Here is a 72,089-nt window from a genome sequence, read left to right on the forward strand (position 1 = left end):
CAGGGGATCCAGCCAGTCTCCCCGGTCATAGTCCAGGAGGTCTACGACTCTTGTGACCTCTGCCAGGACCAACCTCTGGCGCACCGAGCAGGACTCCGCCACCTGCACACGGAGCTGGGGGTTGTGTAGCAGGGGCTCGGCGAGGAGATCTGCCCCCTCGGTGGCCGCCACAGACCTGGTCGTTGCAAAGAGTTTCCAGGTCCGGAGGAAGTCAAAATGGGGAAGAGATGGCCAGCCCTCTGTAGAGATAGAGGTGGTTAGGGACTATTTAGAAAAGCTGGACGTGCACAAGTCCATGGGGCCGGACAAATTGCATCCGAGAGTGCTGAAGGAATTGGCGGCTGTGATTGCAGAGCCCTTGGCCATTATCTTTGAAAACTCGTGGCGAACGGGGGAAGTCCCGGATGACTGGAAAAAGGCTAATGTAGTGCCCATCTTTAAAAAAGGGAAGAAGGAGGATCCTGGGAACTACAGGCCGGTCAGCCTAACCTCAGTCCCTGGAAAAATCATGGAGCAGGTCCTCAAAGAATCAATCCTGAAGCACTTAGAGGAGAGGAAAGTGATCAGGAACAGTCAGCATGGATTCACCAAGGGAAGGTCATGCCTGACTAATCTAATCGCCTTTTATGATGAGATTACTGGTTCTGTGGATGAAGGGAAAGCAGTGGATGTATTGTTTCTTGACTTTAGCAAAGCTTTTGACACGGTCTCCCACAGCATTCTTGTCAGCAAGTTAAGGAAGTATGGGCTGGATGAATGCACTATAAGGTGGGTAGAAAGCTGGCTAGATTGTCGGGCTCAACGGGTAGTGATCAATGGCTCCATGTCTAGTTGGCAGCCGGTGTCAAGTGGAGTGCCCCAGGGGTCGGTCCTGGGGCCCGTTTTGTTCAATATCTTCATAAATGATCTGGAGGATGGTGTGGATTGCACTCTCAGCAAATTTGCGGATGATACCAAACTGGGAGGAGTGGTAGATACGCTGGAGGGGAGGGATAGGATACAGAAGGACCTAGACAAATTGGAGGATTGGGCCAAAAGAAATCTAATGAGGTTCAATAAGGATAAATGCAGGGTCCTGCACTTAGGATGGAAGAATCCAATGCACCGCTACAGACTAGGGACCGAATGGCTCGGCAGCAGTTCTGCGGAAAAGGACCTAGGGGTGACAGTGGACGAGAAGCTGGATATGAGTCAGCAGTGTGCCCTTGTTGCCAAGAAGGCCAATGGCATTTTGGGTTGTATAAGTAGGGGCATAGCGAGCAGATCGAGGGACGTGATCGTTCCCCTCTATTCGACACTGGTGAGGCCTCATCTGGAGTACTGTGTCCAGTTTTGGGCCCCACACTACAGGAAGGATGTGGATAAATTGGAAAGAGTACAACGAAGGGCAACGAAAATGATTAGGGGTCTAGAGCACATGACTTATGAGGAGAGGCTGAGGGAGCTGGGATTGTTTAGTCTGCAGAAGAGAAGAATGAGGGGGGATTTGATAGCTGCTTTCAACTACCTGAAAGGGGGTTTCAAAGAGGATGGCTCTAGACTGTTCTCAATGGTAGCAGATGACAGAACGAGGAGTAATGGTCTCAAGTTGCAATGGGGGAGGTTTAGATTGGATATTAGGAAAAACTTTTTCACTAAGAGGGTGGTGAAACACTGGAATGCGTTACCTAGGGAGGTGGTAGAATCTCCTTCCTTAGAGGTTTTTAAGGTCAGGCTTGACAAAGCCCTAGCTGGGATGATTTAACTGGGACTTGGTCCTGCTTTGAGCAGGGGGTTGGACTAGATGACCTTCTGGGGTCCCTTCCAACCCTGATATTCTATGATTCTAAGTCCTGGTAGAAGACCGGCAGCCCGGAGAGGTCTCGCAGAAGACCTCTCAGATGGAGATAAAGGAGCTGCCGGTTGTATCAGAGCCCTAGGAAGCGGCGCAGGAAGGCATGCGCCAGGATGCTCCATGCTGGACTACCTGCACCATAAAGGAGCCTCTGCAGGGTCTGGAGGCGGAAGACATGGACCTGAGTGAGCAGACATCTTAGGCCCTGCCCTCCCTCCTCCAGAGGTAGATGGAGAACCCCTGCAGGGACCCAGTCCTGACCAAAAGAACTCCAGAATCAATGACTGGAGGTTGGCCAGGAAACCCGGGGCCAGGACCAGGGTGTTGAGCTGGTACCAGAGCATGGACAGGACTAGTTGATTAAGCACCAGCGCTCTCCCTCAAAGGGAGAGGCACCGGAGTAGTCCTGTCCATTTCTGCAACCGCTCTATCACCCCGCCCTCTAAATTCTGCTAGTTCTCCGGTGGAGAGGGATGCATGGCAGAAAGGTAAACGCCCAGTAAGAGCAGTGGACCCGTGCTCCACCGGATGGCCTGAAGCGTGGGTGGGAGGGAGCTCGCCTGCCGCCAGTCCCCTACTACCAAGCCAGAGCTCTTGACCCAGTTGACCCGTGCAAAGGAGGCTGCCAAATAGATGGCCTGGCAAGCCTCCACCCACGCCAAGTCGCCCGGGTCCTAGACCACGAGGAGCACATCATCAGCGTACGCCGACAGGACCAGCCACAGCTCCGGCTCCCACAGCACCAACCCTGTAAACCTCCTTCGGAGGAGACAGAGGAAGGGCTCAATCGCCAGAGCATACAGCTGGCCCGAGAGGGGGCACCCCTGCCATACTCCTCGCCCGAAGGTGACCAGTTCGGTCAGGGTCCAGTTGAGCTTGACCAAACACTCTGCGGAGGCGTACAGCGCCCGGAGAAAACCCACAAACTTGGGTCCGAAGCCGAACGCTTGCAGAGTGGTCAGGAGATACCCGTGATCCACCCTGTCGAACTCCTTCTCCTGATCTAAGGACAGGAGGGCAAACAACAGACCATCCCTACACCCGAGTTCCAAAAGGTCCCGGACCAGATATAGATTGTCGAAGATGCTGCGGCCCGGGACGGTGTAGGTCTGGTCTGGGTGGATCACGTCCGCCAGCATGGACCCTAGCCTCAGCAAGATTGCTTTTGCCACGACTTTGTAGTCCATGCTGAGGAGCGAGACGGGACGCCAATTTCGTCAATAGCGGAGGTCCCCCTTCTTCAGCAATAAGGCCAGCATGGCTCGCCTGCACGAAAGAGGGAGGACCCCGCTCTGCAAAGACTCGGCCCAGACGGTGACTAGGTCTGAGCCTAGGATGTCCCAGAACACGCGGTAGAACTCCGTGGTCAGCCCGTCCATGCCCGGAGATTTATTGGTGGGCATGCGACGGAGGGCTTCCGAGAACTCGGCCAGAGTGAGAGGCAGCTCTAGCTGGTCTCGGTCGCCTGTGCTGACCGTCGGGAGCTCTTCCCAAAGCACTCTGCAAGCGTTAGGATCAGTTGAATCCGGGGAGAAAAGGCTTGCGTAGAAGGCCCTCACCCTCCCGCACATCTCCACCGGATCCGTGACGGGGGGTGCCATCTTCTGCCAGTAGGCAGGTGACATGTTTTTTAGCCCCCCTCTTTTTCTCCAGGGTGTAGAAGAAGCGGAAGCTGCGATCCATCTCCTGAAGGAGTCGGATGCGGGATCGAACAAAGGCACCCCGGGCCTGATGGTCCTCGAGGGTCCGGAGCTCCTCCCGCTTCTCCCGGCATGCTCCACAGAGGGGTGGATCCTCGGGGCTGGCGGCCAGACGCCTCTTCAGCTCTAAGACCTCCCGTTCCAACTCCACCACAGAGCTGGTGGAGGGAACAGCGGGGAGGGGCGCCTCAACCGGAGATGGGGCCGGGGCATTAGGGGCAGCCCCTGCCATGAAGGGCCTGGTCTTTTTAGCAGGGCTTTTCCCCTTCTTCTTCCCCTGGCCCTTCCCGCCGGCTGGGCGGACTCCCCCCGAATCTGAGGGGGTGAGAGACGTGGCAGCAGTGGAGGTCACCCCAGTGCTCGTTGCTGCTGGTGCCCCAGCGGGGACGGTGGCAGATGGTTCGGCGGTGGAGGTAGAGGCTTGGGTGGATGACAGAGGGGCAGGTGCGGGAGGGGTAGCTGGGGCTGCTGGAGGAGTCCCACCCATCTCATCCCCCTCCATCATGAGCAGGGAGGGAAGGAGAGACACCAGAAGGAGGAGGGGAAAGGGGAAGCAGGTCGACCACTCCTCCCCACTAGGCTGCAGGCAGGGGAGGAGGACGCCAAAAGGGTGGGTTGGATGGGGGACAATCAGGGGTTAGGGTTCAGTTGCCGACACAGGGTGGAATTCTGGCTCCTCTTGGTGCACTAGGGGAGGGGGGGATACAACAACATTGGGGGTGCAGTGAAGAGGGTTCAAACTAAAATGGGAAGTTGCACAAGCGCATGGGAGGGGACATGGGCACACGGAGCAAGGGGCTAAGCAGGCTGGAGGTAGGGCAGGGAAACCAAGGGGCTAACCTCAGAGGCTGGGGCAGGGCAAACAAACAAAGGCTGCAGGAGGAAATGGGCGGGGCAGGCAAACAAACTGAAGGTAGTAAGCAGGGGCTAGGGCAAAAGGGGGGGGGCAAAGCTGCAAGTAGCAAATGGGGCAGGTTGCAAGGGAAAAGCTGGGGGTGGGCAGTCCGGGGGGGGGCATGTGCTCTGACATGCGCTTGCACAATGTCTGTTTAGGCTGGCTGCTGCTTCTGGCCCAAAGGGTGAAAAGAGGGCATGGCAAGCCAAGCAAGCAGCTGAGTCCGGAGGCAGGAGCTGAGGCAGATGGTATACAGCCAGTGGGGGTGGTGGAGGGGGCAGCGGTGGTGGTAGTAGTGGTGGTGGTTGGGGGGGACACACAGATGGATTGGGGTACCAGGTTAAGTGAAATGGCAGCTGCTCCAGGTCAATTAAGACACCTGGGGCCAATTAAGAACTTTCCAGAGGGCAGGGAGAAGGCTAGGTTGATTGGGACACCTGAAGCCAATCAGGGGCTGGCTGAAATTAGTTAAAAGCCTCCCAGTCAGTCAGGTGGGTGTGCATGTCAGGAGCTGTGGGAAGAAGTTGTGCGGTTGGAGAGGCTGAGTAGTACACACCATATCAGGCACAAAGAAGGAGGCCCTGAGGTAAGGGTGAAGTGGAGCTTGAGGAAGTGAGGGCTGCTGTGGGGGAAGTAGCCCAGGGAATTGTACATGTCATGTTTCTAAAAGGTCAGCTACCATAGCTGATGCTATTAGGGTCCCTGGGCTGGAGTCTGGAGTAGAGGATGGGCCCGGGCTCCCCCCCCCCACCTTTGCCCCCTGTTTAATCACTGAGACTGGGAAACAACAGAGACTGTGCAAGGAAGGATACCTTCTCCTCACCTCCCTCGCTGGCTTATGATGAAAATGGCTCAGTAGACTGTGACCCTTGTCCCTAGAGAAAGAAGGGTTACGTGGAGGGTCACAGTGAGCCTCTGAGGCTAGCGAAATCTGCCAGGAAACATGGGACCCACGGAGGCAAGGATAGAGCTTTGTCACAATATGCATTAGTACATGATATATAACTTTGTACCCTAAGACCAAGTCAGAGGTTATAGGTCAACAGTGTCTTTCAAATTAGCCGCATTTAAAAAAAATGGAAAATTAAATAAAGGTGAAAAAATATAAGGAAAAGGGAAATTAGATTTCTCTTGTCAAGGAGTGAAGAGAGATACCATGGAGCCTATTCCTAAGTCATTGTCAAATTATGTCAAGGGATTTAGGAGTTTGGTACTAGAAGGGGGAAAAAAGAAAAAGAGAGAAACAAAGGACTAAATTTTGCTTTGTTACATTATCTGGAATAAACTCACTGATGTCAATATAGCTGTTCCATATTTATATCAATGTACTTAGGAGCAGAATTTGGCTCATTGTGTATTTTGGACTTATCCTGACCATAGGTTTAAATATGTAGAAACTTCATTTGTAAGCTAACAAAAATAAAATGTTGCTGTGGATCAAATTCATTAATTTGTATTTAGTTTCTAAAAACAGTGCGTATGAAAAATTAAACCACTAATTTCTGGGGAGATTTTTATTCAGGTAATTTATAAAGACAAATTGTTTTATAATGTGTAAAACAAAATAAATTACTCTAGGAGGATTAGTTTTCAAAAACCTTGCATGTCACATTTTTTTTTTAATATCTCTCCCTCTGAACTCTAATATATACTGGAAAATTTCCTTGACCAGATCAGGGAAAAATGGTCAAATAAGCATTTTTTCCATTAAAAATTCAAGGCCTTTTCTAGAGATAAGTATAATGCTCACAAACATCACCCTGCCTCACATCACAATAAATTGTTTCCGTCATAATTAAAGTATCCTAGCCATGAATTTTGTTCTATTTTGGGAGAATGTATTAGCCAATGGGGAACTAAGTACATTGCAATTAAATCTCCTTTTATAAAGGCATTTGGTGTAATTAGAACACTTCATTGATTGGGAATTACTTTACAGATCATAGGGTAGCTATGTTTAAAATTTTAATTAGGTAAATCTGCCCACAGCATGGCTCTTCCAGTTTAAACTTAGATTAGATTCTAGTGTTTGTTTATATGGGGGGGGGACAAAAGGGGGAAGGAGGAGGGAACAGTACAATGCTTTGAAGAGGGGTGGTAAGGAAAGACACACACACACACACTACTTGAACGAAGTAAATAGTGTTAAATTATTACTTTACTTGATGCTGTACTCCAAACACTTATTTTGCCAGAACTGACATCTTGTTTGCACTTCACTGAAACATTAAATATTCCCAGTGAGTGACAGGTGTTTTAAATTTAAACCACATGCTAATAAATTATACCTTAAAGACCAAATAATTCTTAGTGTTAGAAGCAGGTATTTTCCCCATGCAGATTATCCTCAAAACAAGACTCACCTACAGGGAAACAGCATAGAATCATAGAATATCAGGGTTGAAAGGGACTTCAGGAGGTCATCTAGTCCAACCCCCTGGTCAAAGCAGGACCAATCCCCAATTAAATCATCCCAGCCAGGGCTTTGTCAAGCCTGACCTTTAAAACATCTAAAGAAGGAGATTCCACCACCTCCCTAGGTAATGCATTCCAGTGCTTCACCACTCTCCTAGTGAAAAGGTTTTTCCTGATATCCAACCTAAACCTCCCCCACTGCAACTTGAGACCATTAATCCTTGTTCTGTCATCTGCTACCACTGAGAACAGTCTAGATCCATCCTCTTTGGAACCCCCTTTCAAGTAGTTGAAAGCAGCTATCAAATCCCCCCTCATTCTTCTCCTCCGCAGACTAAACTATCCCAGTTCCCTCAGCCTCTCTTCATAAGTCATGTGTTCCAGTCCCCTAATCATTTTTGTTGCCCTCTGCTGGGACTCTTTCCAATTTTTCCACATCCATCTTGTAGTGTGGGGCCCAAAACTGGACACAGTACTCCAGATGAGGCCTCACTGATGTCAAATAGAGGGGAACAATCACGTCCCTTGATCTGCTGGCAATTCCCCTACTTATACATTTCAAAATGCCACGGGCCTTCTTGACAACAAGGGAACACTGTTGACTCCTATCCAGCTTCTCGTCCACTGTAACCCCTAGATCCTTTTCTGCAGAACTGCTGCCTAGCTATTCAGTCCCTAGTCTGTAGCGGTGCATGGGATTCTTCCGTCCTAAGTGCAGGACTCTGCACTTGTCCTTCTTGAACCTCATCAGATTTCTTTTGGCCCAATCCTCTAATTTGTCTAGGTCCCTCTGTATCCTATCGCTACCCTCCAGCATATCTACCTTTCCTCCCAGTTTAGTGTCAACTGCAAACTTGCTAAGGGTGCAATCCACACCATCCTCCAGATCATTTATGAAGATATTGAACAAAACCGGCCCCAGGACCAACCCTTGGGGCACTCCACTTGATACCAGCTGCCAACTAGACATGGAGCCATTGATCACTACCCACTGAGCCCGACAATCTAGCCAGCTTTCTATCCACCTTATAGTCCATTCATCCAGCCCATATGTCTTTAACTTGCTGGCAAGAATACTGTGGGAGACAGTGTCAAAAGCTTTGCTAAAGTCAAGGAACAACACGTCCAGTGCTTTCCCCTTATCCACAGAGCCAGTTATCTCGTCATAGAAGGCAATTAGATTAGTCAGGCATGACTTGCCCTTGGTGAATCCATACTGACTGTTCCTGATCACTTTCCTCTCCTCTAAGTGCTTCAGAATTGATTCCTTGAGGATCTGCTGCATGATTTTTCCAGGGACTGAGGTGAGGCTCAATGGCCTGTAGTTCCCCGGATCATCCTCCTTCTCTTTTTTAAAGATGGACACTACATTAGCCTTTTTCCAGTCATCCAGGACTTCCCCCAATCACCATGAGTTTTCAAAGATAAACGCCAATGGCTCTGCAATCACAGATTGCAAATTTGCAAAGGAGAGAATAATGGATGTGAATGCAAAAGTGTGTGGATCGGTAAATGTTAGACACAAAGCTCATGTTTAGGCTTTTGCTGGTGTAAGGGTGAGTGACATCTCTACTGCTACGTACATACACTGCTATGGAAATACAAATCATATGCTTAGACTTAATGGGCCCATATCTACCCTCCAATGTGCATTTACAACTTCCATTGCTTTCATGGGAGATGGAGCAGAGGATTCACAAGTATAAACAGCAGGATTTGGTCCAATACAGAGATATAGTCCACCAAAATTAAAGACAGATGTCTAAATGTCTTCAAAAGCAAATGCTTTGGGAAAATGGCAGTTATTACACTGAATGAATTTATAACCAATACCAGGATTCATCAGACTCCTCTCCAGAAAAGAAAATTAAAAATCTGGTCCACATGTTCAAATGAAGCTAGAATGACTCCCCTGGCAGGGGAGCCATTGGGCAACTGAAGAAACATGCAAAGGGGACTGGCCGAAGGAATCCCTCCATCAGATAGCACTTAAAAAGGGAAAACTTATGGGTTTCAATAATACAGAGGACATACAAAGGGCAGCCCAGAATAGACAGGAATGGCAGAGCCTTATTCATCCCTTAAGTGACACCTGATGGCGGAGGAAGACATCAAATTTAGATAAAGACATATCCCTATAGTAAGTAATATGGCTGATTGGTTTGTGAACTCTCTTACAAAGTATGAGCAGTACTGATGAGCTAAATGATCCCTGAGGACAACAGGAACAATTTACAAAGTTAAGCACTGAAGGCATGAGCACTAATTATATTTTGTGAATAGGGCTTTGAAAAATGTTGTGTGTAATGACTGTCATAAGAACAATGTCATAGCAAACGGTCATAGCAAACATTAGGAAGACTGGAAAATGTAAAGGCTGAGAGAGCCTCATATGGTCCATTAAGATCTGTCCTTTGTAAGTCAATGATATACCAATTTATATATACATATTGGAAATGTAGCTGCTTGCTCACGCTTTGTTCACACTCTTCAAAAATATTGCCATAAATAATCCTGTAGAGATCTTCAGCTAAGACCTGGCATTCCAGTTGACCATGTTGGAAGCTTACTTTGCAATAAATTTCAACCCAAATCTATGCAGCTGTGATTATAGGCAGCAGTTTGTTAGATGTTGGTTTTATGTCCTTTCAGACATGTCCAGACAGTTTTACATCCATATAAAGCCTCTCAAACTCAACTGAAAAATTAGGTTTTTAACATTCTTAAGATTCTTAACTATATTGATATTATTATGGCTGTAAGCCATTGAATGGGTATCATATTTAGCAACAGTACTGAAAGGACCATTTGTTTTCTGCTATGTATATTGTGTGTATACTCTGGCTATTTACCCAGCACTGTAGCAATGTGTCATTGGAAAATTAAATGACAAATTTCTCTGTTTAGTACATAAGGATAATAATACTTTAAAGAGTTGCCATCTTTTTTTCCTGAAACTGTCTGGCACTTGTAGGCTTTAGATTTCTTGGGCTAGATTCATAAAGAAATTAGGTGTGTGACACTGAGCATGGCCATGCCTAATTTTTAGGTGCCTAGAAAATTACCAGGATTCAAAAGCCAGAGTTCTGTGCCTAGGCTCCCTATACAATGTATGGGCAGAGAGAGGTGCTTTAGAATGAGAGAACAAAAATAGCATACTAGTTGGCTCCTTGCCTAAAACAGACAATCGAGGAAAGAGGAGGTGGTGCTAATCCCTGGTCCTATCTTTTACATAGGCACCTAAATCTGGGCTGCAGCGAGGATAAATAAATTTAAAAAGCCATTAGATTCAGTGGGTCTGAATCTATCACTTCCCAGATTCATGTGCTAACCACCAAACTATAGATTCATTCCCACACTTGAGCTTTTTCTCTTCCTGGTTCAATGGCCCTTTAATTAGTCAATCCACATTGGAACAGCTTCAAGAGGCAAGACTGATGTTGCCCTATGTCAGAATATCCCATAGCTTCATTATTAGGGCACTCCTCTCAAAGGGGGCAGAGCCCTATTCAAATCCCTTCTCCCCTCCAGGAGTAGGGGGAACTTGAATTGAGAAACTCCAACTTCTGAGGTGACTACCCTTAAAAATTATGAGGGAGGTTCACCGCCTTCTCTTCTCCCCCAACCCCATCTGTTTTGTGTAAGCTTGGCTAGAGGGGCCCAATCTGATAGGCAAATTCTGGGCATGCTTACCAGATTGGGTCCCACAAGTAATTTAGGCAGAGGAACAACTATCTTCCCTTAGTTCATATACCTAGAGGGTTCGTCATAACTTGAGCAGGGTGGCTTTGTGGATCCCATTGGGGCCCGAGTCTGGGATTTTGGTGCCTAAAGGGGAAGGCCTCAAGTTCTTTTGTGAATCTAGCCCATCCTGTGTTTTCAGAGGAATCCAGTCACAGAGATAACCATATCAATGGGACATGAGTCCTTGGTTTTTGTCAGTCTTTGACTGAGAACCCACTTCTTGTTTACCATCTGTCAGAGTGAGCTGGCCCTTTTACAGAACTGGAAGTTCAGCTGCACCTGTGCCACACTTACCTTGCCTCTCCAGGTGAAGGGAATAAGTGAAGTCATGTAAATAAACTGGCCTGATAGAGGGAAAGGTGGATAGGAGGAGCCTGTAGAGAGTCAGAGCTAACTCCAGGGAGTAGGAGGTCTATGAGAGCAGAGGAAGACTTCAGGAAAGGGCGGTGAGACATGGGAGCAGAGTGTTTTTATAAAAGCTGGTGCACAGCCAGTAGGTCCAGGAGTATAGAAAGGAGTGTTGGGTAACAGCAGGCAGGTTGAGGCTATAGAGGCAAATGGCCTGGTTGTTTAGGGTTTTCAGGGCTGGAAATCCATATACAAATTGGATGGGGGTTCTTCCTATAGTGCTATGCTGTGTGAAGATGTACAGCTATACCTGTGACCAAGGGAACATGACAAAGAAATTGATTAGGACCCAGGAGGGTTAGAGCTGAGCCCAGAAGTGGATTGAGTGGAAGAAAATGGACCCTTGGAGAAAAAGAGTTGTGCCTGGCATGAGGCAGTTATTGTTTGTTTAGACTTCTTGTGACTTGTTTGGAGGGGTAAGTCATCTTGGATGCTGCTGATAGATTGGAAGAGGGGAAAATTCAGATGTGACAGAGGGAAACTAAGGCAGTGGATGGGTCTTAAATTTAACCATGTAGGTCCCTGTTACATCATCCATTGAGGGTCAAAAACTCACTGATGTATACTGAGGAGAGTCTTTAATGAAGTCTCCCAGAAACATGAAGATCCCAAAATCTTAATATTCTAGTTATCTTTTTTACTTTATTTGTTTTGCAGTATCTTATAAATACCCCCCCACCAAGATCACAGCCTCATAATTCTCAACGCTGTACATGAATATAATAGTTCCTGATCCAAAGTACTTACTATCAAAATGGCCAAAGGGCGGAGCAAATTATTATCTGTATTTTAAATATGGACTTAAGTGACCTGCCCAAAAGAAGTCTATGACAACACTGGAAATTGAACCCAGAACTCCTAAGTCCCAGTGCATATTGAGGCAATGTCCAAAAGCTGTAGTCAGGGTCCCAGTATGCTAAGCTTTATGTGAGTATGTAATTCCTGCCTCAAAGTTTATACCTTAGGTCAAACTAATTGAAAGAGGGGAAAATACAAAAAAATTACAAGTCTGATATTTCCACTGAACCCTAGGAATTACTGAAGAGATCAGAAAACATGGAGTTCATATTTTTAGGATTCTGCATCTTTCAATTTCTCCAGGCCTCTCCTTTTGACATATTGCATCCCAGGTTAACTCCTAGTGTCATACTTCTCTTACTCTGGCAGTTGTTCATACCCTCAGCTATTCCATGTTCAGATGTTAAGATGCTTATTGCCAGGTATGAAAGCATTTCTTACAGTGCTTATTGTACAGTCTCTCTTCCCTGTCCCTAAACCTATTGAATCTTCCAACTTTATTCAGCATTGCATGGACCTGTTCAAACTTAGGTGAGTGAAAACTTAAAAGTGAAAACTCAAAAAGTGCATATAAAATTGTGCCATCCCCACACCAGGCTCTCTTCTCTGAACTCTGTTAATGTGTAAATCTTCATTATCCCTATAATGGGACTTTTCCAAACCATGTTCATATTCCTTTTTCTCCACCACAGGATGACTCTGGCTTTTCTTGCTGAAGAACTATTCCTTGCTAGTTAAGGTTTCACTGTCATGGCTTAATGTTTTGATGCAATTATCTGTACTGATCTTAGTAGTACTTAAATTTGAATGATCAAGAAAGTAATCTGAATCAAATATGAGTTCTCAGCAGACATTATCCATCCTTCTCAACATCATTGTACATAAGAAGGATCTCTGAGATTTGGAAGTAGTATATATTGAAGAGGAATAAATGCCATCTTCTGACATCTCTGTGCTATATCCTTGAGTTGCAATCAATGGGAACTTAGTCAAATCTTTTAACCTTTCTGTGTCACAAGTTGCACATTTGCAAAAAGAAAATAATTCCTCCTCAAAGTTTAATTTGGTAGGCACTTTGAAAGTGAATGAAAAACACTATATTCATCGAAAATAGTGTTTTCAGGTGCACCTTATGTGCTAATAGTGTCATTCAGATTCTTACAATCCAGAATGGGGTGTGTATGAGTAGGTGGGTGTGATGCTGAAACTTTTGTTCCTTATTTACATGAATAACGTATCTACCAACACTTGGATATGTGCACAATTAACTCATTAAAATACAGACAAACCATTTAGGACCAACAATGTTCATGCAATAGACCATCCTAATACACCAAATCTAAACTTTTTATCCCCCTCTGAGTACATGCCCCCACACACATACTCCAGCATGCCCCCAAGAGAGATCCTGTGGAAACAGGTAAGATTTGAAAAATCCTCTGAAGGCCAAAAAATTCAGCCGTCACACTGAGACAGGAATTGGTTCCAAAGCCAATGATCCTGTTGGCTTGCCCATATTTAGATCTGGGAACAATTGGCTGACCTTACCAAAGCAATATTCCACAAGTAGAGAGGAGCTCTTGTAGGCCGAGCTAAGACCCTAACCAATTAGAACTTAAATTAACTCATACCTGGAATTGCATCCAGAAACTAATGAACTACAGTCTGCACCAGCTTCCAATTAAAGTTCTCCGTGCAGAAAAAATGCCACTAAAAGGAAAGGCTATTGGCTATACTAACAGTTACACCAGTATAACTCCCCATGTAGATGTGCTTATTCTGGTATAAGAGTGACTATTAGTTAGTGATATAAGGTAAATAACAGCAACAAAGCACTCATGTACAAGATTAAATTTCTATGTGGGAAGTTATATTGGTATAGCTATAATTTTTAACTTTCATAAGTTTTTTTTTTTTTTAAAGAAAGAATAAGAGATGGAAAAAGTCTTGTGTAGGAAAAGGGCACAATTTTTAGAAGTCCCATTTTCAAAATTTACTGGGGCACTTAGGAGTCTAATGTTTGGAAATGGGACAAAGGCAACTAAATCACGTCATTGCTCTTGAAAATTGTACTCATGGCCTAAGTGGGGTGCCACATTCTATGCTAGCTAGTTTCAAAGTATCTTTTTTGTATAGTCCTAAACAAAGACCACTGCAATAATTCAACCTGAATGTGACAAATGCATAGATAGAAATGGCAACAGTTGTCTAGCCGCGTGTAGATAGAATTGGCAGTGTGTTTTATTCTATCAGGATATGCAGAAGTAGTTGAATAAAGATCCAATAAGACCTCCAAATGAATACCCTGAATAACAAAAGACACAAAGGTACAAGCATTCAGGTGAGGAGGTTGATATATTACCTGTTTCCTCAATTTCCCCCCCCCCAACCCACCAACAGGTACACATGATGTCTGAGTTCAGCCTTCAGGAGCTCTTTCATCCAAAAACCACTCCTAGTCAATTACTAGGTAAATTGTGCAATTGATCAATCAATATACGGTGAAGCAGAGAAATATCACTGGGTGTCATTCACATACCCATACAGTCTCTTAATAGTCCCATATACATTTTCAGATGGAGTTGGTTGATAATCTCACCTTGGCACCCCACCTGAGACTTCTTGGGATGGAGGAGAAATATCCCAATAACACCATTTGAGTCTGATCCAAAACAAAATAATGCAGTCACTTAAGAACTTCCCCTACCACAATACACTGACAAATCCTCATGGTTGGTTGTTCCTCGAAAGATTTTCATCTAGTACCTGGAAGGATATTGCCAGTTAACAAGCACTCCTCTTTCAAAATAGAGCTGAGTGACTTTTCTAAAATGGTGCAATAATATAGGGGAGGAGGGTTAGAGCAAGGAGGGTAGTGAGTGGTCTTGGTGATGGTGGCAGCAGTTGTTGGTGAAGGCTGGCATCATTACTAGGGTATACTTATGGTTGTAGTTCGGTATTTGTAGTGGATGATGGTGGTTCTAGTGGTAATGTATGTCTGGATGAGTATGTACGGTCAGATACCTTCATTTTTAATATCACTGTTTTTATGGTTTTGTATTGGATAATCTTTGTGTGTATAGATCAGTCTTAAATGACTCACAGCATAGGGTTAGTGTATTAATATTGATGAAAATGGGATTTATTGTCCCATGAATGCTTCTGTTACTAGTAATGGAGTTAATCATGTGCTTCAGATGCCTCAAAGGAACCCCTGACTTCGGTAGCTATAAACAATGGGGTGGGTTAATGAGAAATTCTAAATATATCATTAATCATAACTTCATCTGGGACAGAAGTTGTTTTTTCTGAAAAATGTCATTTTATAGTTTAGTATGTCATCCTTGCTGATTTTTATTTTCATACACAATCTGTTCCTGTAATAAGGAGTTTGCCTGATTGTTTGTCAGCTATTTTTGTATGTGATTTATTTTTGAATTAGTTCTACCTCAAAACCCCCATGTTTACATCAATCACTTTGTTCCTGACTACTCTCAAGAACCTTCTAAACACATGGAGTTGCTTTTTCACAAGTAATAGACCAAGCTTGACTGACCTGTATGAGAAACTATAGTCATACGCCCTAAATATGAACTGCTATAGTCTGAGCAACCCGTTATCCCCATCTGTCCTTAACTATTTAATGGCAACCTCAGTTTCTCATTCTCACTTTAACACGCTGCATATGCTAAGTAACTTAGGACTCCAGTTCCATGGACAGTACTATAACTTTTTTCCTCAGATTCAATGTTTTTGTGCACTGACAACATTTTCATGGATATTTCATGGTTCTTCAAAATATGAAACTCTTATGAGTAACTGCTAACAGCATTTCCTTTATTTCCCCAGTGAAGTCAGCTTTAAAGATCTATAATAACTCTTCTCTTCTTGACCCTTCCTGAAATAGGCTTACCTGTCGAAGTTCTCTCCACTCTTCTGATACATCTCATATCATTAGTAGACCAGCAAAATCTCTTCCAAGAGCTTTTTCTTCTCCCCTTACTATTTTCTTTAGAATTTGTTGTAAGTTAACTGGTTCTTTGCCTCATCAGTTTCTATGATTACTAACTGACTGTTTACATTAGAATATCCAACAAGACTTTTCTGTTAAACCTCCTCCTGGGTGTGAAATCAGACTTCATTTGATAATAAAGTTCAGAATTTCTTTAAATCTCTGTGTTACAGTTAGTTGTCTTCCCACCCTCCCACTTGTTTTCCTCATTAGTAACCATTGACTCTTAGCTAGCTTTGAATTGTAACATACATAGACAGGGCAGGTATTTAAATTTAGAAAACACACTAATATGAACTCTGTACATGAAGGTAATTATTTGGATGGGGAAAATTTCATAGGCTGAAGCAGTGTTAATAAAGAACTCAAACACCTCCTCCCTTTTTAATAATTCTCAATTCCTTCCTGAATCCCCCGAGACAATCAATATGAAGAGATTAGCCCTGCAACATGTCTTGAGAGTCAACAAACTAGGGGTCTTTGGGATCAGTGTAGTGGAGCCAGGAATCAACCATCGTCTGATAAACTACTGAGTAGATCTTTAAAACTTCAGTTGTTTATATTGAGTAGGAAGCTTTCTCACATGGACAGCAGTATCTTATGCAGACTCTAAGCTTTAACTTTGCAACCATGAGAGCTAGAAACATTCACAAGTGAATCTTGGAAACTTGAGCTGATAGTAACTGAAGAAAAGCTGTTTTCCAATGTTTGCAACCCATGCTGGTACCTCTCTGCTGCTCAGAATATTGACAATATGTAGCACCATGAAAAATGATCTGATATTTCTAATTTTGCACTGCTGCTATTCAGAATGTTGTGGGCACTGTTAAACTGACTATCAGGTCAGTTTCTCTCCGAGAGTTTGTGGATGAATTTTTATATATAATATATTATACACTCCCCTCCCACACACACACAAATAGGATTCCAGGATTGTCATTCGGTATATCACTCTGAAGCCTAGAATGTCTGTAGAGTCAGCGTGAAGCAATGGAAATACCTATAAGTTTGGTTGAAACTCTGAACAGAAAAAGCTATCACCAGATTCAATCCTCACAGGGGTCTATGGTCTGTTACTGTCGAATTTCCAAGTCTTCAACCATTTTGACCTTACAGATTACAACCATGTGAAAGCAAGGCAGGTATCCATGCCATGCCAACAGTTCTAGACTATTGTGACATCAGAGGTAACTCAACTAATCCCTACCCTTACTCTATAGCTAATTTAAATACAACAATTTCACTAGTTGTATGAGAGACACTGCACCGATGGAGGATTACTTAGCTCAGCTGCCATATTTCTTCAAAACCACACACACAACCTAACCAGCATACATAAATGCAAACACATCCAGCCCCTCACTACATCACACATCTCATTTGCCACCTGCACAAATGAACACAAATCTCCCAGCACAGCACAAACGGCACACATAATAACCTAAAACATCACTTTGAAGTCTAGAATGTGTGTTGACTCAATGTGAAGCAATACAAACAGCTACAAGCATGGTTGAGAACTTTGTGTTGAGAGCTATTTGTAGCTTCCTTTATACACACATGGAAGTCTGTGCAGTTGCTTATATTGAGCAACAAGCGACCATTAGGGAGGAAATGGATCCAACACTGGACATCTCAGAAATAAGAATAGCAGACATGCCAAGTGATTCTGAAGAGGGAACAAAACAACATATTATTCACCAAATCTAAAAGTGGAAAGCAAACTGAGCACAAGGGGATGAAGGCCCTGCTTCACAAAGGGACATAAGCATTGTGACATTGAGCATTTCAATGCCTAACTTTTTTGGGCAAATCACGGGAGCAAAACTGAGATCCACAAAGTGTGGGTTAAGTGTGTAGGCTCCCCATACAATGCAATGGGGGAGAGAGGGACTTAAGAATGGGATCCACAAAAGCTGGCATGCTGTGTGAGGAGTTTCCTAAACTAGCCAATGGAAAATATTGATGAGAAGAGTGTCCTAAGCCCTGCCCCTATCATGGAGTTCAGTGCCTAAACCTGGTCTGTAAGGAAGTGTTTATCTCTCTAAGTGATCTACAAGTAGGAAACTGTCTCTTGAAGTCAGGTAGCTTAGGCACTTAAGTTTCTTAAGAACAAGTTAGGTGCCTGCCTAACTCCACATAAAATGACCAGAGGTGGTCAAGTACTTAGTCACTGACTCCATAGCCTGGTGGTCAAGGCATCTATGTGGAAGATGGGAAATCCAGGGGCCAGTCCCCTTGCTCCAATGACTCTTTCAGTATTTATTCACATACCCAGAGGCAGAAACTTGGGCACCTAGGGAACTTTTAGTGCAAAAACTTGGACGCTAAGTGAGTTTAGGCCCCAACTGGGTTAAGCAATAGCTGTACCAAGGTTTTGTGGATTGTAATAGAGCCTAAAACTGGGATTTAGGCACCTGTACCATTGGGAGTCTCAGGCAAAAGACGCTTTGAATGGGCTAGTAACAGAAATAATTTTCCATTGAATAGCTGACATTAAAAATTTGCTGAACCACGGAATATCGCTTTGTGATGAAGTGATTCAGGTCTGTAGGCAGCTGAGGCCAAGTATGAAGGCTAGAATAAACAGCTTTGCCTGTGGGAAGGGGCAACCAAAACCAAGGAACTGGTGTTTTTTTTTTCCTCTGTATGTGTTTACATAGAGGTGCAATTTCCAGTATTGTAAAAAATATAAGGACCATCTGAATACAACCGTAATGCACGTAAGTGGTTAGGGCACTCACCTGGAATATGATACTGAGGTTCAAGTCCTGGACGTGAATGTGGGTTTCCCACAATGGAGGTGAGCACACTAACTAACTACTGGACTTTTGGCTATTCTGGGTGGATTTTTCTCAGACCAGAATTTCCATCCTGGCCCTGACAAACCTTCCTTATTTTATTTTATTTTATTTTATTTTATTTTGGAGTTGTTTTTGGATGAATCAGCATTTTTAAAAAAAAGAAAATCAAACAGCCAGCTCTAATAAATAGTGTCGTTGTACTGAGTTTAGTGCTGTAGTCAGTCTGAATTTGCTTGCTCTACACTCATTTGGGGAAAACATGACTAATGCTTACATTTAGTAGCTGAGCTGTAGCTCATCCTTCACCTGTAATTGCCCCAGAACTTATCCTCAGCCACAATACTTTGACTAGGTTGAGCTCCTCCCGAAACCTGCTATTCCTGAAACCAGAATCATTCTCTTCCCTGCTACTATGGCTCTGCTGGCTCTCTAAACACAGATCTGGGCTCTGGGGAGAGGATTTTAGAATTCAACACTTTCCAGTGTAAGCAGCATACTACATTGATATCAGAGTATACAAACACACACGAGAAGTACAGACACCCAAATACTCGTACATCCTTTTAATCTGAAGCAGAATAAAACTAGGCAAAAAGCCAACATCAAGATGATTTTAAAAGAAACACTGTAACAGATTACTTCATCACCATATGTACAGAACACCACATCCTGTTGACAAGAACTCCTGAGATATTACATACTCATGTCCCTGCCCTTAGGTCTCCCATTATGCATTGTTATTTTTTAGAGTAGCAGCCGTGTTAGTCTGTATTTGCAAAAAGAAAAGGAGTACTTGTGGCACCTTAGAAAATTTGTTAGTCTCTAAGGTGCCACAAGTACTCCTTTTCTTTTTGTTATTTTTTTTAATCACATTTTTCCCATGAAGCTTTGGATTAAACAATTCTAAAGTAATAACTCACTGTCTTTTTTTCCTTCTGGTCTGGTCTTTCTTTCCTTTTCTCTCTGCCTGCCTTATTTTCCCTCACATTCATCTGTGGTGTATTCTCACTTCCTCCTATCTAAATAGAGCCCTCTATTCTTTCTCTTCCCCTTTTTTCTTCCTCTCTGGCTTCCACTTTCATCCTATCCCTCCTTTATCTATTGAGTTGTTTAACCCCCATCACTTCTTTTCTCCTTTCCCTAGGGGTTTTTGGTCCCTTGTATTTATCCCTCTCCTGCTCCCCCAGGATTTCTCCACTGTGGTGTCTTCCTGTCCCTTTCAACCCCCTCCTTGTAGACATGAGGATCTCCTGTGTCTTTCTAACTTCACATCACAGATGTTCCCTCCTCACTATTGGTGGAGGCATGGTTGGAGGAAAGGTCTGTCTTTTACCTGCAACAGCATACTACCTCCTATTGCCCATGGGAATTCCTTCTGCTTCACTGCAGTCTCAGCTAGTGGTAGAAGGAAGGGATCTATCTGCTCCCATTCTTGGAAAATCCCCACTACCACCACCTTGCTTCACACACAGTACAAAATTTCCCTTGGTATCCTCTCCAGACTTGGGTCACTAATGTACTGGATAGACAGCAGTAAGCTCCCCCAACCTGTGTGTAAGGGCAGGATAGAACCTCCTCTGTTTGCCCTGCTCCACACTTTCAGTAGAGATTAGGAAGCAGCTAGCAGAGGTAGCAGCAACTGCTCCCCTCTTTGTCCCCCCTAACAGGAGATAGCAAGAATAGGAGCACTTGTTCTGAGCAGATCAAAATTAATGGGAAGTGATGCTCTCCAATACACCCTCCCCGCCCCCAGGTGATTGATCTGAAGAGACTCTGAAAGCCATAAAGAACAACTTCTGTCAGAAACAGATTCCTGGGATGTCTAAAGTTTACACAAAATTATTACAAGTATTTTCTATAAAGTCCTTAAGTGCAATTTGTATCTGACACTTTCTCAGGGTGCCCAGGACTGAGAGTCTCTGTGTAAACCCCCTGCCTCAGTGAGAAAGAGACTTGCTAGTGTTAAACTCCATGACACTCCCAGCCTGTTTAGTGACCCAAGCAATCTCCTCAGGGCTCTGCCAGCCTTTACTTTACCTTGCAGATTAACACTTGCTGTACCCCAGTCCCCAAGCTCTGAAGTATTTCTCTGTAGTGCCCAGCCTCTGTCACTGGATGTTCACAGAAATTACCATGGAACCTGTCCCCGAAGAGACTGTGTACAGCTCAGAATCAGGTCATCTATAACGTTACAGCACTGAAATGTAATCATAGTGAAACAATCATAAATTTACTCAGTGATTAAGATTTAAAGAGATATTGAGTAAGGATAATGGAAACAAATGATTACATACAGACAAAATCTATAAAACACTTTAACAGGCCAAAATCCTAAAGTAGTTTCTCACCTATAGCCATCTTCCAGCACAACCAACCTACATGGCTGGAATCCACTATTCAAGGATTCCACTATTCACTTTATTCACTATTCAAGGATAAAAAAGCACCGTTTGTTTTGCTCCCTCAGTAATGAACCAGAATTTGTCACTAGTCCCCCAATGTTTTCCTTGGTGTGCTCTCCCTCTGTTTAACTCAGGTCCTCATGTTGATTTGCAATGCAAATATAGCTTTCATTGTGTTTGACTTATGAATACTTAATTTACATCAGATGGGTAGGTGAATAGACCTGCTTCATCTGGGAGAAAACCTGTTTGTCAGCTCTACCATGTTACATACCAGGAGTTTAAAACATATATTTTAGTAGGTACACACAACTCTTTAAATATCATCATTATATACATTTCACAATGATACTAATCAGCATGACACTAGTTTTCATTTGCTATCTTACTAGATGCTATTTATGGATAAATATTAGCAAATGGTGTGTTAGATGTTATGAGTTTTTCAGGCCTGTTAGGAGCTGCTGACACAGAGTAGTGTACTCTTTTTGCTAACTGACGCCAGTGGGACTCTGTCACAATAGCTCAGGAAGGATGAAGGAAGCTCAAAAAAATTTCTTCTATACTTCTCCCCCTACCCCCCCACAAAAAAAAACCCCACAATTTTTCAAACTATGAAATTTCACACACAAAAAAATATCTTTGAACAAATTTCATTTCAAACCTTTTGGTCAAAAAATGTTTCAAATTAATTGAAATTAAATCTTTCTTCCTTCATTTTGATTTCAATGAAACTAAAACTTTGTTTTCCTCCATGCCCGGTTTCCTTCCTTCCCTTCTTATTCCCCCTTCCAACCCCATCCTTCTAGAAACAGGAAAAAAAATCCTTTCAATTTGAAGTGGATTTGGGGGTTTGAATCATTTTGTTGAAAAATCACAGAAAAGTTGAATTAACTAAAAATAATTCATTTAGCTCCTAGTCTGTTTGCAGAAATGAGTTTCCATTTTTTGACCTGCTATGTCTTTATCTGTCTCCATTTTACCATTTACTGGAACCCAGGATTTAGGGCCTGGCAATAGATTAGAAAAATTGCCAATATATCAAAAAAAAGAAATATAATTAATATTCCCTTGTTTTTTTGGTAGGATACTGCTAATTTGAAGAGCATATGCAGAACATCCTGTACAAAGGAGACTTCCCCTGGCTTTGTGTCTTCCTTTATCTACTGCCTCTAGCATAGATTTCCCTCTGTAACAGTCCAGCAATCATACAGAAGACAATTGACAGGTTAATCCAAGAGCTTCTTTCTACTTGTCGGGGGGGAGGGGAAAATCATTCAATAACAGCAAAGGTTGAGAAACACTATGCAAGAGAGGTTTCAGAGTAGCAGCCGTATTAGTCTGTATTCGCAAAAAGAAAAGGAGTACTTGTGGCACCTTAGAGACTAACAAATTTATTAGAGCATAAGCTTTCGTGAGCTACAGCTCACTTCATCGGATGCATTTGGTGGAAAAAACAGAGGGGAGATTTATATACACACACAGAGAACATGAAACAATGGGTTTATCATACACACTGTAAGGAGAGTGATCACTTAAGATAAGCCATCACCAGCAGCAGGGGGGGGGAAAGGAGGTAAACCTTTCATGGTGACAAGCAAGGTAGGCTCTACACAGGATTTCAGTTTCCTCCTGAACTGTATCTCAAACAGCATTCATCACCACTAAATTCACATATGGGGGTGTATTTAGAAACAAACCTCTGAGAAAAGAAAGATTTGCTGGGACTATACTAATAAAACAGTTTAAAAAGCCACTCTCTTACTCATTTGGAGGACAAGGGGGTTCCAAAGCATTTTAGAAACCATATAAAGGTTCACTTAATCTATCACTGAAACATAGCTGCCTTTGGATGATGTGTGGCAGCTGTTCAAGATTCTCAACACACTACACTGCAATGGAGGTTGACACAATTTATGATCAAATCATGGAATGCTAAGAGTTTTGTTTTTTTCCTGAAGTTCCAACTTCTAGGATCATGTAATTACATGAGAATCTCAATTTTCATTTTAAAAAAGGTAAATTTCTTACCCTCATGAGTTTCAGGGGAAAGCTTGCAAATGTGACTTGAGGTCATTTGGGGAGGGCAATACTAAGACAGTGGACAAAACCAGTGTATCTAGCTGAAGCTACGGGGGGAATTTTGTATTGGCAGAACATATGTTTGTATTGGCAGAACATATTGACTTTGGGATTTGTCTGGGAAACTAATATTTACATCTCTACTCTTGTGAAAAGTGCCAAGTGACATTTAATGAGAATAAGTTTCCAGGCTTTCGATTTTACAACTCATCGATAAGATAGAAGCCCTGGCAGAAGTGCTCTTTTTAATACCATGCTGGGACAAGTTTAGGCCTGAGTCATAGGGAGTAGTGTTACTAAAATTACTAACACCATTTATGGCAATACACTGCATTTTACCTGTAGACCTCCTATTTAAGGGTCCAATCGCCCTTAGCTTGTGAGAGCTGATAAGATTACATTTTGGGATCAGAGGGAAGCAGGACAGAGCTCTGTGTGGCTTGAAAGAATATTTCTCATCAACAAAAGTTGGTCCAAATAAAAGACATTACTTCACCTACTTTGTCTTTCTAATATCCTGAGACTGACATGGCTACTATTACATTGCATATGTGTAAACTATTGTCACTTAAAATAGGTGTGAACACACAAATCTGTTTTAGACAATGCATTTTAGTTTCTAAGTCTCCAAGCTCTCCAATTGTTTACAATTATTTGTTTCATTTAAAATTCACTTCTAGGTTTAGGGAGGAAAATTGTAGTCTGATGAGTTGTTGCTTCTGTGTGCGTGCATTTTTCCCCTTTAAACTCTCAGTAAACAATCAACTTTTTGCTTCAACTTCAAAATAAAGCAATAGCATCACTGCATAGCTAGGTGAATAACAAAAAGATATTTTCAGCTTAGTGCACACTTTATGAATAAAATGTGCAGCTACGTGAATGAAGATGATTCGCTTTTACTGAACTATGAAAGTCCTTCTCTGCCCTTGAATTCAGATAGAAGCTATACAAATTACAAATGGTCCAAACTTATGTTCTTCCAGCTAGTTTTTTTAAATAGAGTAGCTTTAAAGATAAGGCCCCCATAGTGAAATTGGGGGATGGGAAGAATTGGATGGATGTGCATGTTTCTTTTTGCAAAAATGTCATGTTTTTATGTCTCTGCAATGAGTGAGAACAAAGGATGTGATTATTTCCATAAAGGGAAATCAACTACTCTAAAAAAGAGATACAAGAAGTTTCAGAATGAAACAACAAAGTAGTAAGTCAAGAACAGATATGGTAAACAGATAGCGGTATTTGATCCATCCGGGAAGTAAAATGTGTGAGAGGGTGAAGTGAGTCTATTTTTTTTCCTTTTACAAGAATTACAACAGGCCTATGTTTGCAGCTTTAAGAAGGCATAGAGACATGAGTTTAACTAATGTGAGTTATCCATGGTAAAATATCTGGCAGGCAGATGCTAGAAGATAAATACATTAATCATCTGTCTGCTTACTGCAGATATTCAGTGGATATAGCCACAGCAATATGTTTAGTCTGTACAGGGTTAGGATGAAGATTTGATCAAGATAGGATTTGCTTCTGAACTCAGTCGTACCACTGAAATAAATAACAGCATGTGTTACAGTAGTACTGCACTAGAATAATTTATATATTTAGCTAGGAAAGAAGGCTGAAGTGATTTTAAAAGGAAAGAGGGCAAGTGCCTTCTAAAAGCAGAAGAAAAGTCTTTCAAAAGTTTTGAGACAATAACCAGGGTGAGGATAGATAAAGAGATAATATATGAGAGAGTTTTCGAGTAGCAGCCATGTTAGTCTGTATTCGCAAAAAGAAAAGGAGTACTTGTGGCACCTTAGAGACTAACAAATTTATTTGAGCATAAGCTTTTGTGAGCTACAGCTCATCAATTTGTTAGTCTCTAAGGTGCTACAAGTACTCCTTTTCTTTATATGAGAGAGTCTTTGTCAGTTAAATATTCAAACAGGTTTTGGACTTGTAGGCAATTAGTCAAAAAAAAACCTCACCACATATAGATGGAGGAGGGAGTGATGTATAGTAGTTTAAGCAGAGGACTGATTTTCCGAGTAACCTCTGGAAAGGCCCTTAGTTCTGTTTCAGTCTTTCCATTTGTAAAGTAACGCTGTACTAGAGAGAAGAACAATGTATTTTGTATTTTCCTCTACTTCCTCTAATATTAAGAAGTTTACTGAGCCTTGAGGTTCAGTGCCTGTGTTCCTCTCCATCATTGCTGTATCACCTCCAATACAGCAGCTAGACTCCAAAGAGTAGCTGAGACCAAATTACCCCATCATGCAAAGCATCAGTAGGAGTCATTGGAAATCCAAACAATGAACAAGTGTTCTAATGACATACCTATTGCCATCTCACAATATTAATCTTGCAGATCAATTTGTCTGGATGTCAAGACCTTTATGGAAATACAGCTAGAAAATTCAGGAAAGAATCTACTGTTCTCAACTAGGTCATCTGCATAACAAAAATACTTCATTCTGACATCGCAATTTTCTGTCAGCCCGCTAGCTCAGAAGGTCAAATATTCTCCATTATTGCCAGGGATTAGCAAAAATGTTCCAAATTTATGGGAATACATTGTCACTTCCAATTTGGCAGCCAGTTTGCCAGAATCATTCCATTTTTTTAAGTGACTTTTATATTAGGATAACAATTTTTGTTTTGAGGTTCTTTTTAATAGCTGTATTAATACTTAATTCTATGCTCTTTATAATTAAAGATATTGATCTTAAATAGCACTTTTCACAGCTTCCCAGGTCAGGCTGGTAACTGCACTGAATTTTTAGTTGAGTGTTTATTATTATACCATCTATTGCCATGGAAATTATTATGGTGTAACATACTTATCTTTAGTGCATCATGCAACATCCAAACAGGAGGTCAGATGGAAAGTGAGGGGGAACTTTAGTGTTTTAAATATAACTGATAGCAACTTAATATAGCTTTCAGTGATAAAATCCCTATTCGACATACACATTAAAAGGCAAAATAATTTATTTTGATTCTTTTTATCACTGGAAAATCCCATTAAATATGATTATGGTCAGGACATTGATTTAATTAAAAATGACATTAGAGAAAATTAAACTCTGTGTATTTATATATATTAGCTTGTAGATCATATGAAAAAAAAACAAACTAAGATCATGAAAGATGGAATTGAGATATTATGTATAAGACTAGCCACAGCAATGGAGCAATAGATGAACCTACTCATTTTATAACATTATGAATGAAAACTGCATTACAATTCTTTTAGTAGTGGCATTTCTCTAGTTCAACTTGCACACACTTTTAATACTGGTGCAGAGAGGTGCTAGAAGAAATGTTGTTGTGAAAGAGGGAGCTGTATCCACATATAGTGGGCTTGTAGTAATGTAAAAATATGACTGAAGAAAGACTGTAGAGTCAATAAAATTACAGCCTGCAGTATTGCTAACATTCTAACAAAAGTCACACAGGGACTCCCAGTGAGGATTGCTTTCTGCAGTAATAATTGCTTCTCAAGAGCATCAACACAAGCAGATTTGTATACTCATTTGGGGCAAGGGGGAGGAAAGCATGTGTGTGCATGCATCCCCTTCTTCCAGCATATTAAAGACTTTCACCGCAAGTTATGGTCCAATACTAAGATGCCTTTTATGTATTCAGAGAAGTAGTTCAGTGGCAGTGTCATAAATATAAAGGGAAGGGTAACAACTTTCCTGTATACAGTACTATAAAATCCCTCTTGGCCAGAGGCACAAAATCCTTTTACCTGTAAAGGGTGAAGAAACTCAGGTAACCTGGTTGGCTGACCAAAAGGACCAATAAGGGGACAAGGTACTTTCAAATTTGGGGGGAGGGGAGAAGGTTTTGTTCTGTCTCTTCTGTGTACTTGCTGGACACAGATCAAGGAAGCAAGCAATCCAACTCCATTAGAATTAGTAAATACTAGCAAGGGAATTCGTTCACTTATTTTGTTTTGGAAAATTTGTGATTTTTCTCTGTGCTGAGAGGAAGGTGTATTCCTGGTTTTTATTTTTGTAACTTTAAAGTTTGGCCCAGAGGGAAATCCTCTGTGTTTTTTAATCTGATTGCCCTGTAATATTATCTGTCATTCTAATTTTACAGAGGTGCTTCTTCTACTTTTTCTTTTTTTTTTTAAGATTTTTTCTTTCTAATAAAGTTCTGTTTCTTTTAGAATCTGATTGGGATTTTTTTTGTGTCCTAGAAAACCCCAAGGTTGGTCTGTGCTCATCTTGTTTATTCTCAAGCCTCCCCAGGAAAGGGGGTGTGGAGGCTTGGGGGGATATTAGGGGGAAGTAGGAACTCCAACTGGTGCTCCCTGAGTTTGTCTAAATCACTTGGTGGTGGCAGCGTTACCTAATCCAAGGTAGAAGGGATAATTTGTGCCTTGGGGAGTTTTTAACCTAAACTGGTAGAAATAAGCTTAGGGGGGTCTTTCATGCAGGGCCCCATGTCTGTACCCTAGGGTTCAGAGTCAGGAGGGAACCCTGACAGGCAGTAAAATCAAAAAGTATATAGTCTTTTTCTCAATTTCTTTTTGATAAAAATGCTTAAAAATCCATCACATCTATCAAAAAGATAGAAAGAATAGAACTTGCTAGAATAGTTGGTCTAAGATTATTATTGTAGAGAAATTCTTGATATGGTGTATGAATTTAAAGTCAATCACTATATAGAATATTTCTCAACTGTGTTTGAACAGAAGGGGGCAGCTGGGAGGTAAAAGACCAGGAGAACAGTATCTGGTACAAAATGTAAAGATGGAAGTTATGGTAGTAAAAGTTTTTATACCTGTTGTTTGAATTGTCATTGTCTTTTTAGATATAGATTTGTATGTCGCCTCCGTGTGGATTAAGTAATTCATGTTGATTTAGCTGGCAAATCATATTGATTTTGCATTAATTGACAGAACTGCAAGCACAAACTAATATTTGAAAGCCAAGCTGTGGTTGTTTTTATCTTGCACATCTATGTGTGAACTATTAACATTTTGGAATTCTACACCAAATGCTTATGTACTCATCTGTTTATACAAAGTCTATTCCCACTACTTGTATATCTGTCGCTAGATACAAATCTTGCACCAAATGCCTATATATTCTTTGGTGAATAAGACTTCAAGTATCTGTATACAAAATCTGTATATTGGATATAAAAAGAAAAGGAGTACTTGTGGCACCTTAAAGATTAACAAATTTATTTGAGCATAAGCTTTCGTGAGCTACAGCTCACTTCTTATGCTCAAATAAATTTGTTAGTCTCTAAGGTGTCACAAGTACTCCTTTTCTTTTTGCGAATACAGACTAACACGGCTGCTACTCTGAAACCTGTCATTATATTGGATATGTGTATTTTACATCTGTACCTGTATGTCCCTGTAAATACCCCTAGAAACACAAGGTTTGGATCTCCTTGCACCACATCTAATCAGGAAACAGACTCTGTGTTGCTGTAATGTAGGAAAGTGTTTCAGTGAGCTTAGAGAACATTCTGATGATCCAAGATGTGTGGAGCACATTACATTCTAGTCATGCCCTTTGCTTCCCTCAGAATGCTTTCCATGAAAGGGTGGGTGCTATAGTATGAGTATGGTATAGTATGGGTATGAATAGTATAGACCTTTCTATACTACCTTAACCTTATGTAGGATTGCCCTACAATTGAGCAATTTCTATTTTCCCTTTATGTCTATTCCAACAGAATTTAGCTTGAGCTGAAGTTCTTGTGTAAACAGATTCTAAAATAAAAAGAACGTGACTGGCAACTTTATTGCATGAACAAAAGAGAAGGCAGCTCATTTTTCCACAGTTCTATGGACTCTGTAGTGCTGACAGCGGTAAAAAGTAATTTCTTGTTAGAAATTAAACAGCTGTTTTTCAGAACATGCACATCTGATATGTGTGGTAGTAATGTCACAGTTTTACAGGCACTTGTGTGATCATAATCTCATTAACCAAGTCATTTATCTTCTACTATGAGTTGACATTAATAGGCAGTGAAAGTAAAACATTCAGGGGCAGGTAGAATAAAATTAGAAAAATACCAAAACCTATTTTACTTCATTATCACATTGTCAGAACTGACTTTGAGCATTATAAACATTGTTGATAGTGATGAGATTTTATCTTGTTGGTCTGCAGAAACTTAATCTGTGTGATATTTGACAGATACTAGAAACTATAGGGTTAATGACATCATAAACTTGAAGTATCTGTACACTCAGAGAAATTACATGGAGGGAATGACTTCTGAGCTGATAGAAAAGGCTTGCTGCTGTTTCCTGCTCTTTGGAAAGATGATTTAAAATAATAATAGACCAAAATTGAGTGGTTCAGACTGGACAGGCACCAGTGTTGAAATGCTGATCTGAACTTTATCCAAACCCTTTGAAACTCTCAAGTTTGCAAAACTTGACTGAATAAAACAATAAACTAGACTTTTTTGAGTCAGATTAAGGGTATTTCATATTTCTAGGAGGGCCTGAAATACATTAAGAAAAGGCTTGCTTTCTGATATTTCAAAACTTATATGTCAATATCTGCAATTTCAATCTGAGCCAGAATCCAGAAGTATAGAGGCACCGGGGAAAAAAGAGAAGTAGAAAGAAATATTAACCAACTCTTTTTATACCTCAAAAGGCTTGATCTGGGATGTGTTGGACTCCTGGGAGAATTACTGAATGGGATAAGAACTCCTTTCCACATCCTTAGTTATAACAGGTTATATATTTGTAAGTGTCTGATTTATATAGTAACAGACTGAGACCAATTTACCTTGACATCTGTTTTAAGATAATAAAAAGAACAAATTTAGATTTCCAGCACACAACCTTCTTTATACAACGCCTCAAATGGTTTTATTTAGATAAAAGGTTATAATAACAATAGTATATCTATTACACACCAAACCTTTTCATTTTTTTATTTGACACGGAAAAGAAAGAATTGAAATTTAAGATATAAAAATATTTTGCTTATATTGAATATATTACTAATTCTGCATTTTTCTGTAAATAAGGTAATACCCCGGATGGTTCTGCTGCGATTAAGTGGAGACAAGCTGCTGCCATTGGCTCAGATATGATCTCTGAGGAATGACTGTTTTTTTAGACGGAATAATTGAGTAGATTGTCACCCATCCTGACTGAGGCCCCAATCATGCAAGCACACTTATATGTGCATAACTTTACCCTCATAAGTAACGCCTATAAAATCAATGGATTAAATCTTGGCCTCCCTGAAGTCAGCGGTAAACTTCCCATTGACTTGAATGGGACTAGGATTTCACCCAGTGGGACTATTAACAAGAATGAAGTTGTGCATGTGCTCAATGAGTTTACAAGATTGGTGCTTTAGTACAAGGCACAGTGCTTCAGACCAAAAGTAGTCTGTTCACGGTGTTTGAAAGTGGATGTTTGTATTCCTTTCCCTTGATCTTCTTTGAAAAATATACATTATTTATATTCACTGAAATAAAATTTCCCAAATGCTAAATCTAAATTTAAAATATCAGAAAGTTCATCATCTGTCATTAGATCCTGCTAATGAGTATGACAATAAAAAACATACTAATTTTTTGGTTTCATTTTGGCAAAGAAACAGTTTTACAATTTGAGCTTTCAAGGGATTGCAATAGCAATATAAGAAAAGGAGTACCGGTGGCACCTTAGAGACTAACAAATTTATTAGAGCATAAGCTTTCGTGAGCTACAGCTCACTTCATCGGATGCATTTGGTGGAAAAAACAGAGGAGAGATTTATATACACGCACACAGAGAACATGAAACAATGGGTTTATCATACATACTGTAAGGAGAGTGATCACTTAAGATAAGCCATCACCAGCAGCAGGGGGGGGAAAGGAGGAAAACCTTTCATGGTGACAAGCAAGGTAGGCTAATTCCAGCAGTTAACAAGAATATCAGAGGAACAGTGGGGGGTGGGGTGGGAGGGAGAAATACCAGGGGAAATAGTTTTACTTTGTGTAATGACTCATCCATTCCCAGTCTCTATTCAAGCCTAAGTTAATTGTATCCAGTTTGCAAATTAATTCCAATTCAGCAGTCTCTCCTTGGAGTCTGTTTTTGAAGCTTTTTTGTTGAAGGATAGCCACTCTTAGGTCTGTGATCGAGTGACCAGAGAGATTGAAGTGTTCTCCAACTGGTTTTTGAATGTTATAATTCTTGACGTCTGATTTATGTCCATTCATTCTTTTACGTAGAGACTGTCCAGTTTGGCCAATGTACATGGCAGAGGGGCATTGCTGGCACATGATGGCATATATCACATTGGTAGATGCGCAGGTGAACGAGCCTCTGATAGTGTGGCTGATGTGATTAGGCCCTATGATGGTATCCCCTGAATAGATATGTGGACAGAGTTGGCAACGGGCTTTGTTGCAAGGATAGGTTCCTGGGTTAGTGGTTCTGTTGTGTGGTGTGTGGTTGCTGGTGAGTATTTGCTTCAGATTGGGGGGCTGTCTGTAAGCAAGGACTGGTCTGTCTCCCAAGATCTGTGAGAGTGATGGCTCGTCCTTCAGGATAGGTTGTAGATCCTTGATGATGCGTTGGAGAGGTTTTAGTTGGGGGCTGAAGGTGATGGCTAGTGGCGTTCTGTTGTTTTCTTTGTTGGGCCTGTCCTGTAGTAGTAGTTCTGTGGTGACCTAGAATCCTATTTTCGACGTCTCAGACTCAAGGAATATTTCCAACACACCTCTGACCAACATATTAACCCACAGAGACCTTCCTGCCAACACTACAAAAAGAAGGATTCTGGGTGGACTCCTCCTGAAGGTCGAAACAGCAGCCTGGATTTCTACATAGACTGCTTCCGCCGACGTGCACGAGCTGAAATTGTGGAAAAGCAGCATCGCTTACCCCATAACCTCAGCCATGCAGAACACAGTGCCATCCACAGCCTCAGAAACAACTCTGACATCATAATCAAAAAGGCTGACAAAGGAGGTGCTGTCGTCATCATGAATAGGTCGGAGTATGAACAAGAGGCTACTAGGCAGCTCTCCAACACCACTTTCTACAAGCCATTACCCTCTGATCCCACGAGAGTTACCAAAAGAAACTACAGCATTTGCTCAAGAAACTCCCTGAAAAAGCACAAGAACAAATCCGCACAGACACACCCCTGGAGCCCCGACCTGGGGTATTCTATCTGCTACCCAAGATCCATAAACCTGGAAATCCTGGACGCCCCATCATCTCAGGCATTGGCACCCTGACAGCAGGATTGTCTGGCTATGTAGACTCCCTCCTCAGGCCCTTCGTTACCAGCACTCCCAGCTATCTTCGAGACACCACCGATTTCCTGAGGAAACTACAGTCCATTGGTGATCTTCCTAAAAACACCATCCTAGCCACTATGGATGTAGAAGCCCTCTACACCAACATTCCACACAAAGATGGACTACGAGCCGTCAGGAACAGTATCCCCGATACTGTCACGGCTAACCTGGTGGCTGAACTTTGTGACTTTGTCCTGACCCATAACTATTTCACATTTGGTGACAATGTATACCTTCAAATCAGCGGCACTGCGATGGGTACCCGCATGGCCCCACAGTATGCCAACATTTTTATGGCTGACTTAGAACAACGCTTCCTCAGCTCTCGTCCCCTAATGCCCCTACTCTACTTGCGCTACATTGATGACATCTTCATCATCTGGACCCATGGAAAAGAAGCTCTTGAGGAATTCCACCATGATTTCAACAATTTCCATCCCACCATCAACCTCAGCCTGGACCAGTCCACACAAGAGATCCACTTCCTGGACACTACGGTGCTAATAAGCGATGGTCACATAACCACCACCCTATATCGGAAACCTACTGACCGCCATTCCTACCTACATGCCTCTAGCTTTCATCCAGATCATACCACTCGATCCATTATCTACAGCCAAGCGCTACGATATAACCGCATTTGCTCCAACCCCTCAGACAGAGACAAACACCTACAAGATCTCTATCATGCATTCCTACAACTACAATACCCACCTGCTGAAGTGAAGAAACAGATTGACAGAGCCAGAAGAGTACCCAGAAGTCACCTACTACAGGACAGGCCCAACAAAGAAAACAACAGAACGCCACTAGCCATCACCTTCAGCCCCCAACTAAAACCTCTCCAACGCATCATCAAGGATCTACAACCTATCCTGAAGGACGAGCCATCACTCTCACAGATCTTGGGAGACAGACCAGTCCTTGCTTACAGACAGCCCCCCAATCTGAAGCAAATACTCACCAGCAACCACACACCACACAACAGAACCACTAACCCAGGAACCTATCCTTGCAACAAAGCCCGTTGCCAACTCTGTCCACATATCTATTCAGGGGATACCATCATAGGGCCTAATCACATCAGCCACACTATCAGAGGCTCGTTCACCTGCGCATCTACCAATGTGATATATGCCATCATGTGCCAGCAATGCCCCTCTGCCATGTACATTGGCCAAACTGGACAGTCTCTACGTAAAAGAATGAATGGACATAAATCAGACGTCAAGAATTATAACATTCAAAAACCAGTTGGAGAACACTTCAATCTCTCTGGTCACTCGATCACAGATCTTAGAGTGGCTATACTTCAACAAAAAAGCTTCAAAAACAGACTCCAAGGAGAGACTGCTGAATTGGAATTAATTTGCAAACTGGATACAATTAATTTAGGCTTGAATAGAGACTGGGAATGGATGAGTCATTACACAAAGTAAAACTATTTCCCCCTGGTATTTCTCCCTCCCACCCCACCCCCCACTGTTCCTCTGATATTCTTGTTAACTGCTGGAATTAGCCTACCTTGCTTGTCACCATGAAAGGTTTTCCTCCTTTCCCCCCCCTGCTGCTGGTGATGGCTTATCTTAAGTGATCACTCTCCTTACAGTATGTATGATAAACCCATTGTTTCATGTTCTCTGTGTGTGTGTATATAAATCTCTCCTCTGTTTTTTCCACCAAATGCATCCGATGAAGTGAGCTGTAGCTCACGAAAGCTTATGCTCTAATAAATTTGTTAGTCTCTAAGGTGCCACCGGTACTCCTTTTCTTTTTGCGAATACAGACTAACACGGCTGCTACTCTGAAAAATAGCAATATAGCAAACATTTTCTGAAAGGACAAACTCTTTTGAAGAAATGATTGCATAAAACTGCAAGAGAGATAATATACCCAATCTAAAACTGTAACATTTCTTTTTTGGGAGGGGGAAATAATAAATCATGTACATAGTTGTACATATTTTTTTATTCTTGTTGACCAACTGTTTAGATTCCACAAGGACATAGCCATGGGAAAAAGTGAGTAATGCTGACAGCAGATATTCTTGATTTCCTTCAGAGTTTCACAGCTTATGATTCTAAACAACAAAAACTATGAAGACTCTTCTTTCTATTTTTATTATTAGAGAGAACCTGTTATCTAGGAGCAATAATGGAATAGTTGATGGTTATCTTAGTTTTAGTGACTTCAGAATGCTTTTAGCACTCTAATACGTGTAAAACCCCAAATGTCCTACAAACTGAAGCTAATAAGTTATCTTTCCTATAGAAAATTACATTCCATCATTGATAAAGATGATGTTATGAAATTCCATACTTATGACTGAAAACTTACTCTTGTTTGTCATCAGATGGATATAGAATACTTTTTCTCACACCTAAACAAGAGAATTCTGTTATGCCAGGGATCCCAGTTAATTTAAGATCAATCATATACACATTTAAAAAAAAACTTGAGTATTACTTGCTTTCAGGGTAAAAATTCCCAAACTCCTAAGCTTACACTCCATTTTAGTACTTTAAAAAAAGTGGTATGATGTGTACAGAGAGCCTCTGGCATAGGAAGATGTAGTTCACAGAAATCACTGTCCCAGATATAATACTGATATTAAGAGGCATGCTAATAGGCTTTGAGTAAAATTGATTTTATTTATATTTGGGGATTTTGTAGTAACTCTTAAAGTTGTGGTTTTTGGTGGTGTGTGTGTGTTTTTTGTTTTTTTTTAGCACTTAGCAAACAATATTAACCAGAGATTAGGAACATAGCAACATAGTGCAAGTAAACTTACAAACATAGTAAAGAGAGGTTTATTTTCCAAAAGCTCTATGCCACAGGGCCAATTGAGACCAGCAGCGGAGTCTGTAGATGTAACAATCCTGTATCTATACAGGATATGCATTGTGTAGATGATATCCTCAATATCCTACACTTCTTCAGAGATCACATCCAGGTCCATTGAGGAGTAGCTCAGTATTGTAGCTTATTTGTTTTGCTTTTGTTTTTCAGTGTTCAAGGCTGCAATGCACTTCATAGTCGGGGCAAATTCTGACAATATACATGCAAGCAATGAAATCATCATTTTTTTGCAATATGAGACAGGGAATAGTAGGCTACACTGAGGTTTGAGGTGGCTCTTTCTGTAGAGGGTTTGGGGTCAGGATTTCTACAAATGGTTGTGGCTAGATAAGTCTGAAAATAAGGACCCCGATCCTGGGAATGCTTAAGCATGTATGTAACTTTGTTCAGGTGAGTAATGTTACATATATGCTTAAGCGTTTGTAGGATTGAAGCCCTACATGGCTCCCTTGGTCAACTTCTTCTGCCCCTGACAGGTAGTGTGCACAAAGTAAATCATAGCTGTGCTATCAGTATGGGGAGGCTGCTGTCGCAGCTTCAAAGTGGCTGAGCAACTGCTCTACACTCTGGGTCTAGATTTTGGATGATTATTACATATCTCCCCCCAAAATTATTTTAAAATTGATTGAAAGAGAGAACAGTGTAATGAAGAACCTTTCCATTTGAAAGGATATTTAATTAAACCCATAGCCTAAGTATTTCCTTTCTAAAAAAGGTTTAATTTGTTTGTTCAACAACATTTTGGATTGTCCGGGTTGAGTTGTGATTAAGGCTTTGTCATCAGCTGAAAGAAATATATTCACATTATTCGGCATATGGACTTAAAATTGAGGCTACCAGAAATGGATTGTACATACCAGGTATGCATCAATTTTTATCCTTCCAGCTCTTCATTTGCAGTAATTACATTGTTAAAGGATAAAGATTAGGGAATATTATAGTTTAACTAGTGTGTAAATTGCAGCTCTACCCTGGCCAAATCCTACAAGTTCTCTTTCAGTTCTTCTTGTGCAAAACATGCACAATCTTCAATGAGAGCAAAATACCCCAGATAAAGGCCTGCAGGATTTGGTGAAATTAGCAAAACCATGGTATATTGGTAAAATATAGGCAAAATACAAAACCCATTCTGCAAAATGTTTGTCCAAAGTCTGCTTTTTTTCACTTTGCTTTTCACATTTTCCTATTGGCTATTGAGTGTAGTGAAAAGTGTATTTTGAACATTTGCATGTTTTCTGCTTAATGTATGTCTAAACTGAAGGGACTTCTTTGCAATCATTCACATTCAATCTATACTATATAGATTCTACATACTAATTTTAAACTGTGGATATGAGAAATGACTTGGCTGTACATAAAATTGGCACACCCTCAATATCATTGTATTTCCTAATTGTGGGTCATCAGCTTTCCTTGAATACCCTTGTAAATTTAAGAACATGTGCATCCAGGGGAATAATTTGATCCTCGATGACATGTCAGCTCTCCATACAATTTTTACTACTGTGAGTAATGCAGAGTTAATATAACGATGGTACTGATCACCAATTCCCTCTGACTCATGTATAATCAACACATTCAAAGTGCAGTCACTATTTGTAGTGACCATGCATGAACCAAAAAGATCCTAACTTGACTTTCAGGTATTGAGTTGATTTTGCAGGCCTAGTGATTAGAATTAAAAAAAAAATCTTTTGATGTATCAACTAAGCAAATCTAACTTCAGGCATGTAGTGAGGTGGCTGTCCCACTCCTGGAGAACACGGGTTAAAAGCAGTAAAGGTAGGCTGATTGGGGAGGCAGCCACAGCTGGGGCCACACCAATCAGGCCACAGCTGGCCCTGATAAAAGAGCTCAGCGAGGAGCTGGGTCAGATACTCTCTCTCTAGCTTGGTAGGAGAAGGGCCTAGCTGCCTGGGAGCAAGTACCCAGTGCAGGTATAATGTGTGTGGGATGCACTTTGCTTGATGAAAGTTCTAGGGAAATTTGAGGCAGAATTCACAAGAGTACCAAGGTGTTTTGCCTAAGCAACAATAGATGTCAACTTGCTGTTAGTGATGGTTAAACCTCAAAAGTCTTGTTCTAAATTGGTACACAAAGATCTGAATGCCCTTCTGGCCCTTTAGGGACTTTCAAAATGCTTTGACTGGGCAAAAGTAGGGCTCAGAGTCTGACAAAAACCAGACTTTTTCAGGAGTGCTTCCTACTGGGCCAGAAATACTGTGAGAACAGCTTGTCTCATGATATTTCAGAGCTTGCTCTTCTAGCCTTGGCTGGACCTCAAAACAAGAGCTATATAAGACTTAACAATAGTGAAGAAACAGAAAAACTAACCAGACTTATGTAACCTCAAACCAGTTTTTTGTTTTGATCTGAGGGTAAAGATTAATTGGGTTGTTCCTTATTTTATCCAAATAGGCTTGCTTATATCTCCACTTCCCCCATCCAGCACCACACCTCTTTGGGAACGCCCCTGTGCATCTGGAATGTCTGTTTGATTGTATGCATTCAAGAATGGGCCCTTTCAGAAGGGATGCTGAGGGGGGCTAAATTCAACACAAGTGTGAAGTTGCTTGTTGAGGGTAAGTGGGTCAAAAATGAGTGTGAAGCACAGTAATGTGCACTGATTTTTGGCTTCAGTGGGTGTGCAAATGAGTGCCATTTACATACTGAGGATCAAAACCTGACTCGGTCCTTCCTTGGTCAGAACTCCCATTAAAGTCTATTACAGGTGCATCTACATAAGGACTTCAGAACTTCTGCCCAAAGGACAAAAGAAAAGTGGGTAGCAGGAAATGCAACCAAGAGGATGATGTAAGACACAGTCCTCTTCTACCCCTTCAGTGTGTCACTTAGACTTGCTTTGCACATTCACTGAATACCAAAACAGTGCACATTACAAACCTTTACAACTTATAGCTTGTGTGCATTAGAGATTTTTGCACCTATACTGGTGCACAAATCCCAAAAGTAGAGTAGATCCTACATAGAGCTGGTCTGATTTTTTTTCCTTCTCACTGAAAATTATGACTTTTCAAAAAATCATAAATGGAAATATTTTGGCTGACAACTGAAATAGTTGAGTTCAGAAATAGCACCTTGGAGCCCTATGGGAATTGTAGATCAGGTGCTTTATGCTTCAATTCTCCTCTATAGACTAGTCTCCTGGGTTAAACTATATCCCCAGAGATGCACCACAGTCTCCCTCCACCCCCAAGTTATGGAAGGGGATCAGGCTGGAGAAGCACCTGTTGAACAGCTCTCCAGTTGATCTATTGCCTGAGGAAAAGAATTCCTCCTTACTGGCCCCAGCCTTTTTGCCCATATATTCAAGAAAGATACTTGGCACAGAATTTGCAGAAAGGGAGGTTCAAGGTCTGCACACATTTTTGCACACACTTATGTTTGCATACACCTCTCTCAAATGTGTGTGCATATGGGGCAACAGATCATATAACAAATGGATATTGGAAAGCCCCATTTAAACTTGCAAAGCCAAAGTTTTTTGCTTGCAAAATGGGGGTGATTGGGTATGCAAAAGTGTACACATGTGTGTGCAAAAAGGTGTACATACTTTGAGTTTTGTGTCTTGAAATCTGTCTTTAATTATCCCAGGGCTTCCCCTTCCCCTCTTGTAAAAGGGCTGGTATACTATACAGCTTAATTTTAGTGTCTGTGAAGTGCTTTGTGATCTTCCAAAAAACACCCTGTACAATTATAATTATCAATATTGTTTGGGTTGCAAAGTGGCACCTGTAAGTAGCCCAATTAAAACAAGAGATTCAAGTAATAATAATACTAAGCTCTTATATGTTACTTTTCATCCATAGATCTCAGTAGGTCAGTATCATTATCCCCATTTTACTGATGGGAAAACTGAGTCATGGGGCAGTGAAGAGACTTGCCCATTGTCCCCTAGCAGGCTAGTGGCAAAGCTGGTAATAGATCACAAGTCTATAGCATCTTAGTCCAGTGATCTGTCAACTAGGCTAGTGATTTCCAAACTTTTTTTCTAGCAACCCAGTTGAAGAAATGTTTTGATGCCAGTGACCCAAAGGAGCTGGGATGAGGGGTTTGGGGCATAGGAGGGGCTGGGGCTATGGGTGTTAGGGCTGCAAGGTGGGGCCAAGACTGAGGAGCTTCAGGGTGTGGGAGGGGGCTCTGGGCAGGGTGTTGGGGTGCTGGAGCGGGTCAGGACTCTGGGCTGGGGCCAGTGATGAGGGGTTTGGGGTATATGAAGGAGCTCCCAGTTGTGGAGGGGTGCTCAGCGGTGTAGGAGTGGGTCAGGACTCTGGCCTGGCAGTGCAGACTCTGGAGTAGGGCTGGGAATGAGGTATTTGGGGTGCAGGAAGGGGATCCTGGTTTTGTGATATGACATCTGTGCTATATATTTCTTCAAGACCTCAGTGACAAATGCTTTTGTTAGCTGTTGATGCTACAGAAAAAAAATCACAGACTAGCTACTTATTCTCCAGGGCCCCACAGTACCTCAAACTACACAGCCCCTGATATCTGACAGAGTTCAGCAGCCAAGTTACAAGAAAACGCCAAGCGCCAGATCCTCAGCTGATGTAAAACAACACAGCTCCATTGAAGACAATGAAACTACATAACAACACTGACCTCCTTTGTAAAGTGCTGTGAGATCTATGGATGAAAAGCCCTATACCAGTGCTAGGTATTAATTATAATTATTATTGTCAGTTTACACCCAGTGAGGATTGGCTTTAGTGATGAAAGAATGAACTTCATGCAATAAGCTCCAGGTATTTAATATACACAAATGAATGTGTCAGTAAGAAACAGCAACTCTACACTGCCTTGTGGTGACTCCATCTTTGGATCACCCTCCCCATGCTTGTGTGTCAATTTAACGGGGTTATCCCTGGCTACCTTTGAGAACTGTTTCTTGAATCTTATATCTGCACTTGCACTCCTATGGCTGTTTCAGGCTGCCACCGTGCTGTCTGAGGTGCTGATACAGCTAGGAGTGAAAAATTGGATGTGCCCCAACTTATGGTGGATGGGCAATGACCTGTCCCTGGGGCAAGTCGGTGTGGGGGGGAGGGTGGAGACAGAACTTCCCTTCTCCTGCATAAGGGGGCAGGACAGGTCTTTGTGTATGTCGCTGCAGGTAGGGGATGGGGCTGAGGCAGTGCCCGCTCCTTCAGATGGCTCCAGATCACTAAGCAGGTGCAGGGGCTGGTCAATGCCGAGGGATCCATTGCGGTGCAGGGCGAATCTCCTGCCAGTTGGCCCCGGCTCTGTGCTAGAGGGCATGCCATCTCAGGCAGCTGGAAGTACTTGGCCTCCCCTTGCAGGTGGCTGCACTCAGGAAAGTACTAGGGTAGTATCAGCAGCAGGTCCTGCATATAGTCCAGGATGTAGCAGAAGAGGAAACCATTGCAGTTGTGGAAGAAGCAGCCTTAGCCATCCTGGGGCAGCTCGCCCAGCTGCTGCTGGGCGAACATGCGCCAGAGCAGTGAGTCTTTCACTGACACCACAGTTCCATGGTACATCTCTCACATGCCTCCCTGCCAACGTTCAGCTTCTGCTCTCCAGGAAGGTGGATGAGCCCGGACCTGCTGTGGTAGCACCCCTGCTCCGGTTCCTGCTGACAGGGATATTCTGCCCCAGTTCAATAACCACCCATCACTGTCCACTGGGGCCATCCCCAAGAAAACCACTGCGAGTGGGGAGAAGCCATCTCCTGCCCTTTCTCCCTTAAGTGCCTAGGAGCAGCCTCCTTTTCTCCTGAAGGCAGTGGGAAGAGTCATCTCTCTCCCACTTTTGCTAGCCTCTGCTCCACACTGGCAGAGTCTCTCACTGCTTCCATCGCTCCAGGAGCTGGCAGAGCTGCCACCTCTCATGCTCAGATCAGGCTGGGCCTGGTGCTAAATGGGTGGGCCATGGCCCTACCACTCATCTGAAGGAGGCAGACAATCACCCTTTCATTCCAATGAGCCCCACACTGTAGGATTCTTTTCTCACCCCCTTTGAAAGCTGACTGTTTTTATTTATTTGCATGCTTTCAGTGGCACTTCTCACTGTAGCATCTGAGGTAAAGCGGGGCATGACCCTGAAAAGTTTTGGGACCACTGATCTAGATTATAAACTCATTGGGGTATCGTCAATTGGCCAAACTCTCTGCTTGTGTAACTTCACTGAAGCCAACAGTTAATTCCATTAAGAATTTGACTCCATCTCTTCAACTGTATACCATACAGAATGTAGTGCAAGTCACTGGTCAACAGATATTAAATAGGTTTCAGAGTAGCAGCCATGTTAGTCTGTATTCGCAAAAAGAAAAGTAGTACTTGTGGCACCTTAGAGACTAACAAATGTATTTGAGCATGAGCTTTCGTGAGCGACAGCTCACTTCATCGGATGCATCCGATGAAGTGAGCTGTCGCTCACGAAAGCTCATGCTCAAATACATTTGTTAGTCTCTAAGGTGCCAGATATTAAATAGTGATGATTTAACATTTGGGATCTCTAATTTAGACTAGACTAATGATTCTTTTGTTATAGCTGTAAATGCCCAGTTCTGCAGCTATGACTCTGGCAAAACTATAGGAGTAAAACCTGCAGCACTGTTCCCCTTGTAGTAAATATGTAGGTTTCTAACACCTACTTATGTTACTGTTAAACTGCTTGGTGTCTGAAGGTGCCAGATGACAAGATTAACAAGTCAAAGGGAACATGTGAGAGTTAATTGCATATATAGAGATCCATAGACTATAGAGCAAGCAGGGACCATTGTCATCATCTAGTCTGACTTCCTAAATAACACAGGCCACAGGACTTTACCAGAGGTGGGAATCCCTCAAAGCTGTTCAGATATTACTTTTAAAAGATAAAAATATATAGGTAATTAAGTTTAACAACTTTTCTATTGACACTTGATTATTAAAAGCGAAAGGATTTTAGAGCCCTGATTTAATTTTTAAGTTGTTGACTTCTTGCATTTTACCAAAGATGGAAAATTAAAGAAAAGACTGGTCAGTTTCAGGTGTGTCTCACTGATTGCACACTAGCCTAATGCTGCTGGGCTTGCCTCTCCAACACTGGGACACTGTTTTAGTTCAAACAAATAAATTTCTAGTGACATTTTCCCCCTAAAGTTTCATGAAAACATTTCTATGAAGAGCGAGTTTTGTGAAACCTTTTTCCTTTAAGAAAATCTACCCCGAGGCCTAACCTACTTGTTTGCTCATTTAAGATGATCAACTCCTAAAACATGACCAATTTCCCAAAAGCTCACTATAAAGGAAGTCCATGCTTTATATGCACATGTTAAATAGCACCATCAGGACATCCACTTTTTCTATCAAAAGAATCCATCTGCCAGTGTGGCACCACTGGCTTTGTAGATACAAGGGTGGAAAAGATCAAGACTTCTTTGCAGCTAATTCTCCTGTCATTTGGGGCTTGTCCACACTTGAAACACTACAGTGGCACAGCTGTAGCATTGTGGGTACTACATACACTGACGGGAAGGGTTCTCCCATCGGCAAGGGTAGCCAGGTTGATGGAAGAATTCTTCCGTCAACTTAGTGCTGTCTATAGTGGGGGTTAAATCCTCTGAGCGACATAGCTGGGGCAACCTAACTTTTTAAAAATGAGATCGACCTAAATATGTTGCTTGGGCTCATGAAAAATTTTGTGCCTTAAGCACCATAGTTAAGTCGACCTAACCCCCAGTGTAGACACGTCTAGGTCGATGGAAAAATTCTTTTGTCCACCTCACTGCTGCCTTTCAGAGAGATGGATTAAATATAGTGATGGAAAAAACCCTTCTGTCACTATAGGAAACATCTACACCATTACCCTACAGTGGCACAGCTGCAGTGCTACAGCTATGCCACTGTAGCACCTGTACTGTAGTCAAAGCCTTACACTGGTGTAATTCAAGAGCAATTCCATTGATGTCAATGGAATCACATAGATGTACAGTGTAAATCTGGATTAAGAGAGAAGAATCAGGCCCATTCTTTGGAAATGTAGGGTGTTAACAGACGTTCTGACTAGTTTTCAACTTGGGTAATTTTATTCTATCCAACTAAAATGACCCCTGAAGTTGTAATTGTCTGTGCAGTGCAATGGATACTGTTGGTGCTGTAGAAATAATAATGAACAACAACTGGAAAAAAAGGGTTTTGTTTTTTGCTTCCTGCTGTGTAGCACTGCATAAAACCTGTTGCATGTCAATTCCCTCACTTATTTTAGTGTGCTGACACTGGTTTAGAATCAGCACCCTGGAGACAACCGTTTGTTTGTAACTGTTTGTGGGCTGTGATTAGGACATCTTTTCATAATATAGATTTTATACCTGAACATTTGACTTCCTGATCATCAGTTTTCTTGCTAACATCATTTTTAACTTCACATTGGAACTTTGCAGTAAGGATTGTGTCTTTGGGTCGATATTCAATCTTCCATATGCCATTTGCATATTTTGGCTCGTTTGCAAGGAACCTTGTTTTACTTTGAAGCAAATGCAAAGCAGGTTTATTCTTCTTATTCACCTCACATCACCTTAATTTTTGTGAACATATCCATTTGATTTCTGGTTTAGAGACAATTTCTGAAAGAGAATAAAAGAGGTAGTCTGTGAAGATTTCTAATTTTAAAAAGTTCATTATTAGAACTGGCAAAATCCACGGAATAATACAAAGGAACCTGGAAGGATTTTAGGAGGCATGGGCAGAATATAACAAAATGATCCTGTGAAAGGATCTGGGGCAAATTAAACTAAAACATAGATTTTCAGTGAAAGAGGAAGTGGGAAAGTATCAATGCCTGAAAAAATAAAGGAGAGCAAACAGCAAATTAGACCCAAGGGGGGATGTGATGTGACAACCACAAAGAAAAGGCCAGCACAACACTGGTTTGCATTCTTGTTTTTTTTTATAAAAAGAATAATACTTTGTGACTCTATCACTTTCCTCTCTGTTCCCTCCCTACAGATCCGTAGAGGTTTTTCTTCTTGAGATAACATTTCATTGTTTATTTAAAGAGAGAATCCCAGTCCCTTTGTTCTATTCAGTTTTGAAACACAAGGGGCCACATCATTCTAGCTCAGGCTATGTTTACAATGTGCACCTTACAAAGGTATGGCTGTGACGCTGCAATCGTGCTGTTGTAAGGTGCGCTGTATAGCCACCCTTTATTACTGGGAGAGAGCTCTCCTGGTGACAAAATAACCCCCCCAGCCAATAAGGGGTGGTAGCTTCATCGCCAGGAGAGCAGCTCCAGCTGATGCAACGTTGTCCACATGTTGTCAAAATGTTTGCCATTGGGGGTGGTGTCGGGGGGGTTCACACCCCTGAGCCACAAAAGTTTTAACAAAAGTGCCAGTGTAGACATAACCTCAGACTGTGGCTCAGGAGCTGCAAAAGGTTCTTTAATGTATTTCCTGCAGCTCTTTGTAGCATGTGATATTAAAACACTGAGTGGTTTAATTGTTAACCAATCAAGATGCTTTTACTGTGTTATTAACCAATTATCAACTTGCACTACCTTATTTGCTGTGAGAATAATATATATACATACACACACACAAAATATTTCCCATCATACTGTTTGAATATGAATAGTACTATAGTAAATGAAACTAGGAATTCACCCTACTGTGGCTCTTTTGGGTGATGTTGATCACTAATTTGGCTCCTGAACCACTGAGGTCTGAATATCACTGCTCTAATTCATGGAGAACCCCCTCAGGCATGGCCGAAGGGAGGAGCAAACTACCAGTTTCCCCCTGCAAAATTTTTGCTGCATCATCCTATCTGGTAGAAGGAGTTAGGGGATCCTGCAAACCCTTCCCACAACTCTGCTCTCAGGGGCCCATGGATTCAGGAACGCTATTCCATCCATACAGAGCCTGGAGTCAACTTGCAGGCTCCGCTGACCACCTCCTTCTCTGTTTCTAGAACAGAGTTGGCACTAGCTGCGGTGGCTGCTCATTAGCAACCAGGGAGAGGACCCAGAGCTGTAGCTATATTACCTTGTTCAAAGATGTAACACCTCCCACCTAGATCTGTGTGTGGGAAACTGAGCTCAGAGCAGGGGGAAGACATCAACTGCTGCTCCATCTCCACTCACAAATACCTCAGATACTATGCAGGCTCTCAGACACTAAGGTGTCAAGTATCAGAGGGGTAGCCATGTTAGTCTGGATCTGTAAAAGCAGCAGAGAGTCCTGTGGCACCTTATAGACTAACAGACATATTGGAACATAAGCTTTCATGGGTGAATACCCACTTTGTCAGATGCACGTAGTGGAAATTTCCAGAGGCAGGTATAAATATGCAAGCAAGAATCAGGCTAGGGATAACAAGGTTAGTTCAATCAGGGAGGATGAGGCCCTCTTATAGCAGTTGAGGTGTGAACACTAAGGTGGTTAGTTAGGATGTAGGGAGATTGCAGTATTTCCTCTCTTCCAGACAGGAGGTCATCAGTCCGATGTAAGCAAACACACATTGCGGTTACTATGGGAAAGACGATATGTGATGCAGGGAGGAGTTGGCATGAGAGGTATGAGGTGAGGGAGGGGGGAATTACCTGAAGGCTTTACCTCATAGAGCAAAGAGACGATAGCCTCCTTCTATGCAGCTCTGGTATGACTGCATCTGCAACTCTGCATCAGTTTTGGGCACCAGAAAAACTAGAAAAGCTATGTCAGTAAAAACAAACAAACAAAAAAATTACATCCCTGCCTGCTATAGCTATGATGGTATAAGTGGATTGCTCAGGTCTCCGTCACGTTGCTTAGTGCACTGCTGGAACGTGTTCAGATACGCCGTGATGACTGCAATATAAGAACATAGATGAGACTAGAAATTGTCTTAGCACTACAGAGGCAATGAAGTTATGAATAAGCTGGTTTCTGTTTCCTATTAAGCACAGTGAATTGGTTCTGGAGCTCCCCTTACGGAATCTCTAGTACTGGCAATGGTACATGAGCCAGAAAGAGCCTACCCTGACTCTGAGTCCAGGTTGAAGTTGCAGGCACATCAGTTGCGGAGGGTGGGAGGGGGAGGAAAATAAATTTTTTACTTTTACACTGAGCAAATTCAGTCAGTCATTGCAAAGAGGCTGGAAGCCTTCAATGCTAATTTATGGTCAATCATTTTTCAGAGGACCGCACTTCAACTAGAACACTAACTACCTAGCAAACGCTGTAATCCATCTATTGAATACAGTGTATATGCAAAGTATGGCCCTTGTCTTGCTAACACAAGTAATTGCTCAGGGTTGGATAAACACTATTCATAGATTTTAGGGCCAGAAGGGACCATAGTGATCATCTTGTCTGACCCCCTGTATAACACAGGCCATAGAATTTCACCCAGTAATTTCTACATCAAGCCCATAAGTTCTGTTTGAGCAAGCTCAAGCATATATTTCAGAAAGACATCCAGTCTTGAAACAGTCTAGACACTATGGACAGATGCCTAGGCTCCTGATTCCTAGATTCATATGATGATGCCAGAAACTAAGATTCTACTTTATAAAAAAAATAATTATGCTATCTATCTGACCCTAATAGCCATCATATCGCTGCACCTCACATCACTAATGGATTTTATCCTCTCAACACTCCTAAGAACTACGTACCCATTTCACAGTTGGGAAACTGAGGCACAGGGTAGCTTCAGTCACTTGACCAAGGTCACAGAGGAAGCCAGTGGCTGAGCTAGAAATTCTACCCCAATCCAATGCCTTAACCAGTAAACCTTGAAAAACGTGACCCAAGTATAACAGATACTGCCTCCCTGAGTCAGCAGGCAGCCTGTGACAATAGCTCAGAGAGTGTTGATTTTAGAACGGTCACTTTCAGGGCTTTGTTAGGGCAGCTGTAGCAGGTGTCCACACACACTTTGAAAGGGTAGAGCTCCCCACCAGCCCAGCAGATGGCTCTTGGTTAGGCAGTTGTCTCTGTGTAGCAAGGCCACAAGAAAATGGCCAAAGGGGGAGGGCCTAGGGTGCCAGACTTCCCTTATTAGCTGTTGACATTAGCCACAGAAAGCTTTGGGGCTACTCCCAAGAGCAAAGTGATGCAAGTACTCAGGATCGTGGCCTCTTTTTTGCCATTATAATATCCTAACACATAGTCATACATAAGAACATCTAGCAGGAGAGTTTGTCATTCATGCTGTCACAGATGTCTGAGTTGATACTGGTCACCTCCATCTAAATAGCAATTATCTGATAAAGAAAAACTTAACATATAAAAGATATCTGCATTTTTCCCTTCATCTTATAAGTCAAGTTAGTAGAAAATTAGGAATGAACATCATAGTAATTTTTAAAAATTTTGCTTACGTTTCTTTTCTTTAATTTTTTTAAATGTCATCAAAATCTTGACATCCAGAAGATTCCAATCAGCTGTAATAATAGGTCAATAAACAAGAAAAATATTTCCAAACTTTTCCCCCTTTTTTTTTTAAATTCAAAATTTTGTCAGAATTTCTAAATACAAAAAAAAATTCAAATGAGCCCTGCTAATAAGGGATGGAACAGTAAACAGGAGACCCAGCTAATTACAGATAAATAGGGGGCCAGTTACTGAATCGTTTACTAATTATCAGGCTTCCGATGCAGCAGTTCAACATTAATGCAGGATGTAAACATGGAAGCAAGCTGGTAGGCTCAAAAGCAAGGCATGAGAACAAAGTACTGTAGAAGGAAAATCTTCATGCTACAGAAATTTATGCAAGATCTCAGGTTTTTTCAACAGCCTCCTGTTTTAGGAGACTGCCTAAGTATTCCAGATGTACAGAGCACAGTTCTGCTCCACATCCCACTGGTTAAACAACCTAGAGATATCAGTCCCTTGAATGGCTGCTTAAGAAAGGTTTCAGTGTCTGTCGTGAAATTAGGGTTTGAACTGGGCAGCAGCACAAGTACCAGCACTCTTCTGAGCCGTCTTTTTGGGCTCCAGAACGTGCCTCTTATGGAGGAGAACACAAGCTTGTGGAGCCCAGAGGTATATTTGAACCCCGGTTAGGGGAGCCGAGCCCAGCAGAGTGTGCAAACAGTTCAAACATCTCCACAATCCATCATGAGTGGCATTTCATTTTGATGTCTCAAGTGGGTTATTAATTTGTGGGAGGAGCTTGGAAGGGTCCTACCACAATTCCTGCTCCCCCCCCCCCACAAGTTAGACCCCCCAGCCTCCCAAATGTGTGTATATAAACACCTGGGTTCCTGGATATTGTGAGTAGCAAAATAAAGGCTCAGTGTGACCTGAGCCAACTTCTTCCTTTGTTCATAGATACTGGTGCAGGTCTGTTTGCCTGGCAGAGTTCGTGGCTGATGTGAGAGAGAAGAAATCAGACAGCAGAGGGACTGAACAGAAGGAAAGAAGGGAACAGGGAGACTCACCTGGCAAGAGAGGAAAAAGAGGAACCTACCCAGGAACAGAGAAAGGGAATAGATGCAGAAAAATATGAGAGGCCATACTGGGTCAGATCAAAGGTCCATCAAGCTCAGTATCCTGTCTACCAACAGTGGCCAATGCCAGGTGCCCCAGAAGGAGTGAACCTAACAGGTAATGATCTAGTGATCTCTCTCCTGCCACCCATTTCCACCCTCTGACAAACAGAGGCTAAGGACACCATTCCTTACCCATCAGGATTAATAGCCATTAATGGACTTAACCTTCATGAATTTATCCAGTTCTCTTTTAAACCCTGTTATAGTCCTAGCCTTCACAGCCTCCTCAAGCAAAGTGTTCCACAAGTTGACTGTGTGCTGAGTGAAGACTAACTTCCTTTGATTTGTTTAAAACCTGCTACCCATTAATTTCATTTGGTGGCCCCTAGTTCTTGTTTTTTCTTATTCACTTTCTCCACACCACTCATGTTATAGACCTCTATCATATCCCCCTTAGTCTCCTCTTTTCCAAGCTGAAAAGTCCTAGCTTCTAATCTCTCCTCACATGGGACCCGTTCCAAACCCCTAATCATTTTGGTTGCCCTTTTCTGAACCTTTTCTAATGCCAGTATATCTTTTTTGAGATGAGGAGAGGACCAAATCTGTATGCAGTATTCAAGATGTGGGCATACCATGGATTTATATAAGGGCAGTAAGATATTCTCCGTCTTATTCTCTATCCCTTGTTTAATGATTCCTAACATCCCGTTTGCTTTTTTGACTGCTGCTGCACACTGCATGGATGTCTTCAGAGAACTATCCACGATTACTCCAAGACCTTTCTCCTGATTAGTTGTAGCTAAATTAGCCCCCATCATATTGTACGTATAGTTGGGGTTATTTTTTCCCCAATGTGCATTGCTTTACATTTATCCACATTAAATTTCATTTGCCATTTTGTTGCCCAATCACTTAGTTTTGTGAGATCTTTTTGAAGTTCTTCACAGTCTGCTTTGGTCTTAACTATCTTGAGCAGTTTAGTAGCATCTGCAAACTTTGCCACCTCACTGTTTACCCCTTTCTCCAGATCATTTATGAAAAGTTAAATAGGATTGGTCCTAGGACTGACCCTTGGGGAACACCACTAGTTACCCCTCTCCATTCTGAAAATTTACCATTTATTCGTACCCTTTGTTTCCTGTCTTTTAACCAGTTCTCAATTCATGAAAGGATCTTCCCACTTATCTCATGACAACTTAAATTTACCTAAGAGCGTTTGCTGAGAGAAGTTGTCAAAGGCTTTCTGGAAATCTAATTACACTATGTCCACTGGATCCCCCTTGTCCACATGTTTGTTGGCCCCCTCAAAGAACTCTAATAGATTAGTAAAACATGATCTCCCTTTACAGAAACCATGTTGACTTTTCCTCTACAATTTATGTTCTTCTAAGTCTGAAGATGTTATTCTTTACTATTGTTTCAACTAATTTGCCCTGTACCAGAGGTGAAAGTAAGCCAGTACGCCCCGATACGGCATACCAGCAAAAGCCGGTGCACCATACCAGGCGTGGATTGGCTTCCCGAGGCACAATTTAAAGGGCCTGCGGCTCCCAGCGGAGATTTAAAGGGTGGAGATTTAAAGGGCTGGGCGGTAGTGGCGGCCGAGGCCTGGACCCTTTAAATCATCCCCAGAGTCCCGCAGCCGCTTCCCCAGGGCTCCAGAAGGCTCTGGGGACAATTTAAAGGGCCTGGGGTGGTAGTGGCGGCCGGAGCCCCTTCCCTGGAGCCCTGCTGCCGGAGCCCTGGGGAAGCGGTGGCGGGGCTCCGGGGATGATTTAAAGGGCCCAGGGCTCCTGCCTCTGCTACCACCCCGGGGCCTTTTAAACCGCTGCCAGAGGCCCCAGCTGCTGCTGTTACCCTGGGAAGGGGGAAGGAAGCACTTGCCGGTACAGGGTGGGCTGGGGCTGGCTCTGACTGGAGGCCAGAGCCGGCCCCAGCCCAGCCCCATGCCGGCAAGTCCCTAGACTTACTTGCACCCGTGCCCGGTACTGTCGTTAGACTTACTGGTCTGTAATTGCCAGAATCACTTCTAGAGCCCTTCTTAAATATTGGCATTACATTAGCTATCTTCCAGTCATTGGGTACAGTAGCTGATTTAAAGGACAGGTTACAAACAATAGTTAATAATTCCGCAATTTCACATTTGAGTTCTTTCAGAACTCTTCGGTGAATGCCATCTGGTTTCGTTGACTTGTTACGGTAAAATTTCTCAATTAATTCCAAAACCTCCTCTAGTGACACTTCAGTCTGTGACAATTCCTCAGGATTTGTCACCTGCAAAAGACAGCTCAGGTTTGGGAATCTCCCTAACATCCTCAGCCGTGAAGACTGAAGCAAAGAATTCATTTAGTTTCTTTGAAATGACTTTATCGTCTTTAAGTGCTCCTTTTGTATCTCGATCGTCCAGGGGCCCCATAGCTGCTTAGCAGGCTTCCTGCTTCTGATGTACTTAAAAAACATTTTATTACCGTCTGAGTTTTTGGCTAGCTGTTCTTCAAACTCCTTTTTGGCTTTTCTTATTGCATTTTTACATTTAATTTGGCAGTGTTTATGCTTCTTTCTATTTACCTCACTAGGATTTGACTTCCACCTTTTAAAAGATGCCTTTTTATCTCTCACTGCTTCTTTTACATGGTTGTTCAGCCACGGTGGCTCTTTTTTAGTTTTTACTGTGTTTTTTTAAAATTTGGGGTATACATGTAAGTTGAGCCTCTATTATGGTGTCTTTGAAAAGTGTCCATGCAGCTTGCAGGGATTTCATCTAGTCACTGTACCTTTTAATTTCTGTTTAACTAACCTCCTCATTTTTGCATAGTTCCCCTTTCTGAAATTAAATGCCACAGTGTTGGGCTGTTGAGGTGTTCTTCCCACCACAGGAATGTTAAATCTTATTATATTATGGTCACTATTTCCAAGTGGCCCTGTTATAGTTACGTCTTGGACCAGATCCTGCACTCCACTCAGGACTACATCTAGAGTTGCCTCTCCCCTTGTGGGTTCCTGTACCAGATTCTCCAAGAAGCAGTCATTTAAAGTATCAAGAAATTTTGTCTCTGCATTTTGTCCTGAGGTGACATGTACCCAAGTCAATATGGGGATAATTGAAATCCCCCAGTATTATTGAGCTAGCCCTTCAATGAAAAGGAGCCCACACGGCAAAGATAGAGACCACAAGGAAACAGGATGGAGACCCATTGAGCAGAAGGAGAGATTGGGAACAAGGGGCTCATCCAGCTATGGTGGGAAGGATGTGGAAGGTGACTCACCCTGAAAGCTCAGAATTAAGTTCTTTTCCACTTGCAGCCGTCCCTTGTCATTGTACACGTTCACTTTGTAATTTTCCTTGTCCTCTTCCACCAGGCGGTCTATTCGCAGGGTTCCAATGAGGAATATCATATACTTTTCCTTATCCCTGTAATATTTCATGTCAGAATTTTTGACTTTCACGAGGAATGATGCATTTTTGAGCCATGTTATTTCATGTTACTTTTCCACTTTGAAGTCAGGACCATTCAAGAAAACAGAACCACCGAGAACACCATACACTTGATGGGCATCGTTTGCAGAACCTTCAACTAGGAGAAGAACAATACATACCGATTAGTGTCTGTCCAAAGCATCTATGGATGAGAGTTAACAGTAGACACTGCAGCATTAAATAATTTGTTCACAAAGTTAAATGTCCCACTTTTCCCTTATTTCCCAAACAACTCCTCATAAATAAGGGTGGGCATTTATATAGCTGCTTCATCTCAGGCCCTCAAAGCAGCTCCCAAACATTAGTTAGTTAAGCCTCCCAACCCTGCATTTTAATTCTGAACACAGAGAAGTTAAGGACCAAGTTTTCAGAAGTGTACTTAGGGATGCCTTGGTTTTGGGGGTGGTCATTTTAAAACCCCTTGGGCCTGGTTTTCAAAGGCGCTGAGCACCTGCTGCTCCAAGTCAATAAAGCTTGTGAGTGCACATTTCCTCTGCAAATCAGGCTATATTGTATGTGCCTCAAGATGGGCACCCCCAACTGAGGCAGCCAAAATTACTCAAAATACTTCTGATGATTCAAACCTGTGGCCAAAATTTTTAAGCGACCATTGATTTTGAATGCCTTAATTTAAACTTGAGACAGGTTAAAGACCAGTTGCTCAGCGATTTCCGAAAAATCAGCCTCCTTTAATGTGTCTGAGTTGAACACTGAAAATCCTTAGTCACTTTTCAAAATCTTGGTTTAAGCAACTTGCCTGAGGTCACGCAGCGAGTGAGTGAGTGACAGAGGTGGGAGTAAGACCCAGAGGTCCTGCCTCCCACAGTGCTGTGACCACAAGATACACTCCCTCTCTCCCTGCCTCCCTCTAAGAGCTCTATTTCATGGGTACTGTCACCTGATAAACACAGGCCCAAAGGCAGGTTTTTTCCCTATTCAAATCACCTTTGACTTCAGTTACTTTTGTGCAAACCAGATAATACCCAGTTCACAAGGGTGCTACTGCAAGTGGTTGTTCAGCACTTAAAGATGTTAGGTGTCACATAAGGGCTAAATATTGGTATTACTAAGAAAGGTACAGGCTGTTTAGCCTTATTCATGTTGTTACGTATAAAGCAGCATTTATCTTCCCATGGTATGTTCTGTCACAAGAACTCATGCCCATTTATCTCAAACTGAATCTAAATCTAAAAATCACAGCCTCTGCATACTGAATAGTAATAGCAGATTGGGTATTTAGAGCACAGATTTTGCCTGAAGGTGACTTCAAATGAGAAGCTGACTCCACACAAACATTTGTGTAGATTCTTAGTCCGTACTGCATAAGCAAGTTTATAAATAATAGTGAAACTATAAGACAGGTTAAATACATGCTTGTAAGTTTCAAATAAAATAAATTCATTAACAGCAAAACTTTCATTCATAACCAGGGATCATTCAATCTTCCATTTGCTAAATTAATTCCCCTCTAATATACGGGATAAAGCTATACTGGTAGGCATGGTGAGCTACGCTGAATTATTTTTACACAGTGTAAGTTCTTTTCCCCATAGAGAGAAACTAGGTTTATATATCTTTTATTATAATATAGAATCCTTTATTACAAAGTTTTCATTAGATCTAGGATATGATCAAATACATCACAGCAAGGAAAACTGAAAACTAATTGCTGTTTTATGTAATAGTAATATTGGAGTCAAATAAGAAAAAAATTAGACTATCATGCTTGGGCAGCAAAATAATTAGAGAAATGTGAGAGGGACAGCCCAGTAGAGCCTGAGAGAGTTTCATGCAATGCATTCACCAGCACAAAGGGAAGCTATTATTGAGCTATGAAGTTTCTTAAAAAGCATTCGGTATTTCATAGATACTAAGGTCAGAAGGGACCATTATGATCATCTAGTCTGACCTCCTGCACAATGCAGGCCACAGAATCTCACCCACCCACTCCTGCGACAATCCTCTCACCTATGTCTGAGCTATTGAAGTCCTCAAATCATGATTTAAAGACTTCAAGGAGCGGAGAATCCTCCAGCAAGTGACCCATTCCCCATACTAAAGAGGAAGGGGAAAAAACTCCAGGGCCTCCTCCAATCTGCCGTGGAGGAAAATTCTTTCCTGACCCCAGATATGGCGATCAGCTGAACCCTGAGCATATGGGCAAGATTCACCCGCCAGATACCCAGGAAAGAATTCTCTGTAGTAACTCAGATCCCACCCCATTGAACATCCTATCACAGGACATTGGGCCAATTTACCATGAATATTTAAAGATCAATTAATTGCCAAAATCAGGTTATCCCATCACACCATCTCCTCAATAAACGTATTGAGTTTAATCTTAAAGCCAGATAGATCTTTTGCCCCCACTGCTTCCCTTGGAAGGCTATTCCAAAACTTCACTTCTCTGATGGTTAGAAACATTTGTCTAATTTCAAGTCTAAACTTCCCGATGATCTGTTTATATCCATTTGTTCTTGTGTCCACATTGGTACTGAGCTTAAATAATTCCTCTCCCTCTCTGGTATTTATCCCTCTGATATATTTATAGAGAGCAATCATATCTCCCCTCAACCTTCTTTTGGTTAGGCTAAACAAGCCAAGCTCCTTGAGTCTCCTTTCATAACACAGGTTTTTCCATTTCTTGGATCATCCTAGTAGCCCTTCTCTGTACCTGTTCCAGTTTGAATTAATCCTTCTTAAACATGGGAGACCAGAAATGCACACAGTATTCCAGGTGAGGTCTCACCAGTGCCTTATATAATGGTACTAAAACCTCCTTATCTCTACTGGAAATACCTGGCCTGATGCATTCCAAGACCACATTAGCTTTTTTCACCGCCATATCACATTGGCGGCTCATAGTCATCCTGTGATCAACCAATACTCCAAGGTCCTTCTCCTCCTCCATTACTTCTAATTGATGCATCCCCAGCTTATAAGTAAAATTCTTGTTATTAATCCCTAAATGCATGACCTTACACTTCTCACTATTAAATTTCATCCTATTACTATTACTCCAGTTTACAAGGTCATCCAGATCTTCCTGTATGATATCCTGGTCTCTCTCTAAATTGGCAATACCTCCGAGCTTTGTATCATCTACAAACTTTATTAGCACACTCCCACTTTTTGAGCCGAGGTCAGTAATAAAAAGATTAAATAAGATTGGTCCCAAAACTGATCCCTGAGGAACTCCACTGGTAACCTCCCTCCAGCCTGATAGTTCACCTTTCAGTATGACCCGCTGTAGTCTCCCTGTTAAATCAATTCCTTATCCATCTTTCAATTTTCATATAGATCCCCATCTTTTCCAATTTAACTAATAATTCCCTGTGTGGCACAGTATCAAACGCCTTACTAAAATCCATGTTAATGGAACATTCTAAAGATCACTCACTCTAGGAGGTGTACTATTTTAATAATATTCGTTCTCCCAATAAGTGTTAACAGGAGCACCAAAGCCCTTTGTAAAACCTGCAGCATTTTTGACAAAGAAAAAAAATGTAATCCAGATACTTGTTACTCCTCAGAATTACTCCCAGATATTTAGAGTTATTACTATTCATTATTATTTGTATTGCATATTCTATCATTTATATTTTCCATGTGTAGATGAGGGAAAAGTTGATCAAAATCCTGAGGAAAAAAAACTCAGTAGTATTTCAATTGACAGACAATACTGATAGGTCTTTAAAAGTTTACTTGGTCTCCCAAATAATTGGAACAGAAGTCTGAGCATCCCAAACAAACAAACATTAAGTCCTCTGTATAGATAATGAAACAATATGTTTTGATAGTGCCAATTGAAATACTCTACAAAGGACAGAGCGATCAGAATTTAGCTACAAACTGATCAGTTGCAGTCACAAAGAAGATGGGATGATTCATGTGCAGTGAACTAAAAGGAGCTGCACTGATAGTACTTTATCCATCTGAGAAAAGAAATATTCACTTTTAAAGTTTCAAACATTTTAAATAAATAGAGCCAAGGAAATCAAGAGTCTGTTTTAAGTCCATAGCAAGAATATATTCCTTATTTACCTAGTCCTTGTACATAGAAAACATTAAACAGCCATCATAAATGATCTACTGTTGGATTTATTCCTGTCATTCATGAATGGTTCTTGTGTACTGAATCCACTACTACTTGTTCTAATCTATAAGCCAAAATCGCAACTAAATTTTTAGATCAAAGTTTTAAAAAATAATTGCTATAACTAGAAATAATACCAACATGTATGTACCTAATGTAACTTACAAGCTAGACCGACCCCACCCTACTATATGATCATTTATTTATCACCCTTTCTGTTAATATTCCTGTACAAAAAATACTTGCACTGTCAACAGTTCTGTTTCCCTTTAATAAGATGTTTGTTACTAGAAAAGAGAAATGGGTCTACATGATGCACAGTGAAGTCACTCTTGAATAGGGTTATGAAAAAAATGCAACAACAGCTTCATTGAGGGCAGTAGGAAAAACTCCATGCTGACACTTACCTATATTAATATGCGTCAGATAAAGGATTGTTAACTTGAAGCTAAAACCGTTTACAAATTATTATTATAAATATTATAATAGCAAACTCAGGTTGTGGGTTCCCCCAGACTGAAAGCTAAATAAAATAATAATAGCCAAGAGATCTTAAAGCACTTTGCAAAGGAAGGTAGATATTGTTATCTCCATTTTACCAATCGGAAAAGTGAGGCCATGTACTTAACAATGAGGGTTCGATCCTACAAGGAGCTGAGCACTATGCGCCCAATAACAAAGCATTTGAGTACATGTTTTAATTTAAGCACCCGAATGGTTCTTTTGAAGTCAGTGAGACTACTCACATCCTTAAGTGAAGCATGTATTTAAGTCCCCAGTCCACTTTGCCTGGACTGGGGACTGAGTGCTGACAGCTTTGAAGGATCAAGCCCTAAGAGTTTTAGGGTAAAATCCTGGCTATATTAAAGTCAATGGCTAAGGATCAGGGCCAGGATTTTACCCTAAAGATCCCATTGCCAGTTTCTCAAATATCTGCTCTTTGCAGCTTCATAAGGGCTAGCTACAGTTCAGAGGGCTGTGTAACACTCTTAACTTTTAACACTCTTAACTCCTAACCCTATTAACTTTAAGTAGGTGATGTGTGGCAGAGATGGGATCAGTCACGTTTAATTGTGCTTTCACATTTCTATATGAAAAGCACTATTAAAGGAATAATTTAAAACATACTAGTAATATCTTGCTCCTCAACTATAACAGAATCAGGGGACAGACTTACAATGCGCAGTGTGGACACCACCCCAAATTCTCATAATTGGGTGAAACCCTGGGACAATGCAGTTATAGGTCCCACGCTCCTTGAAAATTATAGCCCTATGGGAACTGGGTCACTGAGTCAATTATCACTGTCGCATAAATGGGCCTAACCAGCACCCTGTTAAGATAGCCATCACCCTGGTCTGGGTACAAGAAATGAGTATTAACAATCTACCACAGCTTTAAACGCTTTCAGTGCCCTTTTAAGCAACGCCAGCCTGAAAGAGCAAACAGCCGCTGCAAACTCACCTTTTACCCAGGAGAATAAAACCACGAAGCACTCGGCTAGAAAAATCCCCCTAAAATTCATTTTCAAAATCACAGCTCCAAAAAGCCCCTGGGGGAAGAAAACTCCTGGCAAGTGAGATGAAGTTCTAGGGTGATCAGCAGCCTTTGGCGGTGGGCGGGGCCTCGGGTGTGAAGGGGGCGGGGCTGGGGGGGTAAGTTTCCCCCAGCCAGCCCTTCCCCGCTGCCCGGCCCACGGGCCATGATTGGAAGCCGCAGCTATGCCCCCCGACGGCCCGTACCTGCCCACTTTCACCCCCCGGGGGAACAGCGCCTGGGTTTCTCTGACTAGCAGGTAATGCCTCAGCAGTAGGCAGTGTTGAGGAGCGTGTGTTAGCCTTTACTTTATCCCTGATCCTTCATTGTCTAAGGTGGAGCTTCATCCAAGTGGGCTGCTGTCCTCTTCAGCTGACTGCCCTTATGAAGTTGTAATGAGGAAGGTTTCCATGCTGCTTGAGCCAGGCTGTTTTCTACTAATTGTCACTCAGAAAAGCCCATCCCCCTGTTGGGTCATCAGGGATGCATTGCCTTTACTGGTGTCATCCATCTGCACCAGGGTGGGGAGTAAAGTTAGCAACTGTGCACCAAGGGACCAGAATTAAGTTTGATGGCTACATAACTGTCATGCAGTCAGTCTTAGGGAGAGCTTAATTGATGGACTCTGTAGAGGATTCTAAGACCATTGAGCCTGGCTGGGCCATGAGGCTTCAGCTGAGCTTTTGCTGCAAATGTATCAGGGCTCGGATCTGGGCTTAGATCAGATGAGATAAAATGTAGGTGCTTTCTGCTGTATTGAGGTAGTGGCCTTATTCCTTTTAAATAACCTTGGTCAATACTTATTCAAGAAACTTCCTGACCCTCTACTAGTTTCATCATGTATCAATCTCAGCAGAATTGTATATTAAACAAAAAGAATGCCTGTCATGGAAAAGAAAAATCTGATATTGCCTGCTATTAATTCACATGTAGTTCAGGCATCCAAAAAAATCACACGGAGCCCTCACCTGCTTCTGTACTTCCCTGGAAATTACTATGAATGGTGGAGAGGAAAAGAAAACTTGAACAATTTCTTTGAAACATTCTCATCAGGAACATTGGTAGCTTTTTTTGTTTGTTTTTGGGGGTTTTTCCCCCGGCTTCCCAGTTCTTCCCAATCTGTGCTTTTATATGTGACATTCTTTCATTGGTATTGGATAAAAAATCCAAAAGTGCTTAAGTAACTTGGAAACCAGCTTCCAATTAAAAGTTAATGGATTGCAGGCTCTTAAATTACTTAAGTGCTTTTTATAAATGACTAAAATTTTCAAAAGTAATAGAATGACATTAGTACTCTTTTCCACCTGTAAAGTAAACTCACCCTGAGTTTGCATATGCATTTGTTTGTTTGTTTTTATGTACTATTTATTCTGAATGCCATTCTGATCACCTGCTTGTTTCTGGTAATTTTCCCTTGTGTAAGGATTAAATGTCCCAGTAAATACATGAAGAATAGAAACCAAATATGCAAAGAAGAAACCAACAACATTTAGTTTCAATTTCTATGAGCATAAAACAAAACAAGGTGCCTGTTATATCCACAGTTATGCTAGCTTTTCAAAACTGATATCTATTGCGGGGGAGGGAAAGGGAGAAAGCAAAGACTTTGAATATGATGAAAATTAAAGAGAGCTCAATGTTAGATCTTAGGAAAAGCATGTGCAGTATCGGACACCTAGAATGCACAGTGTCTTTTCTGCACTGACATCTTGGCAAATTAGGATAGATTCTGATTACAGAAATATTAACTTTTCAGTAATAAACATTCTGAATTGCTTGCAAACCATTCAATATGCTGCTTGTTTTATTTTGCATTTTAGAGTGCTGCATTTTTATTTTCCTGTAAGGAGATTCTTTTAACATAATCTGAACCATTTTACACATTCTGGGATTGAGTAGTACAGCTGGGTGAATATTGCAAGAAAAGTGTGTGGCTACATTGTTTAATTTTTTTTAAACAAATTTACTTTGAGTCTGTTTACTCCTTTTTGTGTGTATGCTTGCTTTTTGAGAATATACTTGTTAATGAGTCTATGGGCAGGAATTGGAGGGAAGGAGCAAATATTAAGCAAACATTGACTTTTTTTTGCAGAAATTTAATTTTGAATCTACAGAAGTATTCTGACTGGAAAACACCCTCAGCCAATCAGAGAACAAAAAACATAACATAGTGTCGGTATCAACTCAAAATGGATCAACATTTCTGAATATCAAATATTTGTTACAATCTGTCTATAATAATCCGCAGACCAAGAATTATTTCCAGAAATTATTCAGCAAATGTGGCTAACAGATACATTAGTATTTGTATTATGTCTGTTCTCAGAGGTTTCAGAGAGACAAGGTGGGTAAGTGTAGTAGCACCACTAGAGTATAAAATGTAGCCAGGGTCATTATTCTCTCTGATTTGCAACTTTTTTCATAAATCTGCTTTAATGTTCTTGCTGCTTATGTTACATTGGATAATTATCTACTCCAATCACTCTCTCTGAGCTAGGAAGGGGCTCACTGTGTACCTTAATATTACTTTGAATCATGCTTTAAGCATTATACTTGAGACACCACTTCACTGAAAACCACAATGGGCTCTGTGAGCAGACTGTCCGGGGCATGATCTCTTCCCCTATTGCAACTGACAAAATGAGCAAACTTTCTAGGGATTTCTACCTCTGGAAGACAATCGGGGATAGAATTCCCTGGGTTTAGTTCATTTCTTAATCAATAATTCCTGATTAGAATATTAAAAATTCACCCCAGGCCACCTGGTTCTCTCAGATCTCCGCACTGTTTCCCAGGTGGGGTGACCCTCATGCTTTTCTGTATTTATAAGCAGCTCTGACTCCCCTCTTCTATTATTACTTCAATTTTAATTTTCCTTGTTATGCCGATAATATGCAAATGTCTTCTGGCTAGTTCAAATCCATTCCTACCATTACTGATTACTAGCGTTCATTACAATCCTAGATGGAACATAATTATAAAAAAAATTACATCAATAAAATGACTACCTAATTTACAGTTCTTCATTTTCTCCCAACCCACAGTACACATTCCCATATTTCAGTTTTTGCCTTTCTCAGCTAGTCTTTCTTGGTCCAAATATATCCTTGGAGCACATTGTTCTACATAATACTTCTAAAATGGTAACATTTTAATTTAGTGAATCTTCCAGATTAGACAGAGTACATTATACTATACAAAGGATTTATAGGGCATTATAACATTTGAGTGAGTATTGCAATCCTCATTATTTCCATTATATTTCAGAAGGGTTAAAATATGTTGTATAATTGGTTCCCAAATTAAAATCTTCCACACATACTTATCATTAACCTTTCCTGCTTTTTAAATCATCAGGCTAGTTTGCAGAAGGGAGAATCAGGTAGATCTCAGCAGAATCTGCAATGGGGCTTTGGTTTGTTTGTTTTCTTTAATTCACAGCCTTCCTTTGGTCTGGCACAAAGTCATCCAACCTCAGTTAAAATTCAGGGGGGTAATGTGTCTCAGGAGGCAAAATACCTTTGAAGATCACAGGCTCATGGAGAAAGCACATTTACTGCTGATCTCCCTTAGGCAGGTGGTCTGTGTCTAAGACTATATGTGTAAGGAGTAATGCTAGACCATGCCTCTGCCCCTGCCTGTTAGAGCACCCTTTCAGGGGAAATGCACCTATTTATCCCCTTCACTTAACAGACTGGTATCTTTGATTACCCCCGCAGGAGTCAGCCACAATTTGGGCAGTAGTCGCATAGTATAAAACTCACATTAGGTCAATGCTCTGAATGAAGTCCAGGCTGGTCAAGATTAGTGATAAGCAAACATCAATAAGTTTGAGATCCAGTTTGCCAATCCCTAGTACTGAGAATCCAGGAAGTTCCCTATGGCCTGTAATACACCCATCTAATTAACTGAGAGGAAGGGAAGGGGAGCTTAGGAATTATGATGATGATAGATGTTTATACAAAATCCTGTGATAGATATAGATTCAGACACTTTACCCTTTTAGAACATCAAGGGATGGGGGTGGGGGGAAGTCTTTTGTCCTACATTTATTCTCAATAGAGATGTGTGAACGTCTTCAATCTTTTTTTTTTCCACCAAATGCATCCGATGAAGTGAGCTGTAGCTCACGAAAGCTTATGCCCTAATAAATTTGTTAGTCTCTAAGGTGCCACAAGTACTCCTTTTCTTTTTGCGAATACAGACTAACACGGCTGCTACTCTGAAACCGTCTTCAATCTGTAATCATGGGGCTCATGAGAAGCCGAACTACAGATTTTGCACAGCTGTTTTGAGAATAAATGTAGGAAGAAAAATTCTCTCATTTCCTGTTTAACTTCCTGTTTTGTGCTGGGCTCAAAATGTCCTGAGTTTAGGTCTGAATATCTCGTACAAATAAACCCCAAAATTGAAAGCAAACTTCATCCAATTTTTTAGTCAAAACCATCTGAATCTACCAGTTTTGCATAGTTTCTTCCTGAAAACTCATCTGTTCAGCCTTGTCTGAAACTTAGGCCCCATTCAGGAACCTGAGCAGAATTTCAATTTATACTAAAATTTGAAAACTGAGTTGCATTCTTTCTGTTTGGTGATTGTTGTTGTAATTACAACTTTTTTTTTTTTTAAGTTCTGCCTTTAAAAATATGGACCTAGGTATGATAGGGACACAATTTGCATGGACAATATTCAGGCTAGTGATAGGTGAAACATTCACAAATACATTCAAATTGTTTGAAATTTGTGTATTTGCATTTTATGGAGCACCTATATTGGTTCCCCCCCCCCCTTTTTTTTTTATTTTCACACTAAAGTGAATCCAAAGTCAGTGATGTGGGTTATCTTTGGTGGGTTTAAAAAATGTTTTCAGAATTTCTCCATCACCAAATAACTATTATGCAAAATTTGGGGATTGTGGCAATGGGCAAAAGTGCAGAAATGGTGATGATAATATGTTTGTAGTTTTCTAAATATACATATCAAACATTAGAACAGGGATTGGCAACCTTTGGCATGCGGCCTGCCGGGTAAGCCCCTGGACTGTCCGGGCCAGTTTGTTTACCTGCTGTGTCCACAGGTTTGGCCGATCGCAGCTCCCACTGGCCATGGTTTGCTGCTCCAGGCCAATGGGGGCTGCAGGAAGTGGTCACCAGCACATCCCTCGGCCTGCGCTGCTTCCCGCAGTCCCCATTGGCCTGGAGCAGGGAACCGAGGCCAGTGGGAGCTGCGATCGGCTGAACCTGCAGACGCGGCAGATAAACAAACCGCCCCGGCCCTCCAGGGGGCTTACCCTGATGGGCTGCATGCCAAAGGTTGCCAGTCCCTGCATTAGAACAATAAAAATACAATAACTAATAGTGCCAGGACATACCATAAAAAGGTACACTGGTAATTACTCAGTGTTGGTCCCATGACACTAATGTTGTGGGTGAAGGTATTCATATGTAAGTCACTGAAGGATTAGGTGCATGTTTTAACAAGACAGAATGTCACAGGTAGCTTGTAACTGATCTAAATGCAGCTCAAATAAGATTAAAAGTCTTTTATAGTCAAAATAGAAAAGAGTGTGGAAACAGGTAACAGTGTAGAGAGAATTTGCTTGTTGAAAACAATACCCCATGAAGAAGTGTTGTTTTTCCATGTGGGTCAGTATTAATTTCAATTTATTCCGCCCTAGTTCTGCTCTTTAAAAATCCAGTTTTTACAAAAGATGTATTACTCTTTGACAGAAGAGGGCAGTGTTTCCTCACTGTTGCTTGGGGGGGGTAAATTAAAAGTAAAATCTGAATATTACTTTTTAAAGATTAGTCTCAAGAGAGAGTTGTGAACCAACTAATTTAAATGTAAAAAATGCTTACTGAGTAGCATACTACTTAGTAAAAATAACAGGAAGTGGGAAAATAGGCATTATTGTTACTTAATTATTGTCAACATTAAATTGTATTGAACTCAAAGAATAGCATATAACCTTAAATATCTCAATTGATTTTTGTTATGCTCAAAGGATTAATTCTAAGAAACATTAACTTAGATTGAAAAAGCTAATATGATGAACCTAATACTAGTCATTCACATTGTTTACTAAGTAAATTTCTATAAATAAAATAGCTTACCACAAATTTAATGGGAAAAAAAACACATAGCACTGATGATCTGATATTTTAAAAATAACTCTTTATACTGCCATGTTATGTATAAGTAGGGTTGCTGAAGACTCTGGAAATAGAAACTGGTTTGGCTAAAATAGGAACCAACCCACATCTTTGTACTAAACCACTTCTGAGATGTAAACCGTAGCCCCAACTCAGGAAAATACTTAAGCACATGTTTAATTTTAAGAATTTAAATCCTCTATTCTTAAAGTGCCTTTTCTGAATGGGGATGCTTTCCTGATTCAGGGCTATGGTGGGGTATATACATGATACTGGCATTAAAAGGGTAACTGGAGGTGGGTTCAAGTAAGGCAGCTGGTGGAGGGCAGGCCATGTCCAAATGAAGATGAAGCCCAACTGGGGAGGAAATGGGTGGTGACCATAAAGGAAGGAGGCCCAAATGAGGGCTTTACTACAGCTTGGGATACATGTAGCTTTAGCCTGGATGGCAGCACGTAATGGGATAACGGAATAAAATATCAGACAAAGCAGCTAAAAGTGCAGTAAGAAATGGAAAGATTTGATATAGAAATACACCTGAGTAAACAGGAATTCAAAAGCTTAGCACAGAAAAATTTAAAAGAGGAATCCAAAAAAATTGGATCAATGGGAAAAAAAGATGATTTGTTGAATTGTGCCGTAGAGTTGAGGATAATGACATACTTGGATAGGAAAATGTGATTTTTGGTTAAAGTACTAACTGGCCTGATTGGCTTAAACAATATTTTTCTAAATAAATAAACCTAAAGGTAAACTATGTGCATGTTGTAGGGTAGAAGGTTGATGGCCATTACAAACAATCCAGTCAAGTCTGCTTCACCATGGTGGAGAAAAAGAAAGAGGGCTGTGGGGAGTGAGGGTGACAACTCTGTGGTTCCTCTTTGGTTGCTAGAGAAAGTAAGAAAGGCCTATGTACAGCAAGCCCTGGGAGGGACTGTGGGAAAGGACATGAAGGAAGGCCAACGTAGGAAGAAGTCCAGGAATGCCACAAGGATTCAAAGGGAGCAGACTTTAGCTGCTTGCCACAGGGTCCATAGATTGGAATCCACAGGTGAGGAATGGCATGGGTCCCCGTACTTGTCCTCTGAAAAGGTGGTGAGGAAAGAGACATGAGAGAGGATTATTGAGTTTGGGGCCAGGCCTCCAGTGAGAGAGCCTTGGGAGGTTTTGTTGTTCAAAAGAGCAGGAGGACAGCCCTGCAGAACCTAGGAAGAGGTGAAAAGTCTGTGAAGGAGTGAGCCTGGGGAGGGGCAAAGAATTATGATTATTTGGATCGAGTTTATTGAACCCCTTGTTTATTCCAGAAGGCGGGATGGAACTATACATGACCTGATTGGAGGACCACATTATGAGAAGAGGCAGAAAACTGCAGGGCCAGAGGGGCTGTAGGCAGGGGGTAGATATGCTCAGCAGTGGGTCCACTCTTCTACAAGGGCTTACATGACTGATTTGTCTCTTTAGTACCTCCCCATGTCTCAGTTTTGACTGAAATGACACAAGAGACCTTTTTTCAACTTCCTATGGTATTTCTTCCTTTTTTTTAATTTAACATTTTAGTTCTAGCTCTCCACTAAACATGTTGTGTTAGCAAAGGGTAGTAGAAATTGACTACTTCTCTTGAGAAGCAATGGGGTTTTCCTGTTCCTTTGTAAGCAGCTGAGATTTCCACTTTCAGTCCTAGGAAATTTAAGGGTTCAGTAAGAGACAAAGGGTTTCCCTAGTGCAGAAAGGTGGGGCTCTGTAAAACAGGTATTACAACCCAAGCTAATGAGTCCAGAAGTGGAATGGTGTGCATCTTATCCCTGCCCCCACTCAACACAAGGCTACCCTCTCTCTATCCTCAGTTTGCTCAATCCCTGTGCCTTTATGTGGACCCTAGACCCACGTAGGATCCAGTCGAGGATTCTAGGAGGGAAATGACAGTGCTACAAAAGCAGCTTATTTTCCCTTCTCAACAGTCACTTCCACACAATAAAGGCAAGATCCACATGCAGAGGGTCCCATCTACATGGAGATCTGGATAACTGACTTTGGACCACAGGTCCTATAACATACACACTAAGATTTTCAAAGCTGCCTAAGGAAGTTAGATCCTATTGTAATACAGTCTCCAACCACCTTAGTTGGCTTTAAAAATCTCAGACCTGTTGTGCTTGTTAGAGAAACTGCTTGTGTCAATACCCTTTGCATTATGAAAGCCACTTCTATTTTATGCAACTTTAAACCACTGAACACACAATTTTAGTCATGCTCCCAAACATGGTCATATTTAATTTCACTAAGTCCTGGCACTATGCTCCAAGTGTAGTTGAAGTATTTATATTTGCATTCAAAGTGCTTTCTTGACGAAGTCTTGTAGGAAACAATAAGGAACAGTAATTTTTAATTAAGCAATTTAACTGGGGGAGGGAGGGGAGAAAAGGTGCCGGGTGGGGTTGGAGGAGTTGTAATGAATCCAAGGTCCAAAGTGTCCTGAGAAAATAGCTTTTTTTATTTTTATTTTTCATCTTGTTCTTATTTTTAAAAACTGTTTTCCCATTTATTTTAATTGAACTCAAAGTGCTCTGGATAAATGCCAGATTAAAAAGCTCTGAATACAGTAGACCTCTTTCCTCAGAAAATGTGCAGCTCAGTGAGTGGTGTACAAGATTTTTCTATATTCTTCACCAGACATAGAGGAATCTCTTATTCCTCACTTTCAGGCTAGGCACAGAAGAATTGCTATTCAGTCTTTTGGCTTCTCTTGAACTGGGCTGCCAACAATATTCCCTTTTATAATGTTACCTCTCAAGATAGTCTATACTGCACACTCCTTTCTGTGACAAGTAGAATCCTTACACAACACACACCCTGGCATGGGTGGACACACAGCCCAGTAGTGGACATGGGGAGTCACTACTCAGGCAAATAAGGACACACCTGAACCTGGTTGGCATGTACTTAGGAATGTACCCTACATGGATCTCTACTCACCCAAGCTGGGCCTCCCTGTCTGCACTGCTGTTTTTAGCAGTATAATGTCACTCTGACTCTCCCCTGATGGAGTTCCTCCCCTCAGTCCCTGGCAGCAGGGAAAGACTACTGAACTGGGGGCCTGACAGTCTTTCACTGCCACTGAGAAATGCTCCTGAAATGGTGGGCAGACAAGCCTTTTCCCACTGTCTTCCTGCTGCCAGGGCCTTTCACTGACCTGTAGTTACATGCCACAGCATAGATGGAGCCTGCTTTTTCACTGCAGTGTTTTGCTATGTGTAGCCTGCATGTTGTGTAGACATGGCCTCAGTTTGAAACAGAACTGATGCTAGCATATCTGTTCACATGAGCCATCAAAAAGTCCTCAGATTTTCAGGTAATGAATTTTAGGAGTTGACAAGCTGGATGCACTCTGATCTGGTGACCTTGAGGTGAGAATCTACATGCGTTGTTGTAAATCCCCTAAACCAGCATTTCCCAAAGTGTGGGGCGTTTCCCGCTGTTAGGGCATGAAGGACTAGCTGGGATATGGGAGAAGCATGGACAGACCTCTCAAGTGTTATTTTAGATTTAATTTTGGTGAGTAGCGAGGACCTCATAGAAGAAATGGTTGTAGGGGACAATCTTGGCTCAAGTGATCATGAGCTAATTCAGTTCAAACTAAATGGAAGGATTAACAAAAATAAATCTGCAACTAGGGTTTTTGATTTCAAAAGGGCTGACTTTCAAAAATTAAGGAAATTAGTTAGGGAAGTGGATTGGACTGAAGAACTTATGGATCTAAAGGTAGTTGAGGCCTGGGATTAATTTAAATCAAAACTGCAGAAGCTATCGGAAGCCTGTATCCCAAGAAAGGGGAAAAAATTCATAGGAAGGAGTTGTAGACCAAGCTGGATGAGCAAGCATCTTAGAGAGGTGATTATGAAGAAGCAGAAAGCATACAGGGAGTGGAAGATGGGAGGGATCAGCAAGGAAAGCTACCTAATTGAGGTCAGAAGATGTAGGGATAAAGTCAGAGAGGCTAAAAGTCGAGTAGAGTTGGACCTTGCAAAGGGAATAAAAACCAATAGTAAAAGGTTCTATAGCCATATAAATAAGAAGAAAACTAAGAAGGAAGAAGTGGGGCCGCTTAACACTGAGGATGGAGCGGAGGTTAAAGATAATCTAGGCATGGCCCAATATCTAAACAAATACTTTGCCTCAGTCTTTAATAAGGCTAAAGAGGATCTTGGGGATAATGGTAGCATGACAAATGGGAAGGAGGATATAGAGGTAGATATTACCATATCAGAGGTAGAAGCGAAACTGAAACAGCTTAATGGGACTAAATCGGGGGCCCAGATAATCTTCATCCAAGAATATTAAAGGAATTGGCACCTGAAATTGCAAGCCCATTAGCAAGAATTTTTAATGAATCTGTAAACTCAGGAATAGTACCGAATGATTGGAGAATTGCTAATATAGTTCCTATTTTTAAGAAAGGAAAAAAAAGTGATCCGGGTAACTACAGGCCAGTTAGTTTGACATCTGTAGTATGCAAGGTCCTGGAAAAAATTTTGAAGGAGAAATTAGTTAAGGACATTGAAGTAAATGGTAAATGGGACAAAATACAACATGGTTTTACAAAAGGTAGATCGTGCCAAACCAACCTAATCTCCTTTTTTGAAAAGGTAACAGATTTTTTAGATAAAGGAAATGCAGTGGATCTAATTTACCTAGATTTCAGTAAGGAATTTGATACCGTGCCACATGGGGAATTATTAGTTAAATTGGAGAAGATGGGGATCAATATGAACATCGGAAGGTGGATAAGGAATTGGTTAAAGGGGAGACTGCAACGGGTCCTACTGAAAGGCGAACTGTCAGGCTGGAGGGAGGTTACCAGTGGAGTTCCTCAGGGATCGGTTTTGGGACCAATCTTATTTAATCTTTTTGTTACTGACCTTGGCACAAAAAGTGGGAGTGTGCTAATAAAGTTTGCAGATGATACAAAGCTGGGAGGTATTGCCAATTCGGAGAAGGATCGGGATATTATACAGGAGGATCTGGATGACCTTGTAAACTGGAGTAATAGTAATAGGATGAAATTTAATAGTGAGAAGTGTAAGGTTATGCATTTAGGGATTAATAACAAGAATTTTAGTTATAAGTTGGGGATGCATCAATTAGAAGTAACGGAAGAGGAGAAGGACCTTGGAGTATTGGTTGATCATAGGATGACTATGAGCTGCCAATGTGATATGGCTGTGAAAAAAGCTAATGCGGTTTTGGGATGCATCAGGAGAGGCATTTCCAGTAGGGATAAGGAGGTTTTAGTACCGTTATACAAGGCACTGGTGAGACCTCACCTAGAATACTGTGTGCAGTTCTGGTCTCCCATGTTTAAAAAAGATGAATTCAAACTGGAGCAGGTACAGAGAAGGGCTACTAGGATGATCCGAGGAATGGAAAACTTGTCTTATGAAAGGAGACTTAAGGAGCTTGGCTTGTTTAGCCTAACTAAAAGAAGGTTGAGGGGAGATATGATTGCTCTCTATAAATATATCAGAGGGGTAAATATAGGAGAGGGAGAGGAATTATTTCAGCTCAGCACCAATGTGGACACAAGAACAAATGGGTATAAACTGGCCACCAGGAAGTTTAGACTTGAAATCAGACGAAGGTTTTTAACCATCAGAGGAGTGAAGTTTTGGAATAACCTTCCAAGGGAAGCAGTGGGGGCAAAAGATCTATCTGGTTTTAAGATTCTACTCGATAAGTTTATGGAGGAGATAGTATGATGGGATAATGGGATTTTGGTAAGTAATTGATCTTTAAATATTCAGGGTAAATAGGCCAAATCCCCTGAGATGGGATATTAGATGGATGGGATCTGATTTACTATAGAAAACTCTTTCCTGGGTATCTGGCTGGTGAATCTTGCCCATGTGCTCAGGGTTTGGCTGATTGCCATGTTTGGGGTCGGGAGGGAGTTTTCCTCCAGGGCAGATTGGAGAGGCCCTGGAGGTTTTTTTGCCTTCCTCTGTAGCATGGGGCATGGTTGACTGGAGGGAGGCTTCTCTGCTCCTTGAAGTTTTGAACCATGATTTGAGGACTTCAATAGCTCAGACATGGGTGAGGTTTTTCATAGGAGTGGTGGGTGACATTCTGTGGCCTGCGCTGTGCAGGAGGTCGGACTAGATGATCAGAGTGGTCCCTTCTGACCTTAGTATCTATGAATCTATGAATCTATGAGTGTGATATCATATTTTTTTTAAAAAAATGTTAGTCTCTAGCTGTTCTGAAGGTTCTCTTCACAACCCTAATGTGACCAGAGTATAGCCAATGAAGCAACATTTGCCTGAGTTTACAGCATTCTGAAACAATAGCTCTGAGAAGTACAGACTACCTCATTTATTTCAATCTATGCTACCTCAGCTAGCAGAGGTGATACTATAAATGTCAACATTGCTAATTACCTCAAAGCTCATCCAAGACTATAAGAAAGGGGAGGAAGTTTCATATTATGAAGATCGATGAGGAAAACATGTTTAAATACAATTTGATTTGATCTGAGTAAAATTCTAAAATATGCCTGGTCTTCAACAGCACATGGCTGGAATTACTTTGGGGGGCATACTTACTTTAATTTTCCTGCAGGGGGAATCAGCTTTTAGAAATTTGGGAATGGCAGCCCAAAACTATTCATCCATTCCCCTGTTCTTCTAGCTCTTAAAGATTTTTCTCATGTTTACTCACTTTACCTATTTTGGCAACTTTTTATTGATTTGAGTCTCACAATTTCCTTGCTATTGGAGGGCATGCAAGTAAAACAAGAAAGCTGACTTCCCCCACTCCCCCAGTAAGGTGCATGCACAGTGATAAGGACATAAAATCACCATTTTCACATTGAAGCATACAGTAATATTGGTATTTTCTTATATTGATTCATGCCCACATCTAGACATTGTATTAAAAAAATCAGTTCATTTAAGGAAAGAAACTTAATGGAGTAAAGAGAAGACATGCATGACAAAAAATTAGGTTTTTCTTAACTTGTAATAATGCAGCAACCCAATAAAGAATTGACACATTCTTCTCCAGAAATTTCTCATTCAAAACCCACAGTGTTTTTTGAGACCTGAATGCTTGAAGAATTGTGAGCAGTGCAGGGGCTTGAACTAGATGCACTTGGTATGTTAAGCACCCTGTTAAGATAGCCATCACCCTGGTCTGGGTACAAGAAATGAGTATTAACAATCTACCACAGCTTTAAACGCTTTCAGTGCCCTTTTAAGCAACGCCAGCCTGAAAGAGCAAACAGCCGCTGCAAACTCACCTTTTACCCAGGAGAATAAAACCACGAAGCACTCGGCTAGAAAAATCCCCCTAAAATTCATTTTCAAAATCACAGCTCCAAAAAGCCCCTGGGGGAAGAAAACTCCTGGCAAGTGAGATGAAGTTCTAGGGTGATCAGCAGCCTTTGGCGGTGGGCGGGGCCTCGGGTGTGAAGGGGGCGGGGCTGGGGGGGTAAGTTTCCCCCAGCCAGCCCTTCCCCGCTGCCCGGCCCACGGGCCATGATTGGAAGCCGCAGCTATGCCCCCCGACGGCCCGTACCTGCCCACTTTCACCCCCCGGGGGAACAGCGCCTGGGTTTCTCTGACTAGCAGGTAATGCCTCAGCAGTAGGCAGTGTTGAGGAGCGTGTGTTAGCCTTTACTTTATCCCTGATCCTTCATTGTCTAAGGTGGAGCTTCATCCAAGTGGGCTGCTGTCCTCTTCAGCTGACTGCCCTTATGAAGTTGTAATGAGGAAGGTTTCCATGCTGCTTGAGCCAGGCTGTTTTCTACTAATTGTCACTCAGAAAAGCCCATCCCCCTGTTGGGTCATCAGGGATGCATTGCCTTTACTGGTGTCATCCATCTGCACCAGGGTGGGGAGTAAAGTTAGCAACTGTGCACCAAGGGACCAGAATTAAGTTTGATGGCTACATAACTGTCATGCAGTCAGTCTTAGGGAGAGCTTAATTGATGGACTCTGTAGAGGATTCTAAGACCATTGAGCCTGGCTGGGCCATGAGGCTTCAGCTGAGCTTTTGCTGCAAATGTATCAGGGCTCGGATCTGGGCTTAGATCAGATGAGATAAAATGTAGGTGCTTTCTGCTGTATTGAGGTAGTGGCCTTATTCCTTTTTAAATAAC

General features: G+C 41.7%; 1 pseudogene; it reads right to left on the reverse strand.

Moving 5' to 3' along the window:
- Positions 1 to 43,173: 43,173 nt before the first annotated feature.
- Positions 43,174 to 58,928, reverse strand: LOC119853016 (annotated as a pseudogene).
- Positions 58,929 to 72,089: the final 13,161 nt, after the last annotated feature.

Source organism: Dermochelys coriacea, chromosome 1 (assembly GCF_009764565.3).
Source record: "Dermochelys coriacea isolate rDerCor1 chromosome 1, rDerCor1.pri.v4, whole genome shotgun sequence".
Lineage (NCBI taxonomy): Eukaryota > Metazoa > Chordata > Testudines > Dermochelyidae > Dermochelys > Dermochelys coriacea.